Consider the following 71,698-nt stretch of genomic DNA (forward strand, 5'->3'; position numbering starts at 1 on the left):
TCTTCCACCTTCACTTGTCTATTTATAGACTTTTTTTGTTTACCAGATTCAATGAAGTTTCGACTTTTGACTAGTTTTCTCTAGGTAATTAAGGATTTTTTAAACTAACAAGGATACTCGCTACATATGTGTAGTACTCCTACTAGTACTAGTGTACTACTACTATTAAATGAGAGTTGTTTCTTTTTCTATTTTTTTAGATGCCTTCAAATTCAAAATTATAGCAATATTCTTTTTAATTGAATAGCATATTAAATCATTATCAGAAGTTTATAGTAAGAATAATGAGTACGTACTATATATTAAATCATTCAATAACTTAAAGATTTATCTATTGCCATTCTTATCGTATGTCACAATCAGTATTTAATGAGCTTAACAGAAATCTCAAAATTATCATAATTAAATATTTTTACTATATTACTACCTTCGTCCACCAAAATTTGTCCCACTTTGACCTAACACGAATTTTAAGAAATGTAATGACAAGTGAGTTGAAAAAGTTAGTGGCTTGTGGGTTATACTTTTAAATATTAGTTTTATAATAATAATAATAATAATAATAATAGTTGTATAAGATTATACTCCACTCTATTAATTACCTAAATATGTAAGAGTCCTAAAACTGGAAAAAAGAATGCTTAAGAAAAATTAGGATCCAGAATCCTGTAAAGTTGTACTGTTATTCTTATTTTTAGGATTCTGATTACTTTTCTTGTTTGGTTAAAACTCAAAATAAAGGTAGAAATTTAAAAATTAAAGAATCAGATTACTTTTCCGGACAGAATCCACTAAAATTGTTTTAACTACTCATTTGTTCTCTCTTACTTTATTAATTTTATTTTAATTCTCATATCATCGTATGCTCATATTTTTATAGGAGAAGGTATATTTTGCATTTTGCATTTTTAATCTTTATAGTTATGATTTAATTATGTTATTATATTAAAAGCGAAATAGCTAGTGTACGGTGTACCTAAGAGGACCTGAATAAGACAAGCCCTGGCGCTCTGGTAAAGAATGCTTACAGCTATATGGTGCAAACCAGTCAAGATGGTGTAATTATTTTATTTTTGACCTTTTATTATTCATATTATTACATTAACGATTAATTTGTTATCACAACATGGTGCAATTATTTTTTTTTTTTTACCTTTTATCATTCATGTTATTACATTAACGATTAATTTGTTATCACAACAATATTGATTTGACCTTTTATTACATTCATATTAATGCATTAAGGATTCATATGTTACCACAACATATTGGTTTTAAACTGAATCCTAATTTTAAATCATTTTAAATTTTTTTGTTCAATACCCACACAAAATACGACACTTATCTACGTTAGTGGAACTGAATCTACTCAAAAAAACACAAAAAAGAACCCTTCATATGAATCGGCCAAGCGGTAGCCAACCCATAGGGACAAGCCAAAGGGGGATTTCTGGAGTATGGGGCCGCAGTACGGTGGAATCAGTCACGGTAAAAAGTTTACCCATCATATTCTTTATTTATTTTATACTTAGTTTTTTTTTATGTGTATGAGTTGATTCGGTAGACACAACAATATATTCCACATACTGCACACACATTGTACAACACAAACACACACTTCGTGCACACACTCAATAAATACATTCCACACACCCAATAGACAATTAACACACAAGCAAATTAAAAATTAATACTACCTATCCTTGAGTAGTATAAACGTTTCGTTGAACACGAATTTTAAAGCATAATTGATAAATTAAGAGAGATAAAAACAAAAGATAGTGAAAGTAGTGTTAGTGGGGAGTGAATTCCACACAATTAGTAATGAGTTGATTTCCAAAATTAGAAACTTTATACTACTTTTCAGGGATAGACTAAAAGAAAATTGTTCATACTTTTCAGGGTTAGAGAATAATGATACTCACTCGGTCCCTAATAATTTGTCACCATTTGACCAGCACGGTTTTTAAGAAATATAATGGAAAGTGAGTGGAAAAGGTTAGTGGATTGTTGGTCCTACTTTTATGTATTAATTTTATACTAAAATGTGACTGAGAATGAATGTGTGGAATGCAGGGTCCACTAGTAAAAATGATAGCGAAAGGAGAAAATTTTTTGAAGACGGTAGAAAATGAAAATAAATGACAAATTTTTAGGGACGATGGAGTACATAATACTGTCTAAAAAATATTCAACTAAACGCAAATACCAAATTTTAATTCATTTTTGATACATTAAATAAATAATTTGAAATTAAATCATAATTTTATAGTACTTTAATTAATTAGTATTATTAAATAAAGAATTTCAAGTTCAGCATCATAAAATTTAAATTTCAAACACATGAATTTCAAGTTCAGCATCATAAAATTTAAATTTCAAACACATGAATTTCAAGTTCAGCATCATAAAATTTAAATTTCAAACACATTTATCAGTTCATGATACCCCAACAGACATGTAATTTGGGCATCTACTTCATTTTGTCAAATAATAGGACAAAAAGGAAAGTTGAATATAATGCATCTTACTGTTCATCTTACTTTTATAATGCATCTTACGTTTAATTAATACGACAAAAAGAAAACTGAATTTATTTCGTTTAATTAATAGGACAAAATGGAAAATTGAATTTAAAGAATCATACTATTGTACAATTTCGTCAGTTACAACTTTCTAACAATTTCAACCATCCTCTTAAAATTCATACCTTTATTTAACTATTTATAGACCCATACTATTCCCTCTGTTCCATAGTAATGGAGGCAAAACTTTTCGGCATGAAGGTTAAGAAAAATTGTGTTAGGTGAGTTAAGTAAAGAGAGAATAAAGTGGAAAATGAAAAAGGTAGAGAGATGAAGATAGAAAAAAGTAAGAGAGAGTAAAGTAGGTGTGGAAAAATGTGTTGACTTTTACTAAAAAGGGAAATGACTCTATTACTATAGAACGGATGGAAATGGAAAAACGCCCCTATTACTATGGAACGGAGGGAGTATTTTTTGTTACATCGGTTAACACCCACGACCCATCTTCTATTTCGTTAATTATTCACGAGTCTCAATATTTAATATTCTTTCTTTTCTTTTGTGTAACTAATTTACTTTAAAATAAATATAATACTAAAATCGTAAAAATGATTTTTTCTGAAAATTGAAAATTTAATACTACATGATATAAAATAATAATAAAAAAAAAAGAAATATAAACATAAACATGATTAAAAAAAAATAACATGCTATAAAAAAATGCATAAAAGAAAAAAGAGCGTAAAGATTTTACCCCATAACCTCCAAGATTTATCAAATCACATTATTCACAAGACTAAACATTAATTTTCTATTGAAATCAAACAAAATTTATATATAAAACAATAAAAATTCTTTTAAAGTAAAAATCAATTGTCCCACATCAAAATTAAAAGTAGTAAATATAAGTTTATTGTATTTAGCCAAAAAAAAAAGTAAAGAGTTATAAATTTAGTCTCTGGACAAATGAGTTCTAAATTCTGACATCTAACCTTTCCGGTACCTGAACAATTTTATCAGCACTATTAGTCCCTGGGGCATATGGGATAATCACGTTGGAGGGACTTTTGCGCTATTCATAAATATTTTTAGCTATTTTTTGTTCTGAAGGAAACATTGTCCATTAACTATATATCCACCAATATGTGTACTTCAAATGGTTCCTGCAACGATATTAAATACTACTTCAAATCACGCCTTTTTTGTAATTTTGGTTTTAATCATTTATAAATATTTTTCTTATTATATTTTTCTTGTTTCTATTTATTATTCTCAAAATATAAATTTAAAATAAAATAATTACAAAAGTCCAAAATAGTAAATCATTTAAGTAAACTCGATAAATGATTAGAACTCCCTCTGTCCTGTCCCATAATAGATGACATACTTGGATAATGACACGAGATTTTAGGAGATATTATTTTATATGTTAACTAAAGAGAAAAAAAGGTATATTTATATTAATGTGAGAGATAACGAATCTAAGAGGCAACATTTTTTTTGGTAAAGGTGCTGATATGTACTATGAGTATCTCCATGTTGGTGAATCAATAGGCTGGGAGTGGAAAAATTCTCTCATGGCATGGAAGGTATATTCACTAGTGGTTACAACTGCACATATCCGACAACCGTGTTCGAGGCAGTTGTTAACCAATACCTATGGATTTGATATGTGTATTTCAGAGTCACTGAATTAAAACGTGACTTGAATTATTTCCTTGTATTTAATGTGATGCGTGCTGTTAGAGCATCAACCGCGCGTAGAGTTCACCACCAGTGGCCGCCTTTACAATATGAGTAATTACTTTGCATATGCGATCTATCCATAGTAGCATGTGTTCATGAAAATGATCATGTGTCCAACAAATCTAAGAGACAACATTTTTTTTAGTCTACGAACTTTGTCAATGTACCAATTTTGGACCGTAACATTTGAAAATATCTTCTAAGGTCCATGAAATTCGATTTAATATCATTTTAGCTACTTTTTCACTATTTCAAACTATTTTTGGGCAAAAATATCCTCAAGTCCATGATGGGTATTTCAATCTATTTACTCCATCTTCTTCATCAAAATATTGAGAGAACAAGGTGTTTAATTCCAAAATATCATTTTCAGTCTGAGCTTAATTCCTTGAGAAAAAAAGGAGTGAGATTGTTATCGGAAGGATCAAGCGTGTTTAACAAGGTGTTTTTTGATGATCTGTGGGATTCCACCATATAATTTGTTGTTGTTCAAATAAAGAGATTTATAAGTTTTTGAATTGAATCTAGAATCGCGTCGTCTGTTCTTCTCAAGATTAATCCTCTTTAAAGATGACAACAAACTGCCAGTTTCATTACTGCTTCCTTCAAATTTGTTGGGACTAAAATCCAACTTCTCGAGAAAAACCAATCTCATTAAAGAATTGGAGATTTTTCTGGAGAGAAAATTATGATAAGAGTTAAAGATTTAAGCTTAGCAACAGATATCCATAAATTATGAGAGAGAGGAAGTAAGATTATTGAGTTGAAGTGGGATAGGATAAGGGAGAAAGGCTCATTGAGATCGAATCCGAGAAGGAATTAAAGCTGAGACCAAAAATGATATTTTAGAAATGCTCGCAGAAAAGATGTTCTCTCAGTATTTTAATGAAGAAGAGAATTGATGAGGCTCGTTTCATGCATCTGTTCTATGCTTAAACTACATCAAATTCTGTAAACTAACAGCTATTTTTGAGACAGGTGTGCCGCCATATTCAAAGAATGAACAAATCAGTAGGGCGGACCAACGGATCAAGAAAAGAAGGCAAAAACTACGGTATTGAATTGATTAAGTCAAAAATCAAACGGAGCCAGCAGGAGTTCTGCATTGGGAGATAGAGCTAAAGACCCCACCACCAAATGTGAAGGGTAGGAACGACATTTCAGAGAGGATGGTACCCTAGGGATCAGAGCCCTACACCTCTCTATATAAAGGAAGCCCAACACAAGAAGAAGAGAATCCCTGCCAGTAGTGAAATGGGGGTCTCAAGCACGCTTACTCAGAATATCTTTAGGAATTTAGCGCTCTTCTAGGGCTGAAATCGGAGTTTTTTTACTTCATCTTCTTGATTTCGTTGCACACACACACTTGGTCCTAACTTAGTTTAGTTTAGTTGGCGTTTGGTGATAGTTTCCTGCATTTTCAGCTTTCGGTTTTGTATTCCGCTCTGAGAAGGGGTGATGAAACAAATTACAGCTTTCCTTGTTCGTCTTCAGTTTACTTTTGATGTTTTAGATTTAGTAAATTTGAATTTATATTTCCGTCTTCAACTGTTGTGTTCTGTTTCATGCATGATGTTTCTGATCTGCTTTCGGTTTCCTTTCTATGTCGCATGTCTTAGCTCAAAAATATTTTGTTATGTTTCGAGCTAGCTAGATCTGATGTTTTATGTTTGAAAGTTCTTAGGATGTTTAGATCTAATGGTTTAAGTTTCGTTTCTGCATGAGTATGGGTTAGTTTTGTGTTTACGTAGTCATAGCTTAGCCTTAGATCTTAGGAGTGGATTTAATTTTGTGAGTGATTATGATGTTTCGTCTTCCATAGCTTTTCAAATTTGTTCTTTACTCTGTTTTCCATGCTGATTTTGTGAAGAAGATGAAGTTGTTAAAAAGTTTTTACTTTATCGTACACTTTGCAGGGGACCGACAGTCCCCGTTTATTCAGTTTGTCCATTTACGGAAAGTCCAGTTCAATTGATCAAGTAGATTAGTTAAGCTTTCATGAGTTGATCAGTTTAGTTAGTTTAAGTTTCTCAAGTCCAATAGTTAAACTTAACCACCCCCTAGAAAGCGTGACAGCAACCATCCCCAAGTCGTGTCAAGCAAACAAATGTCAAACGCCTCATCTCTGTGGGATCGATGATACGCTCAGATTTTGCACTATTTTAAGTCTTTTATTTGGTCTGCTTTTAATGTCAAAGTCACAATTCATGTCCATATTTTGTATATTTTCTCTATTTTGGTATTTTGACGTGTTTTGTGAGATTTGTGCATATTTGAGTCTAAAAAGACAGGAAAAAGTTGAAGTTAGAAATCTGGAGCGTTCTTGAAGTCCAGCGGTCCGCTGCAACATTCGTAGCGACCGCCGCATCAGTAGCAGCCCGCTCCGGAGAAAGTTGTGCTAAAATCAAGAAGACGTCCAACGAACACTGGAGAGTGCGCAACGACCGCTACAAGAGCTTCCGAAGCTACGGGATTAATTACAGCGACCGCTGCAACTGATACGCTCAGATTTTGCACTATTTTAATGCCATTTTGTGGTCCGTTTTGAGCGTCAAAGTTGCATTACATGTCCATTATTTGCATATTTTATCAATTTGGTATTTTGACGTGTTTTGTGAGAAATGTGCAAAATAGAGCTAAAATGGGGCATAAAAAGGACAAAGGTTGGAATCTGGAACTGAAGCGCAACCCGGCGGCCCGCCGGACCCAACGCGGCGGTCGCCGCAACCTGTCCAGAGCGTTCTGGAGCTGTCCAGCAGCCCGCCGGGCCCTTGCTGGTGGCACGCCACAAAAATGCGGCGCACAACAACTGTGTTCAAACTTAATTTTCCGGCGATCCTGAAGTCTGATTATGGTGTTTTACATGTCATTCTCTTCGTTTTTGAAAGTACTTCATGTCGGTACCAAGATCATCTCAATCAGAGTTCTGTGGAGGAAGTTATGGCCGTTATACCAAAGTTGCGCAAAGCTGTCAAGTGTAGAATTCTAGGCGGAAATTTAAAGAAGGAAAGAAGACATTACCTTGTGAAGCCATATCTTTTCCTTCTGCTATGGGGCACAAAAATTCCATCTTTAGTATTGCTTGAAGGAAACTTTTTACCAAATTTCATTTTCAAGCCTATATATACTCCATAAGCTAATTCATAGAATTCACCCTTCCATAGCCCCCAAAAAGGGGAGCTTTCATAGCTCATCCTTCAACCCTAATCTTTCATCTATATTATCTTTTTGTCAATTAATTCCATAGCATAAATTTGAGTGTTCTTTATTGTGCAAGGGGTTGGAGAAAGAAGCAAGAGATCATCAAAGAGCTACAAGGATTCAACCTTTGGGTTTTATTTGCTTTAGCACTTATGTATATTTTGTCTTAACTTCAATCTATGTTTTTAGCTTATTCAATTATGTTTAACTAAATCCATAGGACTCCTTGGATGTGTTAGTAAGTTTTATTGGTTTATACAATTCATTTTTCTATTTAATATTCGTTTTGTTTTTACTCTGTTTCTTCCCTAAGTTAATCTTGACGCTTCACGTTTGAGTGACACATTCTGTGATGAATTAATATAACTTGCTACATAATCGTGAGAGGTGGTTGGCGAGTTAGGTCCACTTAGTAGAAACTACAATTAGTTTCTCTTAAAACCACTGTTAATTGAGAGTAAGGACTTTTCAAAGGTCTTAGGAGCTTTTGGGAGTTACAAATTTAGGATTGACAACTCTAATGTTAGTAACCAATGTTTGCATCGCATGAGCAAAAGCTAGGTGACTCGTCCTATCAAAGTATTAACTGTGCTAGGGTATTGTAGTTGGAATTTGTATAATCATAACTGTGAACGGACATCCATGGAATTCTCTTATCTCTCATACTTTATCTTTGTGATTTAATTGCATTTAGTTGTTTACTTGTTTTTACTTTCAAAAATCCAAAATTCTCTTGTTACTCTAGATAGTATTTGACGCTTAGTACATAATACCCAGTTGCAATTATATTCCCCGTATTCGATATCCCGGTACTAACCTTTAGCTATACTAGATCTACTCTGTATACTTACAAGTATTTATAGTGCTAATAAAAAGTGCATCAGCAACACAGTGCAGCGACCGTTGTCCAAGAGTCAAAAGCTACGTACCAATGCGCAGCGAGCGCTGGCCGAGGTGCAGCGGCCCGCTGCGAAAACGCGGCGCACAGATTTGACCTACTTTCTCTCCAAGATTTACCAAACTTAGCCATTTTTTCCTTATTCTCATATGACTCGAAATTTCCTCTATAAATACCCCCTCAAACCTCTTCATTTAGATCTTCTTTTTTGTCTCATAATTCTAGAGCATAAAATTGAGAGAGTTCTTCATTGTGCAAGAGGTTGAAGACGGAATCAAGAGAAGATCAAGGCTACAAGGATTCAATCTTTGGGTTACATGGCTTTAGTTCTTATGTTCACTTTGTTTTCCCTTTATTCTATGTTTTTGGCTTATTCAATTATGTATAACTAAACTCATAGGATTCTAGGGATGTGTTAGTAACGACTTTGGTTATACGATTCCGTTTTCTATTTAATATCTATTTGTATTTACTTTGTTTCTTCCCTAGGTTGTTTCTTAATACTTCATGCTTGAGTGACACATTCGATGAAGATTTAATATAACTTGCTACATAATCGTGAGAGGAGGTTGCCAAGTTAGATCCACTTAGTAGACACTACAATTAGCTTCCCTTAAAACGACACTGTTAATTGAGAGTGAAGAGTTTTCAAGGGCCTTAGGAACTTTTAGGAGTTACGAATCTAGGATTGACAACCCTAGTGTTAGTAATCTACGCTTGTACCGCATGGGCATAACTTGTGTGACTCGTTCTATCGAAGTATAAACTGTGTTAGGGTATTGTAGTTGGAACTTGTATAACCATAATTGTGAATGCACATCTATGGAATTCTCTTATCTCTCATATTTTTATCTCTTTTATTTGTTGCAATTAGTTGTTTTATTGCTTTCAAGTGTTCTTGTTTTCAAAACTTTTCAAAACTCTTGTTTTTCCAAATAGTGAAAGAAGCTTAGTAGAAGATAGACAGTCTGTGCTTCTATTCCCTGTGTTCGATATTCAGTACTGACCGTTAGCTATACTATATATACTCTGTATACTTGCAGGTTTATTTAGTGCTAATAAAAAGTGCATCAATCGATCCTTACTTCCCTACACTAGTTAATAGTATTGTGGGTTAAGGTTTTGAGAACACTTTCTTTTATGTCTCTTGATTCATCTCACTCGAGTCGAATCTAAGTCAAGTCGATCTGAGCTTTTTCTGGATCCATTCACTTGCATTCTGCATGTAACATGCATATACAGGTTGGCTGGATCAGTTTGATGATTTGACTTGAGCAAGCCACAACGATACGAAAAGAATGAGAAGAACGGAACATGTGAAAGAGATCAAGTTCATCAAGAATGATAGATAAAATGCTCTTTATGGACTTGAGGGTATTTTCACATAGAAAAAGTTTGAAACAGTGAATAAGTAGCTCAAATGATATTAAATTGAAGTTCATGGACCTCATAAAATATTTTCAAATGTTATTGACCAAAATTGATATCTTGACAAAGTTCGTGCACCAAAAAAAATGTTCTCACTTTATAGAAATATTGATTTGTAAAACTTCCTTCAAAAGGGGGAAATCGTAAGTAACAACTAATATTATGTGTATATTTCACTTTTATTCAATAAATTGCAAAAGAAAACTAAATATATTATGAGTTCTTGAATCTTGATGAGATAAATTAGTAGATGAATTGAAAATTCTGAATGTGCCAACATAAATGAGTCGATAATGAATTATATAGAAAATTATAAAACAATTTAAATGCAAAATGGAGAGAGATTGAGAGAGAGAAATTAGAGTGTACCAACATAAAAGAGTTGACAAGAAAAGAACAAAAAAGGAACGCGTGAAAGAGATCAAGTTCATCAAGAATGAATAGATAAAAATGCTCTTTATGGACTTGAGGGTATTTTCACATAGAAAAAGTTTGAAACAGTGAAAAAGTAGCTCAAATGATATTAAATCGAAGCTCATGGACCTCATAAGATATTTTCAAATGTTATTGACCAAAATTGATATCTTGACAAAGTTCGTGCACCAAAAAAAATGTTCTCACTTTATAGAATATTGATTTGTAAAACTTCCTTCAAAAGGGGGAAATCGTAAGTAACAACTAATATTATGTGTATATTTCACTTTTATTCAATAAATTGCAAAAGAAAACTAAATAGATTATGAGTTCTTGAATCTTGATGAGATAAATTAGTAGATGAATTGAAAATTCTGAATGTGCCAACATAAATGAGTCGATGATGAATTATATAGAAAATTATAAAACAATTTAAATGCAAAATGGAGAGAGATTGAGAGAGAGAAATTAGAGTGTACCAACATAAAAGAGTTGACAAGAAAAGAACAAAAAAGGAACTTGTGAAAGAGATCAAGTTCAACAAGAATGAATAGATAAAAATGCTCTTAATGGACTTGAGGGTATTTTCACATAGAAAAAGTTTGAAACAGTGAAAAAGTAGCTCAAATGATATTAAATCGAAGCTCATGGACCTCATAAGATATTTTCAAATGTTATTGACCAAAATTGATATGTTGACAAAGTTCGTGCACCAAAAAAAATGTTCTCACTTTATAGAAATATTGATTTGTAAAACTTCCTTCAAAAGGGGGAAATCGTAAGTAACAACTAATATTATGTGTATATTTCACTTTTATTCAATAAATTGCAAAAGAAAACTAAATAGATTGTGAGTTCTTGAATCTTGATGAGATAAATTAGTAGATGAATTGAAAATTCTGAATGTGCCAACATAAATGAGTCGATAATGAATTATATAGAAAATTATAAAACAATTTAAATGCAAAATGGAGAGAGATTGAGAGAGAGAAATTAGAGTGTACCAACATAAACGAGTTGACAAGAAAAGAATAAAAAAGGCATTAATGACTTGGGGAGCATTTCTGTCCAGAAAAAATGAAAATTTTGTAACTAGACTGAAAACGTGCAAGCATCATAGGCCAGAGACCACAAATGATATTTTTAAATTACAACGATAGCATATGTGCAAATGGCAAAGTCCAAGGACCATCTGCGGTTCACTCATATAAAAAAAATCAAATTTTGCACCCCACCCCTACTCACTTCCCCGCTTCAACAGTAGCGGGAGAGTACGCCATGGGTGGATTCTCCCGTCCGCACCCTGAAAACTCGCTTCTTTTGCATGTGCGTTTATATATTAAAGCGCGGATTGGTCAAGTAGACTCTCTACGTTGGTTGCGGTGACTCTTTAGACCTAGCCTCGTGTCGTTGGGCGTGCAATCCAAGCGTTTTCAAAACCTTAACCCCTAGTATAGGGGAGTTGTTTGTGTGAACAATATGTTTTGGGGAAGGTTGGCTGCTGCCACCCAACTATTGAGTGGGTCAAGTTAACTACTTGACTGGAATGTAAAACTAGCTACTGGACTTGGGAGACGAAAATGAACTATAACTAACTGACCAACTACACTTTGGAGGTATGGAAAGTAAATAAAAACACGAAAATATTTTTGATCATGTTAATAAAACATGAAAGCAACCAAAAAAACAATTGAAACTTACTAACCAACTAGAGACTTTCTTAAATGGAGCATGCAGCTGCAAAAAGTGACAAGGGGACCACTACTTTATCCGACTATGTGTTGGCCATGCAGACTGGAAAGCAAAAGCATGTAAAGACGAAAACAATTAAACCTAAGCTACTTCTCAGATTTTGTTGCGATTTTCTACTTAAAACAAAGCTTAAAACACTATGGATGAACTGAAACGCGAGCAAACAAAGCATGATCGGAAAATGTACGAAAATACGAAATCAACACCAGAAAACGCATATCTACGCTAACTGGCCAAAAGGAAAGCATGTAATCAACATGGATCTAAACATTTAAGCTAACAATTGCGAAAAGCATCCAACAAGCTCAAATAAAAGGTAACAACACAAGATCTAACTAAAACTTCCATAATGCAAGAATTTAAACAAAGCTGAGATGTTCAAACACTTCAAAAACTTAAAATTCAACACTGAAATTGCATGAACTAATCTAAACGGCAGGAAACAAGCTGAAAACCAATCTAAACTAAGAGAGTGGTGGCGTTAAGCACCCGCCCTAAAGAGCTTTCTACATAAACTAAACTAAGAAGATGATGTCGTTAAGCACACTTTCTTTCTCGGTAAGACCTTCTACTTTTAGGGAGGCGTGGCCGAAATCCTAGGGTTTCATCCTTCTTGACATTTCTTCCCTTAAGAATTTCAAAAGTAGCCTCCTGACTCCATGATGTGTCTACTAACCAGTTTGCACTCTTATGCTCAACTTCTTCTTGATTCTTCTTCTTTTCTCGTACAATTTGTCATGTCAGTGATGTTAGAAATTTGGGTTTTCACATAACTAATTTAATGTGTATGGCTATCTTTCAATTGTCCAATATAAAGTGATTCAATAAAGATTAAAGTTTGGACTAAGGTGTATTTATTTGTTATGGAAATAAGTGTAGATACCAATTTGTGATTTTCTATTTGTTGAGGGACCAAATAGAAAATAAAGGAACTTATGTTTTCTATGAATATAAGTTACGGTTATGGTCCCCAAATGTAACGCCCCACTTTTTGAACCCTAAATTTCGAACCATAAAATTTGTGCATTAAATGCTTTTAATGCCGTGAACTCTGTGGATTAAGTGATGAGTGAATTAATTGCATGATTCTTTGTGACCTAATTGCGATTTGGAGTTGAGATTTAGTTGAATAGTCAAACATGTTGATTATATGACGTGGCTATTGAATAGTCTATATTGTTTAAAATGTGACGTGGCCGTGGAATGGTCAATGTCGTTGAAAAAAATGTGATGTGGAGGTGGAATAGTCAAAAGGGCTGAAATTGTGATGTGATCGTGTGAATATTTGATGCGGGGTGAAATCATATTGGGATGAATTATTCCCTTAGGGATGAGTGAGATTAAATAGGATCTTCATAAAATCATACACATTTTAGTTGGAAATTTCGACCCCCATGCTTTATTGGAGAGGACTCCTATTTTTCTTGGATTTAATTAATTGCTTGGGATATTTATCCAAATTAAATTCAAAGTCCGATTATTTCTTATTTTCTCCATGAGAAAATCGACCCATATGCTTATACATGGAGATTTTCGAAAATCTCCTATTTATGGGAGAAGGAATTATTTTATTATATTATTTGATCCCTTATTTATTCTCTTCCATGATTAAATTCAAATATCCTAGCATATCTTACCATATCTAAGGAGATCTTGCCATATCCTATTTTAATTAAGATTTGAAATTGATTCCTTGTGAAGGAAGCATTATTCACGCCACTTTCCTATTTATTTGGGAGGATTATTATTTTTATCCTGCTCCGTGAATTCTCGTGCTCCGTGAAAAATTAAATTAAATCCTACACCTATATAATAGGCAAAAATTGCCTATTTCTCTCTCCCATATTCACGCTATTTTTCCTTTCTGCTTTAACTCCACAATATTTATTTAATTAATTATTGGAGAATCAAATCTTGAAAGTTATATTATTTGGGAGATCAAATCTTGTAATTTATCTCTATAAATAGGGGAGGAAATCCTAACCCTAAACCACTACTACACGCCTCCCTCCCTCTCTCCCTCACGCCATTTTCTCTCCCACTCTCTCTCAATTTTTCTTCTACTTTTCTCCAAGAGTTCTTCACCTTTTGAGAAGAATTCAAGTTGAAGCCTCAAGAATTATTGAAGAATCAAGATTTTACTTTGTTTCTACCGATCGTTTTTCTCAAGAAGAGGTATTTTGATCTATCTTTTCTCATCTGACCGATTAATCGGTGTTCTTGAACCCTCATGCATATAGATCGAGTGAAAAAGGGAAACCATTGATGAATGGGAAGTGATATGCGTGTGTATGTGTGTGCATCGATGTGCGTGCGTGTGTGTTGTGTGTGTGCATGTGATGTGTGTTGAAGAACACTCATGCGTAACATGATTTGATGATAGATCTGGATTTTTGAATAAAATTGATATGATGAGCATGTCTTGATTTTTGAATGATAATATAAAACGAATCGATGAGAAAAGGGGAAACGATGGGAACATGCATGATTTTGAATAGATGATTGAGACTTACTTGTGATACACATAATTTAAAGGTGATAACTCGCGCTCTCGATCTGATAGCAAGGGGAAGAGCGTACTTGAGATCTAAGGAGTCGAGGTGGGCTTTATTTGCTAAACTCTTTTATTACCAAAATAATGATTATGGTGTTATAAGGGTGGCTTAAAAAGTTATGCCATGTATGTGATTGTTTTGATGATGTTGTGTGTCTGATGCCTAGTTTGTGAGTTCGCTCCATTAGGCTATAGGGTTATATAAACGAATTCGGGTCTGAGTAGGGCTGCAAACCCTATCAGGCTAGTGTACACAGTTAGAATCGGGAGCCGTCCTTGCTAGTCGGCCGGTCTCGTGGGCGAATAGTGTGGCCACACTTTCGTCGCACTATGGAATTGATGTGAATTGTGGATTGTTGAGAAAATGGGGGAAATTGTTTGACTGGCTAGTCTATGAAATTATTTTGTGATACTCGATGATATTCTTTTCTAAATGCAAAACTTGAGTTCACTATGGTAAGGATGACATATCTATTAAAATGTTTTGGCATGAGTCCACTGAGTATGTTAAAGTACTCAGCCCTGCACGTGTTTTTCCCTATGTGCAGGTTGAGCGGCGACGAGCGGTTGGCGGTGTTGAGCAAACTAATTGAATAATAATATGGTCATTTTGAAACATTGAGTGGAGCTGTGTCTTCATACATGACTTCACTTTTCTCTTGGATGCTTCCGCTGAAACATGAACTTCTTATCGTTTGATTGAGTTTGAACTTATTCCATTTTGTTTAGAATATCGAGATATGATACATTTTGGATTATATTAAACCCTTGTCGTTTTGAGCATAAATTGTGATATCTATTCTTCATTAGATTTCATTGTTAAGCCGTTGCCTTATTATTTTAATTGTTCATTAATTACTTTGGTCAAACCCTTTTAATGAAACCATAGACCTTGTCTTTGTTTGCAATTTAAGCCCTTCTATGTCGCGATCGTCGCATTTATTATACCCCAGAAGGGCGGTCGTGACAGTTTGGCATCAGAGCCACAGCTCTTTCTGCTCTGGACCCAAGAGTCTTAATGAGTTAAAAGTCTAAGTATGTGTAAATTCACTAAGTGATAATCGTCGAAGGCTCAACACCACGACTCGTCCCCGCTCAACCACGAAGAATGAGGTAACAGGTACCTTGATGAATATTGATTTGAATCAGGAAATGTCGGGAATTGCAATGAAATGGAAGTAAATGTGACATTTTGAGATTTTGCTTGGAGCATGAAATGATGAATATACATGAATGTGAAAGTGCTTAATGCGACTATGCCGAATATAATGAATATTGTTATGCACGAAAATTTGTATTTTTGCTCGATAGAGAATTTCTGCGAATATATGTTGAACTGCTATGAGTTTGGATAGATATAATTCTATATGATCAGGAATGCATAATTATCGTGAAACGTGAAGCATGATTGTGATTACTTGGCTGCTATGAAGCAACTCCAATGGAAAATGTGAAGTAAATACTATAGCTTTTGGAAAATGTGGTGAAGTTATGAAACGGGAGACACTATGGGAATGTGTAATTGCTTTTGTTTAATAATGAGGCATGATGTATCACATATTGAAGTATGATTGTGAACATGTGTGGCCTGATGTTGAGATTTGTTATTACATGTTCAAACTGCAAATTTAACTTGAAGGACGTACATGTTGATTACTTGGAAGGTGAAAATTCTAATGCATATTTGGTTGAAATTATATGATTTTGAAAATGTGAAGGCGAAGTATGACGCGTGTGTAGTTGCAATTATGTGATTGTGAAATAGATGGACATGAACTGTATGAAGTATTGAATGCTATTCAATACTTCAACATATATTCGATCATCACATTTCACTCTCATAGTGATTCTATACGATACCTTGTACTTCATCGGTCATAGATTATCACCACATGAAACTTCATTCATACATAGCACAATCAAACATGTTTATCCCCATAAGTAATGATCGAATATATGTTGAAGTATGAGACTTCAAGCTATGCTTGAAATTATCAAGTGCCTAAGAAGTAGGCTAGATCTTAGTTGTAAGAGGACAACCGCAATATCACTTTCCTGAGTGATAGAACCAACAAAAAAAAATATATAACTTTGGTGTATCCTTAAAATGGTGAGATCATACCTAAGATCTAATAAAACTATGCAGTCTTGCATACCATGCCAAAGTGGCGACGCGACACAAATACGACGACGTTTATGACACATTAAGACCACGTGTATAATGGCAACCGAAAATAACTATGTGGCATGGAAAGAAGAAGACTTTGAAGATGCGACCATCAAAAATAGTTATTAATTTCGACGATACGATGAATCTCAACTTGGAATCCACGATTTCATAGAACGACGTTGCCATGTTCAGGCTCGGGAAAAATGTGCGAGGGAGTGCGACCCTCGTAGCTAGAATGAACGTTTCTTTTTAGTCAACAGTACTTACTTGGATCCTAAGAAATTTTTTCGGAACCTCTCGATTAACAGTGAGCCCTTGTTTATCTAAGACCTTGTTGGACTCACAATTTGCAAGTAATACCCATTATTTCTTTTCCTATATCGATTCATGAGTCACTTGTCTCGAAAGTTGGTGTTTGCCTTTGTAACTTTGGATATCTTGATTGAGTAATCTCCTTTGATTCATCATAAGGACGATATTTTGATTTTATGAGCTTCCGTCATTGAACTTCAATCCTAAAGTTGTTTGGAAGATCCATAGCCGCTGCAAAGCAATTCCAGCAATTCCGATATTTTGTTCTAGATGGATCAAGGTACGCTTCCGCTTTATGGTTTGTGCTCCTTCTCCATGGTTCTTGGTTAATCATCGTAGAGAGGTTTATGTAATTGTTCATTCAATTATTCCAACAAGCGGTATCAGAGCCACTCTATTGATAATTCTCTAAGAATTGGGAAAAGGGAATTAGGTTTTATTTTTTATTTTATGAATAAATTCATGCGGTTAATTTTTTTTGTTGGACGGCAAAATTGTTATAATTGTTCATGTTGGTGATTCGAACTTTTTTTTTCGTATGCGTCGAATTAATTTTGGATAAGGTGCAATGTTTATGTTACCATTACACATACTGATTTTGTTAATTGCCAATGACATGTCGCCGTTTAGGTTTTCATATTTGAGTTAATCAAATTGAATTGTTTTGATTGTGGAATGCTATGTCCGAGATCAAGTTTTTCTTTTAATCATGTGCAAATTGTTTTTCCATTGTGGCTTTATAATAATGCACAAATTGATTGGCTCTTTTTGCTATGGATCAAGAAAATTGTTGTATCTTTATCTGTAGTAATTTGAGTATTCAATTTGTGGCTGTATTGTCAATTTTTTTATCAGCTTATTAGAAACATTGATTCTGCACATTTACGGTGTTTGTCTTCTACAATTGAGAGCTTTATTGATGTGTTTGGATATGGAATGAAATTGTTGATATAATATGTGCATGTACAGCATTGAGTTTGTATACCGTTATCCATACGTTATATTTCGTTACATGCGTTACATGGAATAACGTGAGATTAATTGCTCAATTTAATTGTATTTAGTACAATTAAATTGTGAATTAATTGTTCAATTTAATATGGTTTAAGTACAATTGAATTGTGAATTAATTATTCAATTTAATGTGATTTATGTACGCTTATTTTCTTAACGTCTTTACATTAAAGGGATTTTTAATAATTAATTCACATACAATCTTTCAATTAATTGGCTAATTAATTCAGAATTAAAAATTCTTTTAAGAATTTAATTAAAGTTTTGAATTCAATAATTATGGTGCATCTCATGTTCCTTTATGTTTATACTAATATTCAAAATAGATTAGTCGAAACATGACGTTGCAAAAGTAACCTCTCTTGTCTAGACTTCTTTATTGCGAATATTAGAACGGTGAAGTGTGTGTGTATTTTAATGCGGATACTAGTCGGCCCAAAAGAAAATTGTTATTTGGCATGCGATACACACATAGCTGTGGTGGTAAATACGTGACGATTATCCAGTTTATCGTGTGAGTATTGTGATGCCCAAAGGTGGACATTGCTTGACATGATTTTATTGTCAATATTTGATCACTACAAAGAGGTTGTCACTTACAAGTTTATATTACAGTCCAAAGACTTGATTTAAATGTTGTGCCGGTAACTCGAGATGTTATCTTCTTATTTGAATTTTATGATGTGAGCATGACAGTATTTTGGTTTTGTTTCTCTGTTCAGTTAAGATGTCTATCTACCAACATGCAAAACATTCCTATGTTGAATGAGTCTAATTTTAAGGATTGGAAGGAAACTCTTCTGATCACTTTGGGCTGCATAGATCTTGACCTCACGTTAAGAACCGAGAAACCTGCCCCTCTTACGGATGAAAGTACCGCTGATCTTAAGCGGGACTTTGAGAGGTGGGAGCGCTCGAATCGCGTGAGTGTTATGATCATCAAGCACAGCATCCCAGAGGCCTTTCGGGGCAGGGCTTCTAAAGATATTGCTGATGCTAGTGAATACCTCGCCAAAATTGAGGAGCGTTTTGCTAAAAATGAAAAGTCTGAAATAAGTACGCTTCTTGCAAACTTGATCTCAATGAAGTATAAGGGCAAGAGAAACATAAGGGAGTACATCATGCAGATGTCTCAAATTGCTTCAAATCTGAAGGTGCACAAGCTTGAAGTCCCTGAGGACTTACTTGTGCATTTGGTGTTACTCTCTCTTCCAACACAATTCAGTCAATTTAAGGTCAGTTATAACTGCCAGAAGAAGAAATGGTCTCTTAATGAGCTCATTTCATACTGTGTACAAGAAGATGAGAGACTGAAGCAAGATAGAGTTGAGGTTGCTCAACTGGCTACTAGCTCTATCAATAAGGGAAAGGGCACTAAGAGAAAGGCTATAGAGAATGTTGTTGTGGACAAGGGGCCATCACAAAAGAAGCAACATAAGAAAAATGGTTGCTTCTTATGTGGTAAGCCTGATCATGTGAAGAAGAATTGTGCCAAGTATAGCGCCTGGCGTGCTAAGAAAGGTACAATTCTAGCTTTGGTATGTTCTGAAGTTAATTTAGCTTCAGTCCCTAATGATATTTGGTGGGTAGATTCTGGTGCTACTACTCACATAAGTTTATCATGCAGGGCTGCCGAAAGCCAATTGATGGTGAAAGATACATCTATGTGGGAGATGGCAAGTCGGTAGAAGTAGAGGCCATTGGGCATTTTAGATTGTTATTAAAGGCTAAAATTTTTCTGAATTTGAAAACACTTTTATTGTACCGTCATTTAGATGGAATTTGGTTTCTATTTCTGCATTGGACAAATTCGGTTTTTCTTATTCATTCGGAAATAATAAGTTTACTCTTTCAAATAATTCTGGTATTGTGGGCACTGGTTCTTTAAGTGCATATGACAATATTTACTTGCTTGATTCTATTAGTTCATATTCAGAAGCCTTACGTGTTGAATCAAAGGGGACTAAGCAAAAATTAAATAATGAAAATTTGGCAAACTTATGGCACAAGCGGCTAGGTCATATCTCAAAATCAAGAATTGAGAGACTTGTGGCAGATGGTATATTGAATACAGTTACCTTTTCTGATCTTGATGTGTGTGTTCAATGTATCAAAGGAAAACAGACCAAAAATAAGAAATTAGATGCCAATAGAGCTGTAGACGTTTTAGAATTGATACATACGGACATTTGTTGTCCATTCCCTTCGGCTTTATGGAATGGTCAACAATATTTTATATCATTCATAGACGACTATTCTCGTTAATGGTACCTATATTTAATCCATGAAAAGTCTGAGACTCTGGACAAGTTCAAAATATTCAAGGCTGAAGTTGAGCTCCAACTCAACAAAAGCATTAAGAAAGTCAAATCTGACCGTGGTGGTGAATACTATGGAAGAAATGACGGCTCAGGTAAACAACATCAAGGACCTGTTGCCTTCTATCTAGAAGAGTGCGGAATCTTCCCTCAGTACACAATGCCGGGGTCGCCTAGCATGAATAGTGTAGCTGAAAGACGAAATAGAACTCATAAAGATATGGTGAGGAGTATGATTTCTCATTCCTCCTTGCCGCAATCACTTTGGGCGGAGGCATTAAAGACTGCATCATATATTCTCAATCGGGTACCAACTAAAGCAGCTGCTAAAACACCTTATGAGCTTTGGACTGGACGAAAGCCTAGCCTAAGTCACACTCACATTTGGGGATGTCCAGCTGAAGCTAGGACTTACAAGCCAAATGAAAAGAAATTGAACTCCAAAACTGTGAGCAGCTACTTTATTGGTTATCTAGAAAAGTCAAGGGTTACAAATTTTATGATCCTACCACAAGAAAAATTTTTTAGACGGGAAATGCGGTGTTCTTTGAGGATGTTGAGTTTGGGGGGAATAATGCAATAAGGGACATCACTTTTGAGGAGGAATCTATAATCATTCCTACTACTGTTTCTGACAATGCTCAAATTTCTTTACTGACATTGAAGAAGAAGCAGATCATGAACCTCAAGAAAATGATGTTATAAATGCACAACTCCGAGTTGATAATCTCAATGAGGACCAACATCATGTTGATGAGATCATTCAAGTTCAACCTCAACAACCTCAAGAACTAATGCCAATGAGGAGGTCCACTAGAGAAAGGAGAAATGTCATTCCGGATGATTATGTGGTTTTTCTCGTTGAAAATAAAGATAATATTGGTTTGAAAACCAATGACCTGTCACTGTTGATCAAGCAATTAAGGATCCTTAGTTTGAGAAGTGGACCTAAGCCTTAGATGAGGAATATAAGTTAATGCTATTTAATGACGTTTGGGACATTTACCCATTACCAGAAGGTGTGAAACCCATTGGTTGCAATGGATTTTTAAGACCAAAAGGGATTCAAAGGGTAATGTGGATAAATTTAAGGCACGTCTTGTTGCTAAAGGCTTCACTCAGAAGGAAGGCATAGATTATAAAGAGACTTTCTCTCCAGTTTCTTCGAAAGACTCATTCAGAATAATCATGGCATTAGTAGCACATTTTAATCTGGAGCTACATCAGATGGATGTTAAGACAGCGTTCTCAATTGTGAACTTGAGGAAACGATTTATATGGAGCAACCAGAAGGTTATGTGGTCGAAGACCCAAAGAAAATGGTTTGCAGACTTAAGAAATCCATCTATGGGCTCAAGCAGGCCTCTGGTCAATGGTACCACAAATTTTATAAAGTAGTTCTCTCATTCGGTTTCGAAAAGAATGTTATTGATGATTGTGTGTATCACATGTTCAGTGGGACCAGATGCATCTTACCGGTACTATATGTCGATGACATATTGATTGCCACAAATGATAAGCAAATATTGCATGATACCAAGAATTTTCTCTCAAAGAAATTTGAGATGAAAGATCTTGGGGAAGCCTCTTTTGTATTAGGAATCAAGATTCATCGAGATCGCTCTCGTGATATACTACGATTGTCACAAAAGGGATATTTTGAATAAGTGCTAAAAAGGTTTTAGATGCATGGTTGGAAGCCTATAGACACCCCTGTTGCTAAAGGAGACAAGTTTAGTCTTGCTCAGTGCCCTAGAACAAGTCTTGAGAATAATGAGATGAAAAAGATTCCATATGCTTCGGCTATTGGAAGTCTCATGTATGCTCAAGTATGTATTAGACCCGATTTGGCTTTTATTGTTAACATGTTGGGAAGGTATCTTAGTAACCCGGGAATGGATCATTAGAAAGCAGCAAAACGGGTTATGAGATATTTACAGAGAACAAAACATTACATGCTCAAATATAGAAAATCAGATCATTTGGAGATCATTGGGTATTCTGATTCTGATTTTGCTGGATGCCAAAATAGCGGGAGATCCACCTCGGGTTATGTATTTCTGCTGGCTGTAGGAGCCATTTCATGGAGAAGTGCTAAGCAGACGCTTGTGGCACCTTCCACCATGGCAGCAAAATTCGTAGCCTGATATGAGGCATCTTGTCATGGGTTATTACTACGAAATTTTGTCACTGGGCTGCGTATTATTTAAGGAGTTGAAAGACCACTTAGGTTGTATTGTGACAATAACTCTGCAGTACAGTACTCCAACAACGATAGGAGTTCTGCTAAGTCAAAGCATATTGAGATAAAGTTCCTAGCTGTAAAAGAAAGGGTTTGGACAAATTTGTATACAACATATAGGAACGGATTTGATGATTGCAGATCCGCTCACTAAAGGGCTACCACCTAAGGTCTTTCATGGGCATGTAGCTCATATGGGTGTTTTGTCATTTGAGGATATTTCCGTTTAGTGGGAGTAGTTAATTTTGCTAATGCTCTATATTGTGTTTCAACATGTTATAAAACTCCATGTTGTTTTCTGCAGAAATAAAGTATTATGTTCTTGTCCATTATTTGTGTTATTTAGTTTTGGTTTGATCTCATTAAGGATTTGGGAGGACCAGTTGGAAATAGGCATGTATGATCACCTTGCATGAAATATCCATGCTACACTCCATAATTGATCTGCTGTTGATTATATTTGCATATGTGATTACTGATGGGTTTAATCATGAAAAAATATGGTGATTGCCTCTTTTGTCCTATGCCGATATGGTTGAGAATAAGATTGTTCGGGAATACACTATGTGATAGCATATTGAGCGCTCATTCGGTTTGTACACATTTATTCGGTGTCATGTGTTGCCCAAGTGGGAGATTGTTAGAAATTTGGGCTTCCACATGACTAATTTAATGTGTATGGCTATCTTTCAGTTGTCCAATATAAAGTGATCCAATAAAGATTAAAGTTTGGACTAAAGTGTATTTATTTGTTATGGAAATAAGTGTAGATACCAATTTGTGATTTTCTATTTGTTGAGGGACCAAATAGAAAATAAATGAACTTATGTTTTCTATAAATATAAGTTACGGTTATGGTCCCCAGACGTCAGAAGAACGATTCGATATCTCTGTACTCCCTGTAAGACTATTATGAAGAACCTCTCTGATCGTTTGGAAGATCCATAGCCACTGCAAAGCAATTCGAGCAATTCCGTTGTTCTGTTCTAGATGGATCAACGTACGCTTCCGTTTTATGGTTTGTGCTCCTTATCCATGGTTCTTGGTTAATCATTGTAGAGAGGTTTATGTAATTGTTCACTCAATTATTCCAACAAGTGAACCATTTGTTCTCCTTGATTCTAATTTGCACATATTATCTGTTTAAACACGGTAAACTGGTCAGTAATCAAGGCACAAAACTCGGCTCATCACTCCCCTCTCAGCGCCCATTCCACACCTACCGTCCACGGTATCCAGAGTGCAGTGGGACGCTCGTCGCACCGCCCCCCTCCACAGCTCTGCTGTAGATGCGATGCTGTTGCACTATAATCTAGACTAATGAAGGCAAATTTCCAAAGATCATTGTAGAATGAAATATCTATTTATCAGAAATATTGGATTAAGATTTTGATTTCCTAATCATGAGGTGGAAAATTTGGGTTTCCATTATTCACAAAAACATTCCCCCAATATGAGTCGAACCTTCAAATTTGATATAAAACAAAACAAACTTACCACCAAGATTCTGCAAAGTTTCAAGAAGCAAGTTTTATTTCAAGTTAAACAGAGTGCTTTCAAAAGGCATCACAAACACTAAACGATTGGCATGATAAAATCCTAGGAAAATAATAATAATGTTACTCAGAGCATCTCCTAGAAATTTCGTTGCGCACTTGCTCGACAAAACAATCAAAGTTGCGCTCCGATGATCCATTCACATTCACTGCATTTTCAAGCGTACATCTCACTTTTTCAATCTCCTTTCTCAATTCTGCCGACTTTTTCTCACTCAACACAAACTCAATCTTCTCAGCAACTTCCTCCTTACTAATGTGTTCCCCCTCGCACAGATTAATCCCCACTCTCCAATCATCCACCACCAATTTCCTATTCGTGATTTGATCCGTAAACAAAGGATAACAAATCATCGGAACTCCACACCACACACTCTCAAGAATGGAATTCCATCCACAATGAGTCAAGAATCCCCCGATCGCCGGGCTGCGCAGCACCTCATTCTGGCTGCACCACGGCACCACCAGCCCTCTGTCTCTCGTCATATCCTCAAATCCCTCCGGCAGAACCCCACCGCCACCGGATTCCACCATTCCCGGCCGAACAACCCATATAAAATTCACTCCGCTCAGTAAAAGGCCGCCGGCGATTTCCAGAATCACGCTCCTATCAGTGGTCGCCAGGCTACCAAACGAAACATACAAAACAGATCCAGGCGCCTTCGAATTCAGCCAATCCCCGGAGCTGGCTTCAGGCATGAGACTATTCGAGATGGCGAAATCGGGCAGAAAAAGAGGACCGATGGCGTAGAATGGCTGTCTCTGCTGCAAGGCCGATATCGTGTCTCGTTCAAGCTCCTCCACCGTGTTGCAGAGAACAAAATCCGCAGTTTTCACAACATCGAATGCCCGGAAAATGTATTCATGTAACACCTCGAGTTCGGTATCGTGGAAATACGACATGAAATCTCTAGTATTGATGGAGCGGATGCCGGGGACATAATCCACCGTTTCCCGGCGACCGTTAACCGGAACGTGGCCCTTCTCCCGGAGAAGCTCCAAGTGGTAATACAACGAGAAGACTAAAGCCGGCTCCGTCCAGAAGGAAGCGTTCACCAGACCATACTTGGCCGCGATTTTCTCCGACCAGACGCAGAATGTGTCAGCAACCAGAAAGTAATCAAACGAAGAATCAGACTGTAATAAATATCCAACCAGTTCATCAACCTTTTCAGGGAACCTATCGCGGTAATTGGCCACCCATTCGTTTATGTTGGTGGAGCGGTCGCAGTGAAGAGGGAATCCGTCGCTGACGGTTGTGTAGCGGATGTCGAGGCCGGAGGTGCGAGCAGCGGCGAAGAGGTCTGTTTGTGTGGAGTTTTGAGATTGGGAGATTTGATGGTGGACGAATTCGAGGTGGGCGAAGGTGATGGTTATTCCCTTTGAAGCAAGTTTAACGGCGAGGTTCACGAAGGGGACGATATGGCCTTGAAGGTGAAATGAGACCATTATCGCGTGTGGTTTCTTGCTCGCCATATCTTGTTTTCTTTTCTTTATCTTTTTTCAAAGTGGAATCAGTATTTATTAATCCTTTCGTCCGCCAAACTTGACCTGTCATTTTGTTTGTCCACTATTTATAGACGTACACCATTTTTTTTCATTTTTGATTAAGATACACTGACAATCTATTAGTAACTTAATTAATACAAGGTTACCATCTGCTCTGGCATAATCTGACTTTATTAATAGGATAAAACTGTTTATAATTGATTTCTTTTACCATTTGGTCTGGCAGAATCTGACTTTATTAATGTGACAAAATTGATAATTAATTGATATTTTAGAAAATAGAAACTTTTTCATGTTGGATTCTCTTCTAAATTTAATTTATCTAAAATTTTTATTTAGAAAATGGGTCTCATAATGTATTAACACTATTTCCACTATATTTTTTCTTTTAATCTTTTACTTTACTCATTTTTCTCTCCATCTCTCTTAGTTGACCATCAATTCTCTTTTATTTTACCAATTATGCATAAAACTCATGTCATTTTTAAAAGTTTCTATTTATCAACAACGAAAAGAGTATATGAGAAGGGTGTGCCCATGATTTTAACAGACTATTATACTATTTAATATTCTCTTAGTTCCATAAAAATATGTGCACTATCTATTTTCGTCCGTCCCAAAAAAATATGGGCATTTCCATGTACAGAAAGTTATCTCAATTCATTACCCCTATACATCAAGTTATTTACTACCACCATTAGAATATGGTCTCAATATTCACTAACGCTACTTTAAATATCATTTTCATCTTCTCTCTTACTTGACCAATTGTATCTTAATTCTCTTACTGTATCATATGCACATATTTTTATAAGACGGAGAAACTATAATTCAGTTATAAATGTGACAACATCTAAAAAGTGAGTGCTAATATTAACTAATAGGGATATTGGCACCCAAATATCATGGAACATTCAAAAAGTAGAGTTTTTCCCACGAACTTTGAAATTGGCAAATAATATCATGTACTTTACTCTGAGTTTGTTATTTCCCACCGACGAAATAATTCCGGCAAATAATATCATTTTTTTGTAATTTCTCGACAACAACTTCGAGAATTTCAAGATTTTCAATTTTTGAGAATAGTTTTTCTTGAAGCACATCCTCCAAATTTGTTTTTCAATCTATTAATATAGCCAAAAAAAATTTATTGGTGGGAATTAACAAACTCGGGGTAAAATTCATAATATTATTTGTCAATTTCAAAGTTCGTGGGAAAAATCCAACTTTTTGAAAATTACGTGATATTAAGTGCCAATATTCCTAATTAATATGAGATACCATTTGCACTGGCATAATCTGACTTTGTGATATTAAGTGTGAATATTCCTAATTAATATGAGATACCATTTGCACTGGCATAATCTGACTTTATTAATATGACAAAATGTTAATTAATTCATGATTTTTTCTTGTATGCATCCAGTTGTTAGAGTTTTGTATGACTTTATTAATATGACAAAATGTTAATTAATTCATTATTTTTTCTTGTATGCATCCGGTTGTTAGAGTTCTGTATACAACAAAGAATCATATTAAGTGATACTCCCTCCGTCCACGAAAATTCTTCCCGGTTTGACCGGGCACGGATTTTAAGAAATGTAATGGAAAGTGAGTTGAAAAAGTTAGTGGATTGTGGGTCTACTTTTAAAAAGTATTAGTTTTATAATAAAATGTGAGTAGGAATGAGTTAGTAGAATATGGGGTCCACTACCAAAAATGGTAAAAGTGAAATGGAACAAATTTTGAGAGACGGACGAAAATGGAAAACTGGGACAAATTTTCGTGGACGGAGGGAGTAGTATATTCGTAAACTTCTTTGTTTATCTTTTAATACTTTCTCTGTCTCATTGAAATGCTTTCTTTTTTTAATTGTCCTATTAAAAATGAAATGTTTCCTAAAATAAAAATAGCATTACCTCTATTTTTCCGTCTCTCTTACTTTACTCTATCTTCTTTAACTCACAAAACAACACTGCATAAAATCACATGCCGAAAAGCAAATGTTTCATATTTATTAGGACGGAGGGAGTATATAAGAAGGAATATTTTGTTACAGTATATTCTGTTTATACATTTATAAGATGTTATTTACTGTAATTTTCTACTCCCTCCGTCTCATTCAAGATGGCCACCTTTCATTTTTTGTTTGTCTCACTCAAGATGGCCACTTTCCAATTTGGAAAAACCTCCTCTCTCCTCATTAAAATATTCAACTACCTTTTTCCTCTCTACTTTATTCCACCTAACAACACTTCCTAAAATTCTATGTCACTCAAGAATGTGGTCATCTTGAGTGGGACGGAGGGAGTATAAAAAACAACAAATCTAGTTCTTATACTTTTTAGCTTGGTTGTGGGCATCGTTCACAAATAGGTAACACAATCAGTTCTTTCACAAACTAGATAGGCTTTGGCGAAAGGTTGCAATGACAATCCATATGTTTCCTGGCCTTAGGAAATAAACGACATTGGTGTGTTATAGTACTGAACAAATGTAATGGTGAGATAAGTCTTTCTGTTATTTACTAAAAGACGGGATCTCGACGATTATTGTTTCTTAATCAATGTATTTAACAGCGAGCATGCGATATTGGTTATGCACTACATTGATTTATCAAAATGTGCGGGCTTTTCATAACCAAAAATCATGATATCTTAAGTAATGGTGATCAGTTTCTAGCCGTGCTATGATTTTTATTATATTGAATCGTACACAAGCTAAGTCTGGCTTGATAATATCTTCAAGAGGTATTCGAAATAAAATTTGGTTATTTAGAAAAATGCCAAGTTGGAATTTATTTCATGAATAATAAATATGATTCTAAAATGGATAGCTCTTGGAAAAGATGTTAATTTAGTCAAATAGCAGACTTGAATTAATCAATGGATAATTATATTTAAAGAGCAGCAAATGATGAAATTAAAGAGGTAGCCCGGAATGCTCGTAATTTCAGATTTGAACGGATGGGCAATATTCTTTTATCATAGTGGTTGATAATAATAGTATTTTTGAGCTTGAGTTAAATTAGGGTTCAACTTAATTAAAAGCCAAATATGTGCGATCCAAGTTTAAACATATATAAATCTCTAATCTGGTCCAATACGACTTTTTGAATAGGTGAATAAATAAGTGACAGAAGCCCCGAGGCTTCCATACAAAATTTTTATCCTCCCACTTATAAAGATAGGCAAAAATATTTCTCATACTATGAGGGTAGGAATGATGTCTCTTCTTTATTTAATACCTAGATAATTTTGATAAGTTTAGCCCACTCTAAGATCCAAATTAAAGTCTAGAAATCAGTCAAAAGAATCAGGGTCAAAGTTCTAAAGATCTTAACGTAAAGAAGTAGTGAGCAATCTCGAATTTTTGGAGAATGTTGAAGGTATAACTTTTTCTATACCATACTCCATCCGTCCGAAGGAAGATGACCCCCTTCTTCCTTGGACGGCACGAGATTTTATGCAACTTTAATTTGTTGGTTAAGTGTAAAGATTACTGTAAGAGATAGGGAATAAATTACAGATAAAGGTGTTTCTACTTTTAATAATTGGTCATCTTGTTTAGGACAAACTAAAAAGGAAAGTGAGTCGTCTTCAGTGGAATAGATGGAGTATTAGATATGTACCACTCATCTCCTTAAAAGACTTTGTAAGAGGGGAGGGTTATCCACATTTATAAAGATGAGACATGATCATCGTCAAGTTAATGTGGGATAAAATTTAGAGTTTTTAACTTCCACACATGAGCTAGATAAGACAATAAATCATCGATATGAGTTGGAATGAACATCGGACTTCCACTCGTGAGGTAGATAAAACAAAGATAAAGAGATTTATCATCGACTTAAGCCGGCTCCGATACTATATAAAAAAATGAGTGACTAATCCCTTTAAAAGACTTCATAAGGAGGGTTATCCATTATATAGATGAGACATGATCATCACTGAGTCAATATGGAACAAAATTTAGAGATTTTTAACACACCCTTGCACGTGTGGGCCAGAATGCACATTGTACTTCCACACGTGAGGCTGACAAGCAATTTATTTTCTAGAGTTTTATATGCCTGTTACAGAAATTATATGACATTCCTAGCATGCAACATATTTATATTGCACGAATAGATTTATTCTAAATAATCATCCAAATTGACATACTTTGATATGTTTGAATTCAAAAACACTGGTCTCCACCGATGTCTCCATTACTCCATTTTCCATCCCTACCCTTTTGTCACTCATTCAACCATTATTTGTATTGTCGCCAGCACATTATCGTTTTTGTAGGTAACTTCATCTCCGTATATGTATAGTTCCACATCGGCCAAATTCTGAAATTTTGGAGCGGTGCTATTGGAGATAAATAAGTAAGTATAGTTGGTAGATAATGGGGAGAAAAAACTTTTCAAAATTAGAATGTTCATACTTTTCAGAGACGGACTAAAAGGAAAATTATTCATACTTTTGAGTGACGGAGGGAGTAGAATTTAAACGTTCAGATTTAATTTAATGTCATTTGAAATTTGTATACTTTATCTATTCGCTTAATAATAACATATAAAAACAAAAAGTAAAATATAGAAAATAATACTTCTTTCGTCTACAAAAATAGTCTTATTTGTGGACTGTACGAGTTTTAGTGCAAAAATTAGTAAAGTAAGATAGATAAGGAGAAAAACAGGTGAAGTAAAAGAGTTACGAAGAAAAAGTAGGTAAAGTGTAATAAGAGAAAAAAAAAGTGAGAAAAGTATAAAACATGAATTTTCCACTTTAAAGAAAAGAAACTATTTTTTATGGACATCCCAAAATGGTAAAATGCAACTATTTTTCATGAATTGAGGGAGAAATAATTAAAAAAAAAAACTCTCATATTCTGAGCATCAAAATGCTTAGAAAAAAATCTGGTCATCTTAATGCCAACATTTCCTAGTTGTGCTTGGAAATATTCCTTGACTAAGAACTTGGTGCTCGGAAATTCCGAGAACTTTTAAAATCTCACAAACCATATTATCAGTTCGGTTTTAGTCGTGGAAATAAACAACGAATCAGTCGGAATCAACCTCCTCCTCAGCCTCCTCAGCCCGTGCCTCAGCTCTGTCCCACAAATCGTTGAAAAATTGCAGAAAATTTGCCTGCATCGACCCATCTTCATCCAAAGCACGTAGCATCAACGCTCTCATTTTGTTCATCTCATCCCTCAGAGAGTTTGAAGATTCAGCACTCATCAACTGCTTAATCTTCTCCGCAACTTCTCTCCGATCAACCGATGTTCCGTCGCAGAGATTAATCCCCACCTTCCAAACATCAACCACTAATTCCCCGTTGCTTGGCTGATCCGCAAAAAACGGATAACAGATCATCGGAACGCCACACCATATGGCTTCTAGAATCGAGTTCCACCCACAGTGCGTCAGGAATCCTCCAATAGCAGGATTGGAGAGCACCGCGCTCTGATTGCACCACGAAACGATCAGCCCTTGATCCTTGCTCTCGTCCTCGAATCCATCGGGCAAAACTTGTGGGTCGTCACGAATAACCCAAACAAAGTGGACTCCGCTGAGGAGAAGCCCGTTGGCTATCTCCTCAGCGAGTTGGCGGTTGCTGTGAGCGAGACTGCCGAATGAAACATACAAAACAGAGCCACGAGGTTTCGAGTCGAGCCACGAGGTGAAGTCTGCTTCGGCCCACAGGCTCTTTGGAAGAGCAACATCGGTGGTGAAGTTCAGAGGGCCGACCGCGTATGTTGGCTGGTTGTGGTGCATATCGGAAACCAACTCGTGCTCGAGCTCGTATACGGTGTTGATCAGGATGAAATCTGCTTGCTTCACCTGCTCGAACGCTTCCGCTACAATCTTTTTGGTTATGCTGGTATTGAAGGCCGGGTCCTTGCTCTCGACCTCATCACCTGTTCATCAAAACAACATTGCATAAAATCTCGTGCTGAAAACCAAATGTTTCACATTTAATGGGCCGAAGGAGTAGTATATATGGTCCTGTTAGATTGAGAACTATATTAAATTAATAACTGACAAGTATGTCAACGACCTACATTATATATGTAAACATGGATACATTTGTATGTCAACTAAATGTAGTTTACTATGTATGTCTTCGTGTTGACATAGTTGTAAGTTAGAAAGTTATCAACTAATCGTATCTCATTGTACATATACGGAGAAATTAAGGGCACAAACAATACACACCTTTTATTGGCAAGTAGCCCTTCTCTACAAGAAGATCATAGTGATAGTACGTTGCAAACATCAGAGCCGGCTGTGTCCAAAAGGACACATTCAAGATGTTGTACTTTCTAGCAATACTTGCAGGCCAAGGGTAGAAAGTATCAGCAACCAAGAAATGCGCAAAAGCCTCATCATCTTTGTGGATTATGTCTCCGATCAACTTATCCACACGTGATGGGAAATCGAGAAAAATAGCCTCCCAGTGTTGCTCCAAGTTGACTATCCTGTCAAAATCCGGCGGGAATCCGTCACTAATTGTGGCATAGCGTATGTCTAGACCCGACCGGCGAGCTACAAGGAAGGGATCGGCCTTTTCCACGTTAACACCTTCAGCTTTGGATAACATATGGTGAACGAACTCGTTGTGGGCGAACGTGACAGCACACCCACTTGAAGCAAGCTTGATCGCCAGATTTTGGAAAGGGGCGATATGGCCTTGGTAGAAGAAGCCAATCATAATGGCATGTAGCTTCTTCCCACCCATTTTTCTCATTCTAAATTTCAGAATGTGAATATAGATGCTATTGATCTAGATCTAGGCCATGTATATATACATGTATTGGTGATATTTTTATTTACACATAGCAGTCCGAAGACGGCCTTGGCATCAATTGGAAAGCTGAGTTAAAAACAAAAAGAAGAGACGAATGAAACCGAACATAAAGCACACTAATTAAACTTGAATATCATAAATTTACATATGTATTGGACAAATGGAATGAGGCAAATTAGTTAACATAATCAATAAGCTACTATTTACAAGGTTATAAAAGATCAAATGTTTAATTTCTTCTCTACATCAATTCAATCATACAAATCATCAAAAACTGAATCAACGGCCGAATTTAGGCCATTAGTTTAAATTACCAGACAAGCTAACAATTGTTTGCTTAACTGCTGTGGGAGCCCAGACATGGCCTATGGTTTGGTCTTGAACATCAAAGGCCACCCCTGCTTTTTTCTTGATATTGGCCTTTATGTCTTCCATAAACACCCTAAAGTTTTTCTCAGACGATCCATCACTCGTCACCGCGTACTCCAACGTCCTACTCACCTCCTTGATCGCATTCCTCAACTCCTCCGAAGACTCCCCGCTCATCAAATACTTGATCTTCTCCTCAACTTCATCCCGCATGATCGAAGCCCTATCACAGAGATTAATCCCTATCTTCCAGTCGTTAACCACTAATTTTCGATTAGTAAACTGATCAGTGAACAAAGGGAAGCATATCAGAGGGACCCTACTCCATATGCTTTCCAGCACCGAGTTCCATCCACAGTGCGACAAAAACCCCCCAATCGCAGGATGTGAAATGACCTTAATCTGGCTGCACCACTGCACAATCAGCCCTCTGCCCTTCATCCCGCTCTCAAATCCGGGAGGCAAGAAGTTAGCCTCGTCCGAGTCCACAATGTCGGGCCGGATCACCCACACGAAGTTCACACCGCTGAGCAAGAGCCCGCGTGCTATCTCCCAAATCTCTTGCTTGCTAGTGGTGTGAGCATGGCTCCCAAATGACACGTACAGAACAGACCGGTTGGGCTTGCTGTCGAGCCATGGCGTGCAGTCTGATTCAGACCACAGGCTCGTGGCCACGCCCTGATTGCTGAAGCCCGAGACAATGGGGCCAATGGCGTACGTAGCCTGCTTCCGGTGGAGAGCTGAGAGCGTGCTGAGCTCGAGCTCTTCAACCGTGTTGCAGATTATTATATCCGCCTTCTTAACATCCTCGAAAGCTCGGTAAATCACGCGATGCACCACGGTGCATATGTCGTCGGCTTGGAGGTACGACATCAAGTCCGTCGGCTTCATTGCTCCAACTCCCGGTATGTAATCAATCATGTCTTTCCGTTTGGCTGAGACAAATTGGAAACACATTCAATCACATCCTTCATATATCCAACCACATTCAAATTTCAAATCATTCAACTCAACTAGAAAGTAGTAATTCCAACAATGACAGAACCAATTAGAAATTGATCGGAAAATGACGAAAACCTAACAAATTGAGAAGAAATCGAAAATGACCTTGGGAGCCGAAGTGGCCATTCTTCCGGAGGAGATCTAAGTGATAATAGAGCGACAAAACGAGCGCCGGCTCGGTCCAGAAGGAAACGTAGACTAAATTGAACTTGCGCGCGATATCGGAGCCCCAAACGTAGAAGGTGTCGGCGATCAAGCAGGTGACCGGAGGATCGGAGTCAGCCAAATTGGAAATGAGCTCGTCGACGTGGGCGGAGAAGACGTGAATCAAGCCCTCCACGAATTGGTCGTGGTTGACGGAACGGTCGAAGCCGAGGGGGAAGCCGTCGCAGACGGTAGCGTAGCGAATGTCGAGGCCGGAATCTCTAGCGCCGGAGAAAATATCGGCGCGGCCGGCGCCGGTCTGGGCGTGGGAAATGCGGCGGTGGACGGATTGGGTGTTGATGAAGGTGATTGTGAAGCCGTGAGAGGCGAGCTTGACGGCGAGGGAGACGAAGGGGTTGATGTGGCCTTGGTAGGGGTAGGGGATCATGATAGCGTGAGGGCGCCGCGCCGGATTGCCCGCCATTGTTGTGGACGTGTGTTTTCCCGGGCAGTCGGCGGAAAATGTTGGATTTTTAGGTGGTGTGGTGAGAGAAAGGGAAAGCTGTGGAGAGAGAGAGCTGGAGACGATGTAAAATAAGCCCCTAAATAACAGATTATTATTGGTTGGTTTTTCGCTCTAAATTTCCAACCTCCAATAGATTCTATTTTATTTTGGAGCACCCAATTTCATTTTTAATTAAGTAATGTCCCCTAATATTCATTCTTTAAAAGAGAGTTGAAATTGGTCTTTCCTTGGGCCATCATATTTGTGTACTCCAATATACTAATAGGATGTGGTCTGTGGTCCCCAAAGGAAAGTTTGCATAATTATTGGTGTGACATTTATTCGGGTGGTGTAGTTGTGTAGATTTATTTTAAGGAATCAATGACGGTGTTTTTATTTTAATTACATTTTCTTTCATCCTTCTTTTTATAGTAACTCATTTATACAGTTTGACTTTCAGATTTTAGTACAGTTTAATTTCATTTTTTATATAACTCCAATATTCAAAAATGATAAAAGAAAAAATTGATAAAATAAAAAAATTTAGTGTTCTTAATTACATTAAAAAATTAGCCTTTAACTAATTTTTAGTTATATCAACTCATTGAAATTGAAGTCATCCCTCGTCCTAAATCATCATGTATATCTAAAGAATATATGCACTTTGAATCGGCACAAATTTTAATGTAAAATTGATAAGGCAAGAGAGAGGTAGAGAGAAAAAGTAATTAAATTATTGTTAGTGGAGAATGGATCTCACCTCATAAAAGAGAAGACTTTTAAAATTAGAAAGTGCATATTTTTCTATGACGGATTAAAAAGAAAAAAATGTACTCCCTTCGTCCCACATAATTTTACCCAGTATTCCATTTTAGGTCGTCCCACATAATTTTACCCATTTCACTTTTACCATTTTTGGTAGTAGACCTCATATTCCACTGACTCATTCTTACTCACATTTTATTATAAAACTAATACTTTAAAAGTAGGACTCACATCCCACCAACTATTTCAACTCACTTTCCGTTACATTTCTTAAAACCCGTGTCGGGTCAAAGTGTGTAAAATTATGTGGGACGGAGGAAGTATATTCTTGTAGGACAGAAGGAGTAATATATACTCTCTCTCCCATAAAAGTTGAGTCGTATTTTTTTTTAGTCCGTCCCAACAAAGTTGAGTCATTTCCTCTTTGAAGAAAAGACAAAACATCTAATCACTCTTTTTTTATTCCATCATTTACTTTACTCTCTCTTATCTTTCCTACTTTTTTTCATCTCTCCTATTTATTTAATATAAATTCTTAACCTCCGTGCCCAAAAGTTTTGTCTCAATTTTTATAGGACGGAGGAAGTACGTAGTAGTAATATGAGGAAATATTGGCTTCACTTATTACTAAATAAGTGTAGCAGCACATCGTGATGTATACATATGAGTATATAGTAATAGGAATGTAATCAAATATAAACTCTAAATAATGTACAAACTCCAGACTATGATCTGAATCATCAGAAAATGTCAACAGATGACAAAATAATAGCAATAGAAAATGTCAACACAGTTTCAACAGTTGATGTTGTGTTGACATTATATTGATATTGTATTGACATTGTGTTGACATCAAAATCTTGAAATTTTACACTGTGTTGACATTGTGTTGACATGGAACGTGATCAAATGCAAACTCTATATATTGTACGAACTTCAAACTATGATCTGGACCGTTAGAAAAAATCAATAGATGACAAAGAATTAGCAACAGAAATGTCAACACAGTGTCAACGGTTGATGCTGTGTTGAATTTTGTGATGACATTGTGTTGACATTTTCTGTTACTACTATTTTGCCATGTGTTAATATTTTTTAACGATCCAGATCATAGTTTTAGAGTTTGTACGATATAGTATGAGTTTGCATTTTATCACTATCAGTGTTAACGTTGTATTTGCACTATTGAAAAATTTAAAATTTATATAATATATGAGTTTAAATTTTATTACTTATTAGTTTATATTTTATCACTGCTGCGTAGTAATATGAGAAAATATTGGTTCCACTTATTACTAATTAATCGTAGCCAGCACATATTTGTATTCTATTCTATGCCACCACACAAATTAAGGGCACCTTTGGAGTAGAGTTTGGCACGATTGAATTTTTTGATCAAAAACTTTTAACACAGCCGATATAATAAACCGGGAGAAGAAATAGAGTATAAAAAGTCGAGAGGGCAAAATTTGATAAGTATTTTTTATTAACTTAGGTTTTATACTGATTATTTCCTAACCCATGGAAAGCAAATTTTAAGTTCATGGATAATAGTATCAAATTAGGGAAAAATTTGTAGTAATAGTATGGACTGATTAATAACTTTATAAATAATTTATTCTTTATCATTTCTTTTACAAAATTTTTTAATTTAAACAATATTTAATTCATAATAAAAAAATTTTACTATGTCAAATGTATGTATGCAATCAAATAATTTAAATTGTCCGACATACGTAAATTTTTAAAAGTGATTAATCGTTACCTATACATTTTAATAGATGGTTGGAAATCATTTATAATTTAAAAGTGGTACTATAAAATATCGTATGATGGATAATTTGTTCATTTAAGAGGAAGCGCCGCGGTGGTGGTGGAAGCGCCGCATACCTGGCGGTGATGAGGCAGAGGTGGCGGTCTTCACAGCGGCCTATTGCGCGCCACGAAACCGCCGCAACGGTCCTTTTCTAGTTTTTTTAAAAAATTATTTCTATAAATACAACCTCTTCCCAATTCATTTTTTTCCATTCCATTCCAATCTCAAATCTCAAAGTTTTCTCAAATCCACTCTCCGAAAATTCCGATGATGAGTATCAACGCGCATGAGATGTGGCCTATGACGCATTGGTTGAAGAGGTGGCACACGAAGTACAGGAGGAGGGGGAGTGGGCTGCGGCAGCGGCGGTCCCTCGCACGATCCAGAATAGGTGGACAATCACCCACGACCACGTCGGGGCTAGCCAGCGGCTGATGGATGACTACTTTGCCGAAAACCCGCATTTTATATATTTATTAATTAGTTACGTTATGGGATTTCTTAATTTTTTTTATTTAATTTATACGATGTATTAATTTAAATTAATTAATGTCTTAAATAAGTATGCATTTTTTGAAAATTTATCAAGTTAAATAAATAAATTTTGATGTAAAATAGTATAAACAAATTAAACGAGAAATGAAAAAGAAAGAAATTTGATATTCTTTTAATTAAAATAAAAATTAAAGTAGTAAAGTAGTAGGAACACTCATGTTGATTAGAACATTGCATAAGACACAGCATAAGATGACGGGGATGATATGTAGTACTCCCTCCGTCCCAAGATATTAGACTCATATATCATTTTGGGGTGTCCCAACATACTTGAGTCCTTTCTATTTAGAGTAAAAATTTACTTTATTACCAACTCCAGTTACACCACTAAATAACATCTCCTAAATTCATGTGTCCAAAAGAAAGAGGTCTAATATCTTGGGACAGAGGGAGTAATTTATATAAAATATATATGCGACACTGAAAAAGTAAAGAAAATAGGTGAATATGCATTTTGGTTTGAAGATTTGGTGTGAATCATTCATACAAAATTATCAGTTCATAAATTTCTTCACCAATAATTCATTGTATTATGGAGTACACATTAATTATTTACTATTTTTATATAATGATATTATTCTTACTTTTGTTTTGTTAATTCTGATTAAAAATATTTTGAGCTGTGCATCGAATGGGTGTAATACTAGTTCACTATAAATAGTGGCGGACACACGTTGAAGTGATAAGGGGCTTAAGCCCTCCCCAAACGTTTTTTTTTTCTATAAATTTCTAATGCAAAAATTTTAAATTTTTAGAATGTATCTTCAGCTCTTCCCAGGGTAATGTCTTTGATGTCTAAATTATTAAAGGTTTAATGGAAGGAGGGGCTTGACAATACAACTACCGTTAAAAACTACCTACAACAATGGCGGTGAATAGAGTTGGAAAGAAGAAAGAAAATGAATTAATTAACGGTTGTCAAACACTTTTAACTTAAATAATTAAAATAATATTATAAAAAAAATCAATATCCTATTCCTAAGTAAGTGGAACGTTTTAGGCTTTACAAATATTATAAAAAATGTTATATCATTCTTTTTACTAGTTCCTCCGTCCTACAAAGATTGTCTCACTTTAACTGAGCACGGATTTTAAAAATGTAATGAAAAGTGAATTGAAAAAGTTGGTAGAATGTGAGTCCTACTTTTATATATTAATTTTATAATAAAATGTGAGTAGGAATGAGTTAATAGAATATATGGTCCACTACCAAAAATAGTAAAAAGTTAAATGGGACAAACTTTGTGGGACAAACGGAAATGAAAAAATGGGACAATCTTTATGGGATGGATTAATTTAAACTTGTGTTCGGATTATTTTTAGGTAGGTATTTACGCATTTTTATAATAAATTTTACTCTCACTTTTATCATAAATGGTAATAGGGTCTCAAGTTCTACTAACTTATACCACTCATATTTCATTTAAAACTACTCATATTTCACTAACTTTTTTTCATCCACTTTTCTTAATATTTGTTAAAACTCGTGCCGCCAAGAAATGAAACTCCTAGTAGTAGACAATGAAATACTTATTGTGATTTTATTTTATATACACTCTCTTCGTTCGCCATTAAGAGTCTCATTTCTGGACGGCACGAGTTTTAAGAAATGTTAAGAAAAGTGAATGGATAAAAGTTAGTGGAATATGAGTCTCAATAGTATATATTAGTTTTAAATGAGATGTGAGTTGAATGAGTTAGTGTAAGGCGGGACCCTATGAACATTTATGGTAAAAGTGAACCGGGACTCCTATTCGCGGACGGACTAAAATGGAAAAACGGAACTCCTATTCGCGGACGTTATATTTACGAAAAATTTTAGTGAAGCCCCTGCCAAAATTAATTTCTGCGTCCGCCACTAACTATAAATCCTAATTAAGTGATAGTTGCGATCAATCAGGAAAAGAAAATAATAAAACTAACTGAATTCATGGGAAATTCACTACATATTAGTTCTATATCTGAAATTAGATCTTATATAATATTTTCTCCGTCCCACTTCAAGAGTCCCGGTTTACTATTTTTGGGTATCCCATTTTAGGAGTCCCAGTTAGAATATTCCATAATTGGTAATAGGCCCCACATTCTACTCACATTTTTCCACTCACATTTTATTATAAAACCAATATATAAAAGTAGGACCCACATTCCACTATCTTTTTTCACCAACTTTCTTTTATATTTCTTAAAACCTGTGTCAAACTCAACCGGGACTCCTAAAGTAGGACGGAAAGAGTATTAATATAAAAATTATGTATTCAAATATTTTTTTTTCATTTTAGAACTTTTATAGTATAAATTTGATTTTTTTCATTTGGATAAGCTTTCGTATTGGATTAGTCTAAAACCATAAACTTTAATCAAATACAAGTATTTTATCACAAATGATTTACAATATTAAAATTATATTTCTTATGTTATACTATTTCTCAACCTGATCCGAATAAGATATTTTTCGGTGAAGACTCGCATTGATTTAGTTAGATTTAGTTGTGTCAAATAAAATAAAGTCACGTAGGCTAAATATGAATATGATGATTGACGTATTATAGGAACAACAAACAACCTATAAAATTTGTAATATTTTAAAAAATTTTAAAATTCATGCAATATAAAAATTGAATTAAAATTTTTAAAAGTAAGGATCAATACTCGTATAATACATCGCATTTTCTAGAGAAGAATGTTACCCACTAGGCATATCTATGCGAACAAGTTCAACCAATCCAAAAATAGATACGTGCATGTGCCTTTTTCTCTTTTTTAAAGGGCTACAAGTAGTTGGGACATTTTATGTACACCACATATTCTTCTACTCCATTTTACTAATGGAGTATAACTGTTTCAGCCAAACGACACTTACACATTGTAGAGTACCGCATACAAATAGCAGAAATCAAATAAAATTATAATCCAATTCGTCTCTAATAATTTGTTACTATTTGATTCGACACGAATTTTGAAATATAATAGAAAATAAGCAGTACTCCCTCGCCACCATTAGGATTCCAATTTTAGGAGGCACGGATTTTAAGAAATATTAAGAAAAGTGGATGGAAAAAAGTTAGTGGAATAGGAGTCCCACTTATATATACTAGTTTTAAATGATATGTGAGTGGAATGAATTAGTGGAGGGTAAGGTAAAACTGAACCGGGACTCCTATTCAACGGACATACTAAATTGAAAAACGAGACTCTTATTCGCAGACAGAAGGAGTAAGAGTTAGCAAATGTGGGTCATACTTTTATAGTTTTATTATAAAGAGTGAAGTAGTACAAAACTAGCACCCAGAAAATAGGGTTTGCACATTTTTAGTACCCAACATTTACAAAATCACATTTTCAGTCAAAACGTTTTATAAATCCCAAATTCAGTCCCGATTTTTACTGTTAATCTCCCGATTGTAATGCAATAACTTAAATAATACTCCCTCCGTCCCGGCTAAGATGACACATTGCTTAGCCCGCACGAGATTTTAGGAGTTATTGGTTAAAGTGTTTAATTGGAGAGAGAAGGTGGGTAAAAGTATTAAAGTAGAGAGATAAAGAAAGATGAATATTTTAATATGAGTGAAAAAAAGTGGTTGAGTGTATTAATTGGAGAGAGAAAGTTACCAAAAAAGGAAATGTGTCATCTTAGTTGGGACACACTAAAAAGAAAAACGTGTCATCTTAAGCAGGACGGAGGGAGTACTACAAAGATTTAAATTATTTATTTTTAGATAACACTACAAAGATTTAAATAATTTGTTTTGAGATAATATACAAGAATTTAATAATACCACAAAGATTTTTGGTCTTTAAAAAATTAAGTACTCCATAAACATTCAAAATTTACAAGTTTGGTGCTCAAATCAAATTGAATGGACAAATATACCCCTCAAGGACTAAAGTGTAGAATAGTAAAAATCGGGATCGAATTTGGGATTTATAAAAATTTTTGACTGAAAATGTGATTTTGTAAATGTTAGATACTAAAAATGTGCAAACCCCATTTTTTGATTATTAGTTTTGTAGTTCACTCTATAAAATGTGAGTAAGAATATGTTAGTGGAATGTATGGTCCACTACCAAAAATGGTAAAAGTGAAATGTGACAAATTTTTAGTAACGGATGAAAATAGAAATAAGTGACAAATTTTCAGGGACAGATGGAGTACCAAAGCTGAATAGTGTTTTTCTTTTTAATTTCAGTGAATGTATTTTTTAATTCTGAGTTAAATTCAATCGAACAATACTTAGGCGGAGTTATAAATCAAATCGTTTAATCTTAAACATCATATATTTTTATAATTTAAAATCTATTAGAATGTTTTATTAAAAAATCTAATGTGTGCCAGAATAAAATTATTACTCACTCCATCCAAATTAATTAATGATGTTTTTTATGCAAGAATAAAAAACAAAATATTTAGTATTTGAACTTTGGGAAATAATATAGGATGCGTAACAAAGTAAGATAGATAAGAAAAAATTTAAATTTTATCAAAATGTAAAATTAGTCAACTAATCAGGGACGTCTACAAACTAATTAGCCTGATAGATTTTTGTCAAAATGTAAAATCTAAAGGAATAGTATAGAAAAAAAAATCTATAAGATCTTGATTCTTAGAATTATAAACTTCATGCTTTATTATGAGAAATCATTGTAATAACTAATAACTAAATCTTATATCTAGAAATTAAATTATTAACTAATCTTGTAAAAATATAGTATCATATTTCCTTATTTTTCCATATAAATATTTTTTATCTGTTTATGGTAGTATTTTTTTTTTCTTTATTTTATTATCTATGAGTATCACTATCCACTGTACAATTTCAATTATTTTTTTTTACTATACTAATTACTATTAAAATATGTATCAATTCTAAATGATCTATTTTTATGATTTTTTTTTTATTATACTAATTATTATTAAAATATGTATCAATCCTAAATGATCTATTTTTATGAGATGATGGAGTACCTGGAGGAGAAAATTATTAAAAGTTATCAGAGAGAGGACATAAATCAATTAAATTTGTTATCCAAAGAAATAACTGATGAACAGTGAACTGGATATGGAGAAGGATATTCCATTTTTATGTTTATTGCAAGTAGTTAGAAAAAAAGAAAAATTAAAGGGTCGCAAGCACATGTACAGTGACAGAAGCGTTCTTGTAACTTGGAAAGAAAAAGGTAAGAAGGTTGGTGATGGGGCACCTCGGAAAGTGAAATAGAATAAAATAAAATAGAATATCGTTATCACCATAGACCGACAATAATACATTCTCTCTCTTTGGTTGCTATCTGTGATCGTTTATTCAATAGAGCTGTGATAACGACTTTAGATCATATGCTTCATATGCAATGTGTGGAATATTGTCACTTAACTACATTTGAGAGCCCAATTTACTTGGTTGGCCTGATCTCAACTTCCTGGATATCGATGGCCGTCACATCGCACTCCACGCAAATGGCATACGCAGAAATTTTTATTAATAGGATGTTACTATATGTATTCTCATTATCTACAAAAATAGTCTAGTGGATGATACTCCCTTTGTCCTACAAAGATAGTCCCACTTTGACCCGGCACGAATTTTAAAAAATATAATACAAAGTGGGTTGAAAAAGTTAGTGAAACGTGAGTCCTACTTTTATATATTAGTTTTATAATAAAGCGTGAGTATGAATAAGTCAGTGGAATAAGGGGTTCACTACCAAAAATGGTAAAAAGTGCAATGAGACAAACTTTGTGAGACGGGCGGAAATAGAAAAATGGGACAATTTTTGTGGGACGGGGGAGTACAAGTTTTAAGGCTTGTTGGCACTGAAAAAAAAAGTAGTGAGAAACAATGGTAAAGTACAATAAGAAAGGAGAAAATTTGATGGAAATTTTTCTATTAATGAAAATGATTTTAATTTTGGTGAACATAAAAAAAAAAGACTATTTTTTGTAAATATTTTTTTAAAATAAAAAATATAGTAAAAATACAAGAAGCTTTTACATAGTTAAATTGAAAGAAAAAAGTCTAAAAGTTTAACTTACGAATTAGAGTTACTAAGAAAATATAATTTGAATGTGCATCGATTATATGAAAAGAAAAATGAAATAATAGTTTATTAATTATGATTCTTGAAAGAGTAATAGAGGAGACGAAAATTTAGAATTCATTAATTGGAAAGTAAGTTATCCAATTAAATTTAGTTTACAGTGTCCAAAGAAAATTTAACAAAACACATGTTTAAAGAAATCAATATATTTCTGTCAAACAGAATAGGGTTTAAGAGCAGTTGTAATTTTAATAAGCTATATATTATTCTTCATTTTATCCTCTATAATTTTTTATTTCTTATTCATTTCAGCCTCTCTTACTATTCAACGTTTGATGATATAGTCTTTAATAAAAATAATTCAGTGAGGGCCCGAGGTAAATTTCAAAATTTTTATTTATTTTTGAAATGGAATAAATTCAACAAAATGTTTTGGATAGGGCTTAAGACCTCCCTGTCACGACCACTGCTCCCTAGTGCTAGTGAGCTTAGCTATTTCGCGACTAGTATAATCTCATCGCTACTCGTGCCTAGGTCGGACAGTGCTGTCGACAGGCCAGAACGAGTGGTAACGAGTATTGTTCCTCGGGGAAGTATCCTTGGTCTCCACTGGCCAGGAGCCGAGCCACTTCTCATAAACTGAAAACCAAAAAGAAAAAGAAAATTATAAACAGTATTTACACCAAAAAGATCACACACAATAACAAGTATGAACGCCATCCATCCCCAGCAACGGCGCCATTTTGAAGGGTCTCTTTTTTTTGGTCTGTGTATTCGGTTTTCGTATGTAATTTGGAGTGTATCCAACTGATCGGGAAGAAATTCCCGACCCAGCTGAGTCGTTGGTACGACAACCGGGACCTGGCTTCAAACAAGTTTCCTCAACCCACTTCTACTGATTAGTATAATGGAGGTAAGGGTTGAATCCCACGAGGATGGACACGTTTTGATAACTGCGGTGACTTTCCTGAGTGTTTTTTTGGTTAGCTACCACGCTTGGGTTGAGATTTTACCTAGGCAAGAAATAGAGGTGGTACTCTACTGACTAGTAGGCGTGAAAATAACAGGCATGTGATGGTGTTCGTGAAAATAGAGGACAAGGTGTCTCAAAGGCATATGAAAAGTAGACAGTTACTAAAAAAGGAAATCTAGACAACAAGGTATATCTGGTGGTCAGGGTGGCTCTCTGACAGGTGCTGGACAGTACAACTGAAAAGTGGGGAACAAAAGCAAAAGTAACTTAAAAGTAAAGTGATTCAAACTAAAGTTGATTTTGACGTTTTCTTCTTCACCAAGCATTAACAAAACTCAGATAAACACAATCACCATAACTGAACTTCAGATTCATAACCTCAAACTCAAGATCCATTGATTAAATGCTCATAATTAAAATAAACGATGAAACTGCAATTTTACTTCTACTGACTGACATGCAAGGTGGTGATCACGGCGCAGAACAGAAACTCATGCACGAAAATTTGATTAAACATAACTACAACTTCAAATCGACAACTCCAGGTGAAAAAGCACTTAGAAATTAAAGGCAACAACTAGATCTAACTTTCCTATGCAGAATGAAGCAAACTCGAACCAAAGCGACATACGAAATAGAAACTTCATAATTAAAACGTTGGAACTTCACAAAGTACTTCAAAAGGCAACAACGATGAGTGTTTGCAACAAAACCAACGACGAAAACAAGTAAAGATTAAACTAGAAAGCAAAATAACGATTGTTTGGCCACTCCGGGCGATGATACTGCTTATACTACTACGGCAACTGGCTGGAACGGTGGATCGATGATTTCTCCGGCAGATTCTCGGACGTCAAGTGACCATAGCTGTGGCGAGGAACGAGAGATTGGATAATGCTGAAGGAACTAATCTTCTAGAGAGAATTCTAACTAAGTGTGGTGGTTGGACTTTTTTCCAACTCATTCTCTCTCTCCAAGTGACTTCTTTTATAGGGAGGCTTACCCTTGCTTTTTAGGGTAGACTTCCTTCAAGTTTTGACTTTTATGCCCTTGTTAATGATCATCCCAGCTATCCTTCTTCTCCATCTCGAGTCTTTTCTCTGGCATGCATCCTGGTCAGTATTGCACCCTTCTAGCGCCCTTTTCACTTGCGTCACCTGAATCGTCTCCTACTGACTTGGATCCTTTAATCCCGCACACTTGAGCAACTGTTTTGCAGATAATACATGCATTTCACGACATACTGACCAGTAACCAAGGCTCAGAATATGACTTATCAAAGACATACTACTTTGGGCTACCTAACTACTTATTGATGATCATTTCCCAACACCTTCGCCTCCTCATACACATTTAACCTGCACATTAGAAAAGAAACATGCAGGGCTGAGTATTTGATATACTCAGTGGGCACATTGCCGAAACATAATTTTCGTCAAAGCTTTGTTAGCCAGTTGAGTGAACACGGGGTTTTAACTTAAAAAGACCCGAGTCACTAAAATTCTTTTGTTCGTAAAGTTGATTGCGCAATCACATAACATATATAACATATCTGAAACGTATGTGAACCGGGAATGTGGCCACATTCCACGACGGTCACTGGACTGGCCAACTTAAAAGCTAGCACACGATCTTCATATGTGTACACTAGTCCGAGTAGGGTTTGCGGCCCTACTGGGACCCGAATTCGATTAAACATAGTTGGCATAGCCAAGCAGATAGGCATTTCCATAAAACGTAAAAGGCATGACAAAACATAAATAGCATAATTTTCACATAATCATGCTAAAAGGCAAGTTCACATTTTGAAAGAAATGCCCACCTCAAACTTATGTCTCTTTCAGAAATCTCCTGACTTAGTCTTAAACAACGTGCGAAGACGTCCCTTTAGAAAACAAGGTAATACCTTAATTAGACTTTAAGAAGTCAAAATAGACTTAAACATGAATGCATCCTAAGTGCGTGCTATTTTTTTCTTTTTCTTAATTTTTCTAGAGGAAGCTCTAGTATCCTTGAATCATTAATTAACTCAAGAGATTTAATCTATCATGGAGGCTTAAGGGTTATTCATTTAACTTGAGAGTATTACCTTCCATGTATCTCTTTCGATATTAATTCCTCGTCTTGGGATTTAATTAACGAACCATAACTTAGTATTAATTCTATCGAGCAACTTAGGGGGCTCGTGATTTAATTTAGCAACACAGTCCATTTAATTTATTCACTTAGTCCAACTAACCAAAATTAGCCCAATCCTTTCTTTAACACTTTTAGGCCCAAGCTTATAAATTTCTCTTTAGCTCACACCATTATTTAATTTCTTAGCCCATGTTTTAATTGGAGAGGCCCAAACTAAAATAACAAGAAGAGGCCCAACATATACTTCCTCACTTCCATCGGTTCTTCTCCCATTCCCCAACTCACACAAAATCCCCCAATTGAAATAAAAAGGGAATCCCTAGATCGGAGGAGAAAAAGCGGCGCCTCTCCCTTCGCCGTCCGTCGGTCACCGCCGCTGTTCCGCAACTAGCCGCCGCCTCTTGTCCCTTCGTCGCTGGTGTCGCGCCGTCGGAGAAGGAGAGGAAGCATCGCATCTCTCTTACACCGACTGCCACCTTCGCGACAGTCAACCGCCGGCGCTCTGTTGTCGGCGTCACCGTGCCGGCGCCTCCCGTCTCCTTCCAGCTCTCTCTCTTTCCCGGACAGAAACAGCGCCTCTTCCATCTCTCGTCTTCACGCCCGGAGTGGCCCCTTTTTGCGGTCGAACACCGCTGTTCGTTGCTCGGCTGGACAGCCCTTGCCGCTGTCTCGCAGTCAGCGCCGCCATCTCCGTCAAAACTCCTAAAGCTAAGTTCTCTATTCCATTCTTTCCTAGTATAGTTATTTAGTTTAAATGAGCTAAGTCTATGGCAATCTGTAAATTGAGCATTGGGGACTTCTTTGAACTTGCTGTGACAGATTTGATTTCTTAGAGGAGTTGAGCATGTGGCAGATTGAACAATCTGGACTTTAAGCTTAAAGTTATGAACTTATATTTACTGATTGTGAGGGGTTAACAAAGCTTGAATGAAAACTTGTATATACAAAGTAATTTATGTTCTTAATTTAAGGGCTTCTCTGTTGTCTCTTGCTTATTTTAGTGGGGTGAGTTTCCAGCATGTGTGTCTGTGTTTCAGAAGTATAATGAAAAGAAATTATCTTATCCTAAACATGAAAATTCAAAACAAGGCAGAGGATTGTGTGCAAGAGCTATTGTTTACTCCACTTATTTATCATGCTGTGATTTTGAAGTGTTGGTGGTCTAAACATGCTTGAGCTTTGTTTACTACATGCTGGCGTGAAATTTTGGTTGGGAGGAAGGTGGAGTTGTATTACCTCCTGAAGCAGTTGCTTGATTTTCAGCTTCTAAAACTTGGACTCTCTCACTTACTTCCTGATTCCTTGTTGAAAAGTTGGGGGAAAAAAATTGAGATTGCTTTAACATAAAGTGTTTGTGATGAGGGGAGGAAAAATGTGTTACCTATGGGGAGTAGACAATGCCTGCAGAAACTCTTCTCCTAGCTCACTCACTCTCGACTTTCTATTGTAGCTGAAGATTTCGAACAAGAAGGAGGAGTTTTGAGGGGGTGTGGGGGTTTTTATAGGAGAGCTTGGGTGTACCTAGGAGAATTAAATGGAGCTGACCTCCATTTGTCTTCAAACACAGCATCTCTCTTTGTTTTGATCTTCAAAGCAGCCTTTTACTTAAGAGGTTTGGTGTTTTCGTTGGTACTAGGTGTTTGACTAATAAAACATTCTTGTTCTCACGTGGCCTCATGGTACCCTAGTTAATAACTCTTTTTGTTTGTAAGTTGCAGGAGCATCGAGAGAGGAGGCAAGGCTGTTGGGGTGAGGGTGCTGCAGCAGCTTTGACTTACCCTCTTGGGAAGTCCTTAGCTCCCCTTTGCTAAAGAAAGGTTGTCTCATTTCCCTTAATAAGCTTCATTTATTTCTCTTGTTTTTCTTAGCATAAATTCTTGTTTTTATTCCTGCAGGAGGAAGCATAACTTGGGCTGGTCGGAACGGGCTTGTGTGGTGAGGTTTGGGCTTGGGCCCACTGCTCTTGGCCCGACGAATTGATCGAGAACGAGTCGCGGTTTGCCGAAGGTTGGCTGGTGAAATGATGCCCAGCATGCATTCCTTTGTAATAGTATTCGTGATTACGTTTCTCTTGTAATAGTATTCATGATCTATCATTTTTTATAAGTGAAGGGAGTTTGTGACGTATACTGTCACACCTCAACCCAGTCACACCTCAACCTGTATGACGTATGCACTTACAATAAATAATTTCAAAATTTAAAACAAATAACCACATTTCGAGTATATAAAGCGCACATGTTATACAGTTTCAAAAATCACTATTTATCAAGTACATATTTCAAAACATTTTAAATAGTAATGGGACCCTCTCGCCACTCTATATACTACACATTTATCTACATGCAAAAATGATGAGGAGGAGAAGGTTGCCAAAACGCGTCAGCCGCCGACCCTGATAACATGTGCAGTTCATACGACCAATGTCAACCAAAAACTTCACTAATATCTTATTCCTGAAAAATATTAGTGGTTTATATGAGCCACAACTCAATGTATATAAACCTTACTTTTAATTTCACACACAAATATCAAACTCATTCTTTCACCAACATATATCACCGGAAGTAATAAATATCATACACAATTTAATATTCATATGCATATGTCTCTCCGTTCTTTTTATTATTCTGTGACATATACATATTTTCGAACACTTTGTTCGGGAAAAGATATCTTCGTATTCTTTCACCATATACGTTAAAAAATTATAACCGTTCATTTGTCTATTTTCATTCGCTCGATTATTCCTTGCATTTTTTTTTTGGTTTTGCGAACTATCAACATTAAGTATTTACGAACGGTAATAATTCCCATTCTAAAACACAAGTCAAGGAGCTAGTTCGATATTAACATTCACGAAAGGAAAATAAAGGGGCGGGTATTACACTCCCCCATCTGAACGCGTGTCCGCCAATGCTCTACACAGAGTGTCGCATCTGACCATCAGATTGGAAGTGTGTTTGTTTGTGAGAGATTTGGGGTAGGCATGCACAAACCAAATCGAACTGACGGTTAACCGCCGGTTCATAACCCGGAACCAGAAGTGGCGGTTCAAATCGGGGGACGGTTCAGAGGTTCGGTTCAGGTTAAAGAATTTGAGAAATCTGAACTGGCGGATCAACGTTTCAAATAGGGTTTTCGGCTAGGTCCTACGCTTTTCAGGTAGAGTGTTGCAGAAAAGTGGTCAGAAACCACCGGTTTTTCGTCAGAAACCGTGGACTGAACTGCCGGTTCAGCCTTAAACCGCCGGTTCCCGCGATAAACAGGCTGAAATTCAATTTTTTTTTAAAAAAAATTTAAGTCCCAATTTTTCTCCTATAAGTACCACATTCCCCATCATTTCTACTCACCCCATACTTGTGTTGACAATGATTTCTCTTCTCAATCTCTATTTTTTCCTCTCGTTCTCGTACTTCAATTTCAATATGTCTTCTTTTTGAAATATATAAGTACATTTAAATTTATTGTTTAAGACTTCAAGTCTTTTGTAAATTGTAATTGTTGTAACTTATAGTCTCGTTTAAATTTATATCAATAAAATTGCAATTTTCATCATTATTGTTTGAATTTTATTTATGCACATATCATAGATAAATAAAGACCAAAATGCAAAAAAAATAAAAAAATAATAATAAAAAATGAACCGCCGCTTTTGGCCAAAATATGGTGACCTGAACCGTCACCGGAACCGGAACCACCAAAACCCTTGGCAGGCCGGTTCAGGCTCATGAATTTTTTGAACCGTGAACCGCCAGTTCTGAACCGGAACCGACGGTTTTTTAACTGTGTGCGTCTAATTGAGGGAGGGATTGAGGGAGAAGATTAGAGAGTTAAATAAATTGGTGCTGAAATTTTAAAAAATAACGTTAAATATATTAAAATAATAAATTTAATATATAATGTCTATATAGATTTTCAAGAGAATGGATTGACATGTCTTGAAATCATAAAAAAATAGACTCAATATCAATATTTTTTAGAAATTGTCCATCACACTAAACAATTAAGATATTTATATCTAGTGATAACTATATTTCTTTTTCTAGATTTTTCATTCATCAATATTGAAAAACTCAAATTTATGATAAATATAATATTTAATTTAAAATAAACCCTCAACACTAAAAAAACACTAGTTTTTCAAGAATACAAAATTCGAAATGCGACTTGCATTAGAAAATTTTAAGTAATAATTATTTAGGATGCAAAAGAAAAGGTTCTTAAATAAATAGTAAATTAACTTGATCTTTTGTCTTATAGGACGCTTAATTCCATGTGTCCTCTAATTTTAATTGGAACACCGATGATAAAGACGTTTTTTTAAAGCGTAGGGGATATATTTCAAAGCATAAATTAACGTATTTAATTGCATTAAAAAATATTCTTAAACTTTACCAAAAGAAAAAATATTCTTAACCGTTTTTTTCTTTAGCTCAAGTGAAGAAATAATGTATGTCCACGACAAAATTTTCGCTACTTTGGCATTACTTTTTTTTTATGCAAAATCTCGCAACTATTAAATTAAAACCTACTTCTAAATTGTAATCCATCATCAAATCCCCATTATACTCTCTCCGTCCCACGTTACTTAAAGCGTTTCTTTACTGCACGAGATTTAAGAAAGTTGTGTTTAATGACTTAAACAAAGTAGAAGAGAGAATAAAGTAAGAGCGATAAGAGAAAGTAAAATAAAAGAAAAAAAATGAGGTGTGATTAGATGTTTTGTTTTTAGCCAAAAAGAGAAATGATTTGTTGGGTACAAACCCATCCCACATCGGATGAGTGAGGGAAGTTGGATTAGTATATAAGTGTTATCCATCCGTAATTAGTTTGAGGCTTTTTGGAGTGACCCAAAAACAAATCCGTGCTGGCTTGGCTCCACCCAAAGCGGACAATATCAAACTAATGTGCAGTCGATGATCCCAACAACTGGTATCAGAGCCCAGGTGGCTTTGGGTCGGGCCCTGTGTGACCAAAGGGTCGGGCCTGGATGACCCAGGATCGAGTGGGGCCCTAGATGACTCTAGTTTGAGTCGAGCCTGCAATGTCTCGATGTATCGACTATGTGTTCCCGATGTGGTCTCGGTTTGAGGAGAGGTTTGTTGGGTACAAACCCATCCCACGTCGGATGAGTGAGGGAAGTTGGATTAGTATATAAGTGCTATCCATCCCTAATTAGTTTGAGGCCTTTTGGGGTGACCCAAAAACAAATCCGTGCCAACTTGGCTCCACCCAAAGCGGACAATATCAAACTCATGTGCAGTCGATGATCCCAACATGACTCAAGTAACTTAGGACAATCCAAAAAGGAATACGACTCAAGTAACTTGGGACGGAGGGAGTAAAATATTCCAACTTCAGACCTTATTCATTACTCATTTTGATCCCCATTAATTATTCAGTTTATTGATACGAATTTACATAAATATTTTGACTTTGTTAAAATAAAATGAGAGTGATATGTTTTTAGATTTGATGAGTTCATTTCATGCATCGGCTATTGGGTGATTTTACATATATTTGAGGAGATAATGCACGAATTGTGAGTTAATGTGCATGAATTGCTGCTAAATTAGCTAGAGGATGCAACTTGACCAAGTAGATGAAAACGTAGCAATTTGTAGTAAAATGCAGAGAAAAAAAAAAGCCACCAATGGATAAGGAGAACAAATGGTGCTCTGACATGGCAATTGTACAAGAAAAGAAAGAAGAATCACGAGGAAGTTGAGCATAATGATGTAAACTGGTTAGTAGATCCTATAAATAGAGGCAATTAACATGAAGAACAGAGCTCTCAATTCCATCCGCCACATTTCATTGTTGTTGAAACGATTTTTGTCGTCGAACGTGAGGAAGAAATTCGTTGAAATGGGCGGTGTGAATTTCTAGCTCCAATCTCGGATTACAATATCAAGACATGCAACCTTTGTCAACAAATTAAAATGAAAAGCAATTTCGGTGAATTGTGAAAATGCATTGGTCACATTTGCACATATGGCTCCAAAGCCTCCAATGAACCGAAGCTCAAAAATTCAGAAAAGATAACATCCCGTAGTGTAAATTATGGGGGCAAGAATGGAAAGGGAGTACTCCCCAGTTGATGATTTCAAGAGTCATTTTGTCATTATAGGTTATCCATGATTTAAGAAACTACTCCCTCCGTTCATAAATAATAGATCACTTTTGTCATTTTGGGACGTCCATAAAAAATAGACCACTTTCTTAAAATGGAAAGTTTATCATTCATACTTTTCCCACTTTTTCTTCCCTCTCTTACTTTACCTACTTTTTCTCCTCCTCTCTCTTACTTTACCATTTCTACGTTAAAACCCGTGTCATACACAAAGTGATCTATTTTTTGTGAACGGAGAGAGTATAATTTTTTGCACTTTTAATATGCTGACTCCACAATTCACTGATTTTTGACATTCACAATCTATTATGTAACTAATACTACTAAAAATAGTCCTACATTGCTTACTTTCTCCATTCAATTTTCTTCACAAAATCAATCATTTTCTTAAAACCCACATTGAGTGGAAAAATGGCGTATAAATAACATATTCTTTTATGATTAATACCGTAATTTATCCGAGGGTTAAGATATTTTTCAAAACACTGATTTAGAATATAAATTAATTAATAAAATTAGAAACAACATCATTATATAAAAATGGTAAACAAATATATATATACTTCTAAATAGATCAATAATAATATGAAACAATTAATCATATACTACAATGTTCTATTACATTAAATTATAGGAGTATCATAGAACAAAAGAGAAATCACCCATAAATTTTGGAAAAAAATTTTATACACTATATTACCTGTAGAATTAAACGAACATAATTAAAGATCTTTATCGTAAAATAGATTCACTAACCCCGTCTACAAAATATATGTGTATAGGCATATAGGAATAATTTATGTATAAATTAACAACTAAAATATTTATAAAATTTGAAAATATTATCTAATGCACATATACTTATTTTCAATTAATATATTATTTGATGCACGCTTATTTTGCATGTATAAGTACTCTCTTTTTATATTTTTACTTATATTTTAGCAGAATACATTTCTTAAGTAACTACTTAAATTATTCGCATTAAAAATGTTGCAATTTATATTATGAAAATATATATCGATTAAGCATGCATAATCGAGTAATTGCTATAATGAAATTACATAATAATAGAAACTAATTAAGTAAATTTAATATAGCTTTATACAAAAAATATACTAGTACTATTATTAAAAAGGCTAAGCAAACTCCTTTACTAATTCTTTCAGGCCCATGAATCATATGAGGCCCAACAAAAATGTTTTAACCTATGACCTACCTAATTCTTCCTATAACCTCTGCTTTAAAAGACCGGACGCATCCTCATTTCTCTCATTTCATCTACTATATTCATCATCTCTATCTTCATCATCGCAGTCTTCTGTTGAGCAGCTTCATGCTTCCTTTAAAACATCTACTATATTCATCATCTCTATCTTCATCATCGCAGTCTTCTGTTGAGCAGCTTCATGCTTCCTTTAAAACTCGCATTACTCTTTTTCTTTATTTACTTGTTTTTCTTCTTTAGAACTCTCTATTTCAATGGAGCTTTCACTTGTTTATATAGATGTAGATGAAAAGTTTTAGCTCTAATATCCAAATTAATTATCTTCTACTACCTCCTAATCCAAAAAATAGAAACATTTGAAATGACACGGGTTTTAATGCACAATTGGTAAAGTAAATGAGAAGAATTGGTAAAGTAAAAGAGTGGAAAGGAAAAATGAGTAAAGTAAGATTAATGAAGAGAAAAAGTAGTGAAAGTAGAGATAGTGGATAACATAGAAAGATTCAAAGTTCATATTTTTAAGGAACGATCCAAAACGAAAATAGTTGCTATTTTAAAAAAATCGGAGAGAGTATAACTTAATTGCTTATGGAATAATTTAATAGTTGCTATTTTAAAAAAAATCGAGAGAGAATAACTTAATTGCTTATGGAGTAATTTAATAGTTGCTATTTTAAAAAAAATCGGAGAGAGTATAACTTAATTGCTTATGGAGTAATTTAATACTGCTATTTTTAAAAAAATCGGAGAGAGTATAACTTAATTGCTAATGGAGTAATTTATGGGTTCATGGAGTCTTTTGGCTTTTCATTCTTTGTAAACACTATATCTTGAATTTACACTGTGAAACCTGCCGTCTGTTAATCTACAAATTTATCACTAACCAAAAACAGCTCAAGTTTGAAGTACTCCCTACCTCTTCACGAGAAGCCGGCGGCTGGTTGGTAAGCGGCGCAATCTCATGGCCAGTCTTGGCCTATGGTGGCTCCATCACTTCAAGTTCGAAAATGCAGCAAGTGGGGATGGATATTCGGAGTCAAACAAACTATGATCGTTTTTATTGAAGATTTCATGAGATGGCACTGAAGTCGGCTTAGCCTCACTTTAATTTGTCCTTTCTTTGTCTCATTGTAAATTTTATTTGTAAAATTTCATAAATCAGAGACCCTCTGAATGAATTAGTCAAATATAATGAAGACTACTATTTACAGCTTTTATTAATGTTCGATTCCAGCCGTCTCATCTTTCTGTTTTTACCACAACTTCCAAAGCGAATCCGGTGCCATTTTCAACTTATGTACTCATATACTATTACTATATATTACACACTTATCAAATTGAAACGAAAAAAAAACTGTAAAAATGGGAGAGAAAAAGCTTCATGCCATTATGATTGGTTTCTGCTACCAAGGCCACACCACCCCCTTCACCAATCTGGCTATCAACCTTGCTTCCAACGGATGCGCCGTCACCTTCGTCCAAACCGAGTCCGTCCACTACATGTTATGCAAAGCCAACGGCGTCAACGCTGCGAACGGTGATCCCTTTGTCGGTACAAATCTCGACATACGTTACGCCACCATCAGCGATGGGCTGCCCCCGGACTTTAACAGGCTCCTCTACTTCGACGACCACTGGGATTCCATGTACCGCCACTTCCCATCTCACATGGATGAAGTCGTCGGAAGCATAATCAGCTCGGACTCGGAGTTCCTTCATTTCTTGGTGGCTGACACTTTCTATTCTTGGCCGGCAGCTATTGCTAAAAAATACAACATCTTGAACGTCTCCTTCTGGACACAGCCGGCTCTCGTATTCGCCATAGACTATCACTTGGATGTCTTGAAAGAGAGAGGCTATTTCCCAATTAAAGGTATGTTTAACATTTTTATCATCTGTTGACATTTTCTATCAGTCTGGAGTTTGTACAATATTTGGAGTTTGAATTTAATTACGTATCCTAACTCAATAGTATAAAATCTTGTGTGTATATAAGGTGATGAGCAGAAGAAAGTGATCGATTTTATACCGGGGGTTCGACCAATCGAGGCCAAGGATTTGATGTCATATTTCCACGATCAGGACGTGAGGAGCACGACCAGCAGGATTGTGTGGGATGCATTTGAGCAGGTGAAGTATGCTGATTTTATTCTCATCAACACTCTACACGAGCTCGAGCATGAAGCGGTTTCTGCTATGAACCGAAAGCAGCCTACTTACGCAATTGGTCCTATCAACTTCACCAAATCTGTTGTCCCAAAGAGCCTATGGCCTGAAACAGATTGCGCGAATTGGCTCGGTTCAAAGGCCCCCGGCTCTGTTTTGTATTTTTCGTTCGGCAGTATTGCTCAGAGCAACAAGCAGCTTGCTGAGGAGATAGCCCACGGGCTTCTCCTCAGTGGAGTTCACTTTGTTTGGGTGATTCGCGATGCCGCACAAGTTTTACCCGATGGATTTGAGGATGAGAGCAAGGATCAAGGGCTGATCGTTTCGTGGTGCAATCAGAATGAAGTGCTCTCGAATCCTGCCATTGGAGGATTCTTGACTCACTGTGGGTGGAACTCGATTCTAGAAACAATATGGTGCGGCGTTCCTATGATCTGCTATCCGTTTTACGTTGATCAGCCGACTAACAGGAAACTAGTGGTTGATGAGTGGAAGGTGGGGATTAATCTTTGCGATGGAACATCGGTTGATCGGAAAGAAGTTGCAGAGAAGATTAAGCAGTTGATGAGTGCTGAAACTTCAATCTCCCTGAGGAATGAGATGAAAAAAATGAGGATGCTGATGCATAAGGCATTGGATGAACAAGGGCCATCGCAGGCAATTTTTATTCAATTTCTCAAAGATTTGAAGGTTAAGGCAGAGGCCTAACCATGACTTATCAATTGTTTGTCTTTTACTTATTTTGCACTATGTTACATGGCCCTTGATTCAATGGCAGGTTCCTCTAAGTTAAAGATAAGTGAAGTGTAAAACATTGTGCTACTAATAAATTCCAATAACTATATGTTAAAATTGGGCGATTATATCACGATTTTCTATTGTACACATCGCTATACTCAAAAGGTCAAACTATTTTATGCTAGTTGCTTTTTTTTTATCAACACCTCGAGTGGGAGTGGATGTGTTTCCATTTCTGTCCAAGAATGATCATTTTGTCGTAGTAATTGATATTTGCAGAATACCATCTCTTCATGATCAAACATATAAACCGGTCTACATATGTCACATTCTCTTGTTAATTTAATGCCATGTTAATGTTATTAGTGAATCCATTTTTCTTGGCAGCATCTCAAAACGACACTGGAGGATGGATGGCCCCAGAAATCAAAGTGTCACTCCCAAGCTTTAGGTATTCACTTTACTTTTTTTGAATTCCACCCTTTGCAGATTACTGTAAATGCCAACCTATATATATTAGTATTCTTGCAAGAAATGATTGCACCATATTTAACTTATATTCTCATCTAAATGCTTTGTTTCAACAATACACCATTTGCTTATTTATTCGACTTCATTGGGGGTGAGAAGTGTCAACAGCTAAAGGGCCTTTGTGTATACTATTCACTTTGGAACTTCAATAGATTTCGGAAATATTTAGTGCAGCAGGATATTGAAGAGGAGCTCTAATTTCAAAGCTTCAAACCTATGTGGAGTAGTACTTAAGTTTTTTACTAATAAACATATATGTATTAGTAGTAAAATCTGCTTTTTGTAATTACGGTTATCTATATAATACTATTACTATAAAAATTATTATTGCCTAGGGTATGCTATGCTCTACTCGGATCAGAAGAATAAATAATATTCATTCCGTCTCATAGAAATAGGTCATTTAGGGTTGACACGGATTTTAATTCGTAATTGATAAGGTAAGAGAAAATAAGAAAAATGTACTAGTTGAAATTGAGGAAGAGACAAGGAGAAAATTTAGTTGAAATTGAGTAAGAGAGAGGGAGAAAATGTAATTGAAATTGTGTACGGGATGATAGTATCCATAAATGATACTACCTCCGTCCACGAAAATTCGTCCCAATTTAACCGGGCACAAGTTTTAAGAAATGTAATGGAAAGTGAGTTGAAAAATTTAGTGGAATGTGGGTCCTACTTTTATATATTAGTTTTATAATAAAATGTGAGTAGGAATGAGTTAGTGGAATATGAGGTCCACTACCAAAAATGGTAAAAGTGAAATGAAACAAATTTTGGGGGACGGACGAAAATGAAAAAATGGGACATTTTCGTGGACGGAGGTAGTAGTAACATAAAAGAGAAGGAAAAAAATATTATCACATATGGATATGGACTATTTATATGGGAAAGACTAAAAATAAAATATTACTTACTCTGTCCCACAAGAATATGCACTTTCCAATTTTGGAAACTCTTTCTCTCTAATGAGATGAGACTCATTTCTTTCTAACAATACTTTAATTATTTTATTATTTTTTCTCTCTACATACCTCTTAGAGTATCTCCAATGGCTGCTAGTAGCGGACCGGCTAGCCGCTCCGCGTGCGCTCGCTGGTCCGCTAGTCGACCATTGGGTGCAACTAGCGACAAATCGGCTAGCGCTCGCCGATTCACGGGCGCTAGCCAATCCGCTGGCCGCCATTGTAGGCTCCCGATCGGCGAGCGGAATTTTTTTATTTTATTTCGAAACTCTATATATACGCGATTTTATTGTCATTTTCATTCGCACCACTTGTGTTAACGAGTATCTCCCTCTCTCTTAATTTCTGTACAAGAGCAATATTGCTAAATGGAGAACAACATCGACTCCACTCCAACTACTCCAGTGACGTCCGGGTCGCAAATTCCCACGGTACACGTGGGAAGTGGATGGAACCCGATGGGCGGGTTCTACAATATGTACGGTTGGCCACATATGATGCCGGGGATGGCAGCCGGGGGTAGTATTATGCCGGTGTGGCAGGGCGGGCAGGGGATGTCGGGGGTACCGGTGATGCATCCGGGGATGATGGGGATGCAACCCGGGATGTAGGGGATGCAGTCCGGGATTCAGGGGATGCCGGGGGTGCAGCAGGTGGTGCAGCCCGGGGGACAATGTCTATCGCTCCAGTCTTGACTTTTTGACTGCATCTTCCTACACATCAACCCCAGTGGAGACTCAATTCACTGGAGATGACACTTTCTCCCTAGAGGAATTGTTGGAACAAGTCGATTGATACGACGACACTCCTATTCAGACAGGGGGAGTAGGTCGGGGTCGGGGCGCACCGAAGAAGAAGAAGAAGGGTGTTGCACTATTTATTAGCACTAAATATACCTGCAAGTATACATGGTAGATCTAGTATAACTAAAGGTTAGTACCGGGTTGTCGAACACGGGTAATAAGATCACCAATTGGCTACCTTCTACTAAGCTTCTTTTACTATTTGGAGAACCAGAGAATTTTTGAAAATAATTAAATTGAAAACAGAAAGCGGATGAATGCAACACATGTTAGAGTTTGTATACTAGAAATCACCTTTCGAGTGATTGAATACTGTTAAAACTCTTATTTTATTTTCCAAATAAATAAACAAATTATTTTTGTCATAATGTTGTTATGCTTTACATTTAATGGAAGTTTATTACATGTTTAAATGTTGAAAGACGATGTCTTGTAAATTATTGTTTCTTAATCAATATACGTTAGCATTGAGCATACGATATTGATTATGCACTACTTTGACTTACCAAATGGTGCGTGTTTTTCGCAACCAATAAGCCTGGTATATTGGGTAGTGGTGATTAATATCTAGCGGTGCTAAGATTGCAATTATGTTGAATCGTGGGCGATGTGAGTCTCGTTTGATAACATCCTCAAGAGGAGCTTGAAATAAGGTTTTATTATTCGTACCTAGCTAGTTGGAGTTTGATTACTCTATGAATAATAAATAAGAATTTCTTGCTGAGTCCACTCTTGGAATTAATAAGATATTAATTAACTAAGTCCATAGCAGACAATAATTAATTAATTGATGTTTTTATCTTAAGCGCGGGAAATAAATATCAAGCAATGGAAACCCGGAGTACTTATAATTTCGGATTTGGATGGAGAGTGCAATATTACTTTTGTAGTGGCTGCTCGTAATATTCCAATTATAAGCTTATATTAAATTAGGTTTAATTTAATTAGTAAAAAAGCTAATTGGAGGAGCCCATATCCAAAACCTTCCATAGATTTCTGTCTGGGCCCAATATGTGACTTAATATAAATAGGAGGATAAAGGAGACAGAAAATACACTTGTTTTTCTTCATAAAATTTCGTCCCCCTCTCTACATAGGAAAAGGACGATTTTTCTCCTTTGTGGGATAGGTTTTTCGTCTTCTTTATTTATGTCCTAGTATACTGGTGAGATCATCCCACTTGATATCAGTCTACTGTCCGGGAACCAGACAGAAGATCTGTGGTTTAGTACTTGAAGATCTTCACGTGGAGAAGGCGCTAGCTATCTTCGATTCTTTGGAGAATCATCAAGGTAAAATAGCTAAACCGTAGAAAAACATGTTTTAGGTTTTAATTAATTTAAAGCATGATTTATTTGAGTAATGAGCATGATACATGTGATAATTGCGCGAATAGAATTTGTCTAAATAATTTGCTAAATAGATCAGGATTATTATGTAATCGATTTATGTGAGCACTTCCGCTGCCAACTCCTTCAGCACAAACTAGAGGTCGAATAAATGAGATAAGAGAATTCCATGGATGTGCGTTCACAACTATGGTTATATAAATTCCTACTACAATACCCTAGCACAGTTTATACTTCGATAGGACGAGTTACATAAGTTTGCCCATGCGGTACAAGCGTAGATTACTAACACTAGGGTTGTCAATCCTAGATTCGTAACTCCTAGAAGCTCCTAAGACCCTTGAAAAGTCCTCACTCTCAATTAACAGTGTCGTTTTAAGGGAAGCTAATTGTAGTGTCTATTAAGTGGATCTAACTCGCCAACCTCCTCTCACGATTATGTAGCAAGTTTTAGCAATCAGCATCGAATGTGTCACTCAAGCATTCAGTATTACGGAACAACTTAAGAAAGAAATGGAGTATAAACAAAACGGATATTAAATAGAAAATGGAATTTGTATAAACCAAAAAGAGTTACTAACACATCCCTAGAATCCTATGAATTTAGTTGCACATGATAGAATAATCTAAAAACATAGTTTGAAGGGAAAACAATGTAAACATAAGCACTAAAGTGATAAAACCCAAAGGTAGAATCCTGTAGCCTTGATCTTCACTTGACTTTGTCTTCAACCTCTTGCACGATGATGAACTCTCAAATATTTTTCCTCTAGAATTGTGAGGCAAAGAGTGTAAAAGGTGTGTGTGTTTGAAGAGGTTTAAGGGGGTATATATAGGGAGTAAGTCGAATCCTATGGATGAAAGGAAAAGATTGGCTAATCTTGGTAAAATCTGGAGAAAATCTAATTAAATTCGTGCACCGCCTTTTCGCAGCGGGTCGCTGCGCCTTGGCCAGCGGTCGTTGTGCGTTGTCCGAAGCCTCTGCGAATTTGGGTAGCGGTCGCTGCATGTCCTGCAGCGGTCGCTGCAAATTAGTCCAGTGGCTACGGGATTCTCTCGAGCGGTCGCTGCACACGTCCCAGCGGTCACTGGGCGTCTTCAGACTTTTCAGCACAACTCTTTCGGAGCGGACCGCTTCAAGCATAGCGGTCGTTGCGACACACGCAGCGGGCCGCTGGGTGTCTTGAACGCGCCAGAATTTCATCTTCGACTTTTTCCTATCTTTTTGGCTCAGTTATGCACAATTCTCACAAAACATGTCAAAATACCAAAATAGATAAAATATGTGAAATATGGACATGAATTGCGATTTAGACACTAAAAACAGACCAATTAAGGGCCCTAAAATAGTGCAAAATCCGAGCGTATCAAAGGGCAAGGGCAAAAAGGTGGTAGGCAAGTCGTCGTAGCCGGCTAATGACGACAGTGTACGGAGGAAGTGGACGGATGACGAGAACGTCGGGCTGTCCAAGGCTTGGGTGACTGTTTGCGATGATCCTCTCCAATCGAATAATCAGAGGATCGTCAATTTGTGGGCTAAGATTGCAGCAGCCTACAAGACACATTGCCCGCATGGAAAGACACACAGCGGGGAGGAGTGCCGGAAGCAGTGGGAGCGAATCAGGGCTGCGGTCTCCCGATTTGCGGGGTTGTACGCCAACAATCTTCGCATGAAGACCAGCGGCCAGACTGACGACGATGTCAGGAGGATCGCGGAGACGCAGTTCCCCTTGAAAGGGATTTATAAGGAGTTTACCTTATGGAACTGCTACGTGGTGCTGATGGATTCTGAGAAGTTTCGGTGGGTGTCGATGCTGGTTGGCCGAAGAAGCAGCGTCTGAACTATGCCGGTGACTACAGCAGCAGCGGTGGTTCCCACGAGCTCCCCGACGATGCTCAGGAGTTTCCGTTCCCTCCATCATTTACTCGCCGCACCCGCCCGGTTGGTCAAAGGACGGTGCAACGGGTCCGTTCTAGGGGAGTCGCCCAGTGGTCCCAGGAGGTCTAGTCGGCATCCCCATCCCCTACTAGCAAGTCGACAGTCGAGCTCGCCAAACTCGGGCGTCAACAAACGGCGATGAACATGTGGAAAATCGTCAATCAATGAAAGGCGGCAAAGGACCCTGTGGAGAAGGGATTTCTTTTTGAGATCCTTCAGAGTATGCAGGTCGATTTGGCTGGTGCACGTAGGGCCAGGGGAGACGAGAGGGAGGGGGGCTCAGCTGTGCCAGATTTGGGGATCCCGGGTAGCGGCAACGGCGGTGACGAGGAGTGAGCCGGGGATCGTGTGTGCAAGCAAGATGGTTTTTTTTTTAAATTATGTAATTTTTTTTTGGTACTTTTTTTAATTTATAAATAAAATTATCGCCTTTTTCCGTATTTGTATCGTAAATTTAATTCCGTGATTTGCGTGATTGTAATTTATTTGTTTTTTATAATTTGGCTGGCCTATGGCTAGGCTATTGCTTGTCCAGTTTCTTGTCCTGATGATGTGGCAGGAGGGGTTTCTTGTCCTGATGATGTGGCATGAGGAGTTTTTGGCTAGGCTATGGCTGGCCTATGGCTGACCTAAAGCCAATGGAGATGCTCTTACTTTACCAATTTTGCATTAAAATCCGTACCGAATTCAAAATGTATATTCTTTATGGACGAAGGGAGTATGATTTATTTCTATGAGACGGATGTGTAACCTATCAAGCATAGTCTTAGGTAGGGATGTCAATGTAGCCCGCAACCCGTGGGCTGGCCCGAATAGCCCGCCAAATTTATAGGGTTAGGGTTGAACTTTTATAACCCGAAAGAAATCACAACCCGACTAGCCCGCACCCGATTAACCCGCAACCCGTTAGGGCCAGACCCGAAAACCCGATGGGTTGGCCCGGAAACCCGATAAAATTTTTATTATTGCAATTTTTACTCCTAATTCGACATTTCATTGATTGATTTTATAATTATAGATAACTAAAAAAAGTAACTTTCAATTTTTATATTAAATATATAAATTATATATTGAATTTTTATTAATATAATAATTGATAAATAAACTAAAAACTTTAAATTCACAAAAAAATTATTTAAATTTCTAAAATATGCATTAAAATTTTACGAAATATCTCAAATATTAGTATTTGATCATGTTTATGATTGAGTTTAAGCATATATCTCACGTTTATCATTATTAAATATTTTACATTTTATGAATATAACTAATTTTCATCATTATTTATGGGATTGATCGCATGTTAATCTTATCGGTAGCAACCCGATTAACCCGTTGGGCTAGCCCGAAACCCGAGCTTTTAGGGTTAGGGTTGAACTTTTATAACCCGAAAGAAATCACAACCCGACTAGCCCGCACCCGATTGACCCGTAACCCAGTGGGCCGACCCGATTGACATCCCTAGTCTTAGGTTTCTGGTCAGCCGTCACTCTACTTGAATCCCAAGCAAATCGGATTGTAATTTTGTTTAACCAAAAAATTTCAACTATGCCACTTTAAATTTAACAAGGTAATTGAATCATACAATAAATTTTGGATTGCATTAACATGTTTAAAGCAGTTTCAAGAATAGGTAAAGGAAAAGTACATAGAAATACGTATTTATCTTTTTTTTTTAACCCTTTTAATTTATTTATTTTCTTATGAGAAGGTAACAAATATAAGAGAAATGTTTTAGAGACATAATGGCATTGCCATAATAGGGTGTAATTAGTAATTTTGTATTTAATTTTATTTTTGATTAAAATTATAGTTTATCAATATACCTTATTGCCCCTACATATATAATTATCTAATCAAGGAGTATTAGTTAAGATCTACTCCATAAGAGTGCTTCATTAATGGAAATATATATGGATTTAGCTGGGACCCACAACTTTAAATTAATTGATCCATATCATTTTTTTTACATGTGCTTTAAAAACAAATGAATCAAAAAGATAAGAATAAATGTCAACAATTTTCGTTAATAATGACAAAATAATTAAACATATATTCAAAAATGTTAAAATTTCGAATGCTTAAAATTAATACAGTACTATATGCTTATTTAAAAATATACAGTTATACTTTATAATTTTTTATTGTAAAATATTAGAGTCCTTAGTTCAATTCAATATAACATGTAACACATTTATATTTGATATAAAATATATTAATTCTAAATGAGATTACAGTTTTGATTTTAAGAATTCATAATTTTGAGTTTTTTTATGTACTTTTCCCAAATTTTAATTTCTGTAAATGTCTAATTTTTGGGAACGTTATAATTGGATCTCGATCAAAATATAATCATATGATCTTAATTCTTAACTCGTTATTAATATCTTAAAGATATATAATTAATATTTTCCTTTTATTTATAAATAAACTTCTTGGCTCATTTCGCTATCATGCAATAATTTAAAAAAATTGATACGATATGATTTATTCATACTAATTTGAGTTCAAAATTTTAATAATTTTATAATTAATTCTTTACTTTTTAAAATAATATTAAATTATATAAATTCTTAATTTTGGAACTTTACAAACCTCTATCAAAAAAATTATCACATTTTAAACTCATTTATTTAATATTTCAAAGCTTCATATTTAATATTTACTCTTTTTTATAAAATATAGTACTAGAGTCTTAGCTTAATTCTTCATGCAATAAATTAAAATTTGAGAAATAATAGTATATTAATAATAATTGAGTTCACATTTTTAATTATAAGAATTTCATAATTTTGATTTTGATTTTTTATTTTAAAATTTGATTTTTTAATTATTACTGTAAAATTTTAAATATGTAGAAAATTTGTAATTTTGTAGAATATATACTCTCAAGAAAATACAGATATATAAAGAAAAAAATGAAAATGTGTGTGGTTATGTTAATCAGACATCACATTAATGTACCATATTAACTGAAATTTTTCACATTAAAATCCCCTAAAATTAGAATTATCCATAATTACACTATTAAAGATATATTAGTCAAAATCTATATTATATTTATGGAAAAAAACAATAGGGGTATTATGTCTCTAAATCACTATCCCAAATATAATTACCATATAGTACAGTTTACTTCGAGAGGGTAACAAATATAATTACCTAATATACAAGGAACATGAATTATATTAGGAAAACAAAAAATAGAGAAATATAATTCCGGCTTTCCTAACAAGAAACACCTCTCCCCCTATAAATTCCATCCCTCTCTCCCCCAATTTCCAGATCCACATTCTGCGATTTCTTCTTTGGCAAACCCTTACGCAAATACTGCTTCTCTTATCGACAACATGAGTCAACCGGAATCATCCGATTCGTAAGTGTTCCTACACATTATCAGATCTCGCCCATTCTTTATTGATTGCATTGTAGTGATGTATTATTTCCACAAGCAATTAACTTGATTATTGTTCTCTTTTTTTCATTGTTGTTTTATTGAATTGTGATTGTGATTGTGATGTGCAGTAAGGGTACAAAGAGAGATTTTAGCACTGCGATCTTGGAGCGGAAAAAGGCGCCGAATCGGCTGGTGGTGGATGAGGCTGTCAACGATGATAATTCGGTGGTGTCTATTCACCCTGATACGATGGAAAAGCTCCAGCTTTTCCGCGGTGACACCATCTTGATCAAGGTTTTATTCCATCCCCAACATCTCTGGTCAATTTATATGTCGTTTCCTTCCGTTTGATGGATTTATCAGGTTCAATTTGAGTTCAGCTTCAACAGAATCACTTCATAAACTGTATCATTAAGAAAATATATATGCACATTTTTGGTGATTATGTTGGCTGTATCCTTTTGTCACTAATACACGGGCCCTAAACTGTACAGAATTCTTTATAGGATAGTTTTTGCCTAGTCTAATATGTAGCTGTACAATACTTTATCTTCGTATTCGATGTTATTGTGTTGATGAGGTGTCTAGTATCATATTCAATATTGGTTATAGGTGTTTTGGAGCAGAGATTAGTGTATGTCTTTGATTCATCTGGCTGGCTCTCTATCTTGTATTCATAAAGACTTAATCTGCTAGGTTTTTATTCTAGTTATTTTTCTTATCTTGGGTATGACTTTGTACTTATGAAAAGAACTTGGGGATTTATGCAATCCTATGGCACTATATTGCTTGGGTATCTCTTTGGTTTGCTTGTATTTTTATGGTAGTTTATCTGCTCTTGGATTAATGTCACTCATTATTGATGTAGGGCAAGAAAAGAAAGGATACAGTGTGCATTGCCCTTGCTGATGATACCTGTGATGAACCAAAGATCCGAATGAACAAGGTTGTCAGAAATAACCTCAGGGTTAGGCTTGGTGATGTGGTCTCCGTGCATCAATGTGCTGATGTGAAGTATGGGAAGCGTGTCCACATACTTCCCATTGATGACACCGTTGAAGGGGTTACTGGGAATCTCTTTGATGCCTACCTGAAGCGTAAGTTCTCTTGCATTCAGATTTACTTGCCTTTTCTCTTTTGGTGTGTCCATTATCTGAGGTTTCATCACACCAGAATACTAGAATACTTATAACTTTTGGGTATCTTCAGAGTTCAGTTGTTTCTAATGAACACATTAAACTGTTAGAGTGAGTATTTCGAATGAACACATTGTTTCCTGAAAATGTATTATAGAAGCTGATACTGAGATTGACATAGAAAATGCTTTGTTCTTCTGTGTAGGCTGTCTGAATTCTTGTGCATGGCTAATAATTTCTTTTGTTTTCCTCAGCATATTTCTTGGAGGCTTATCGGCCAGTGAGAAAAGGTGACCTGTTCCTTGTCAGGGGTGGAATGAGAAGTGTAGAGTTTAAAATTATCGAGACTGATCCTGCGGAGTACTGTGTAGTTGCTCCTGATACTGAGATATTTTGTGAGGGAGAGCCTGTTAAAAGGGAGGATGAGAACCGATTGGATGAGGTTGGCTATGATGATGTTGGTGGCGTCCGCAAGCAGATGGCTCAGATTCGTGAGTTGGTAGAGCTGCCACTGAGGCACCCACAGCTTTTCAAATCAATTGGTGTCAAGCCTCCAAAAGGAATACTGCTTTATGGACCTCCAGGATCTGGAAAGACCTTAATTGCCCGGGCTGTGGCCAATGAGACTGGTGCTTTCTTCTTTGTTATCAATGGACCAGAAATTATGTCTAAGCTGGCAGGAGAAAGTGAAAGCAATCTCAGGAAGGCTTTTGAAGAAGCTGAGAAGAATGCACCATCCATTATATTCATTGATGAAATTGATTCAATTGCGCCAAAGAGGGAGAAAACCAATGGAGAGGTTGAGAGGAGAATTGTTTCGCAACTGTTGACATTGATGGATGGTCTGAAAGCCCGTGCCCATATTATTGTCATTGGTGCTACAAACCGTCCCAATAGCATTGACCCTGCCCTTCGGAGATTTGGTAGGTTTGACAGGGAAATAGACATTGGTGTTCCTGATGAAGTTGGGCGTCTCGAGGTTCTCCGTATCCACACAAAGAATATGAAGCTTGCTGAAGATGTAAGCTAGAGTTTCTCAAGCTGTTCTTTGATCTCATCTTTCCTGCATCACAATAGATATAGTAACACTAACATAATATTTGAGCTATTTTCAGGTTGATTTGGAAAGGATTTCCAAGGACACACACGGCTATGTTGGCGCTGACTTAGCTGCATTGTGCACTGAGGCCGCCCTTCAATGCATCAGGGAGAAGATGGATGTGATTGATTTGGAAGATGACACCATTGATGCAGAGATACTAAATTCCATGGCTGTTACCAATGAGCACTTCCAGACTGCTCTCGGAACAAGCAATCCATCTGCTTTACGTGAAACAGTAAGCATGTCACCATACTTCTCCTTGTTCTATTTTTTTGGTTCCTTCACATAACTGATAATGTGCATTATTGATAGGTTGTTGAAGTGCCTAACGTTAGCTGGGAAGATATTGGAGGCCTTACAAATGTAAAGCGTGAACTCCAAGAGGTACTAACCTGTTTTCTTGCTCTTTGCTTTTTCATTTGTTTCGTTAGCAAACAATTGTCTCTCTTAACACATGTTTTCAATCTCTTTGCTGTCTTGTAGACTGTTCAATACCCAGTGGAGCATCCTGAGAAGTTTGAAAAGTTTGGCATGTCACCTTCCAAGGGAGTGCTTTTCTACGGTCCTCCTGGATGTGGAAAGACTTTACTGGCCAAGGCTATTGCGAATGAATGTCAGGCAAACTTCATCAGTGTCAAGGGCCCTGAGTTGCTGACTATGTGGTTTGGTGAGAGTGAGGCCAATGTTAGAGAAATTTTTGATAAGGCTCGTCAGTCTGCTCCTTGTGTTTTGTTTTTTGATGAATTGGACTCAATTGCAACTCAGGTTTGTACGGGAATTCTGAATCTTTGTATTCAACTTTTCACAGCTCGGTTATCTTTCTAGTTCACTAAATATTTTGAGTTCTCTTTACTTGCAGAGAGGAAGCAGCCAAGGAGATGCCGGTGGTGCTGCTGACCGGGTATTGAATCAGCTCCTGACTGAAATGGATGGAATGAATGCTAAGAAAACAGTTTTCATTATTGGTGCAACCAACAGGCCTGATATAATTGACGCTGCCCTTCTCCGTCCTGGCCGTCTTGATCAGCTGATTTACATTCCTCTTCCTGATGAGGAATCACGTCTTCAGATCTTCAAGGCATGCTTAAGAAAGTCACCCATTGCCAAAGATGTTGACCTTACAGTCCTTGCTAAATACACTCAAGGTTTCAGCGGCGCTGACATTACGGAAATATGCCAACGTGCTTGCAAATATGCCATCAGAGAGAACATTGAGAAAGTAAGTGTGTCAATAGTAAGATTCTGTAAATGGTTGGCTTTGGAAACATCATATGTTTATATGATAAGCCAAATCTCAAATTTGCAAATCGTGTCTTTTCAGGACATTGAGAAGGAGAGAAGAAGCAGAGACAACCCAGAGGCCATGGAGGAAGATGTGGACGACGAAGTAGCTGAGATCAGGGCTTCTCACTTTGAGGAATCAATGAAGTATGCTCGGAGGAGTGTTAGCGATGCTGACATTCGCAAGTATCAGTCGTTTGCTCAGACGCTGCAGCAATCAAGAGGATTCGGTTCTGAATTCCGGTTTGCTGACAATACTAGTGGTTCTACTGCAGCCGATCCTTTTGCAGCTCCCACCGCCGCAGCCGATGACGATGATCTTTATAATTAGGCGCATCATCACATGGTTCTTCACTCTTAATTTAGTTATGCTCATTTCCCCTAAACTGGGATCTTTTGATTCATGGAATTCGCCTGTATTTTATTCAACTTGGTTTAAATCTATTGGATCATTTATTTCAATTTTCATATTTATTTTATCTCTCGACATTAAGCTGCGTCTCTATTTTTAATCGGTAGCATCTTCATACTTATAAAAAATTCAATCATTTTACCTCAATGGTATTTTTGTGATAATTAATGAATTAAGTTAAGTAAATTGATACTTATATTTTTACTTATGGCCCCAAAGCTTAGTTATCAAACCTAAACTGTCATCCCGAGCCTAATAAATCCTTTATTATCTTATATTTTATTTTATTTTTAATAATTTTAAATAATTTCTTCGTCAGAGTTCATTATACTGGAGTGTGAAGTAGTAATGGGTAGTGGTTAATGTGTAACCACATATATATAGAGACTAAATTTCAACTACAGTATTAAATAAAAAAAATATGAGGATGAGATTGGATGGATTTTGAAAACATGAAATATACTATGACGACATTATGGATTATGGTTCATTCTATGATTTCAAATCCTTATGAACCAAAAGGTCTCTATAGTGAGCTACAACTCCCTTAAGTGAATTAAACTTTAAAGCATTCACTATAAAGGCGTGTTGGTTCACTATGCTTACATTTGATTATTGTATTTTCTCATTGTTCCGGTGGTCAATGGCTACACAATTATCGTATACACTTGACGCTATGATATAAAAAAATAATAAAAAATAAAAACTCAAAAATAATAAAAGTTTGAACATTGTTTTGTAATGGGTGAATTTTATTTAAAATGGAGTAATTACAAATAGGAGAGGTACAAGTAACAAGCCTAGTATGAAGCCACGTGATGCACTGAACTTACGTGTTACGCGGCCTCTGCCTATTTGAATGCAATTCTTGTTTATATATGTATATAATATTGCATCATTCATACCCTGTGTTGATCTCTTTTTTTGAATATTAAAATGGAGTACCATGGAATCCTCTTAGGAATGGGCAATCCACTTCTTGATATTTCTGCAGTGGTCGATCAAGCATTCCTCGACAAGTAATGTTTCATCATTCTTATAGTATTACTATTATTATAAATTACATGTGATCTTAATTCCTAATTTCCTATTCATAATCCTGCGATGCTGAATTTGATTATTGCATTACACCACAGATATGGTCTTAAATCAAATGATGCTATTATGGCAGAGGACAAGCACTTGCCTATGTAACTATTTCCATCATTTTCTACTTCTCCAATTACCAATTCTCTTACTGAATTACACTTATAACTTCTGGTCATACAAAATGATACTGGCCCCATTTCAGGTATGATGAGATGGCATCAAACTATAAAGTCGACTACATAGCTGGAGGTAAATGAAATTCAATTTTTTCAAAATTACTTAAATACTTACATGAATTGGTTATTGGGGTAAATGAAATTCAAAATTGATCAAATTGGTGACATTAATTAATTGTTGCATAACCATTCTGCAATGCAGGAGCCACCCAGAATTCAATCAGAGTTGCACAGGTACTAGTGATTCTTCTTGTTGTTTAGAAACATACTTACTAAATACTCTTTTTTTTGGACATGTCATTTTCAGTGGATGCTTCAAATTCCAGGTGCAACTACTTTCATAGGATCAATTGGAAAGGACAAATTTGGGGAGGAAATGAAGAAAAAAGCATTACAATCTGGTGTTAATGTTAGTCAAACTCTTATCATCCTTCCTATAACATCAAAATTGTGTTATTAATTTATATGGAGTATATAGTTTTCCTCAACTTCCATTTGTTATCTCAT

General features: G+C 35.8%; 7 protein-coding genes and 1 long non-coding RNA gene across 10 annotated transcripts in view; 5 read left to right on the plus strand and 3 right to left on the minus strand.

Moving 5' to 3' along the window:
- The first annotated feature begins 18,757 nt into the window (after positions 1-18,757).
- On the plus strand, positions 18,758-22,479 carry LOC125206209. The gene is made up of 8 exons (XM_048105495.1): positions 18,758-19,552; positions 19,642-19,694; positions 19,790-20,108; positions 20,307-20,799; positions 20,999-21,239; positions 21,349-21,625; positions 22,018-22,161; positions 22,273-22,479. Exons 1-8 carry the CDS (start codon positions 18,758-18,760, stop codon positions 22,477-22,479), a joined length of 2,529 nt encoding a protein of 842 aa, XP_047961452.1.
- A 1,600-nt stretch (positions 22,480-24,079) lies between these two features.
- LOC125203959 (UDP-glycosyltransferase 86A1-like) lies at positions 24,080-25,634 on the minus strand. The gene has a single exon (XM_048102489.1). It carries the CDS (start codon positions 25,604-25,606, stop codon positions 24,194-24,196), a length of 1,413 nt encoding a protein of 470 aa, XP_047958446.1. The 5' UTR covers positions 25,607-25,634; the 3' UTR covers positions 24,080-24,193.
- Positions 25,635-30,515: 4,881 nt separating this feature from the next.
- LOC125208444 (UDP-glycosyltransferase 86A1-like) lies at positions 30,516-32,379 on the minus strand. Its single transcript, XM_048108060.1, has 2 exons — positions 31,848-32,379; positions 30,516-31,549 (listed from the first exon to the last, which is right to left on the minus strand). The coding sequence occupies exons 1-2, from the start codon at positions 32,377-32,379 to the stop codon at positions 30,690-30,692; spliced, it is 1,392 nt and encodes a 463-aa protein (XP_047964017.1). The 3' UTR covers positions 30,516-30,689.
- A 155-nt stretch (positions 32,380-32,534) lies between these two features.
- On the minus strand, positions 32,535-34,527 carry LOC125204416 (UDP-glycosyltransferase 86A1-like). The gene is made up of 2 exons (XM_048103076.1): positions 33,916-34,527; positions 32,535-33,743 (listed from the first exon to the last, which is right to left on the minus strand). Exons 1-2 carry the CDS (start codon positions 34,436-34,438, stop codon positions 32,740-32,742), a joined length of 1,527 nt encoding a protein of 508 aa, XP_047959033.1. The 5' UTR covers positions 34,439-34,527; the 3' UTR covers positions 32,535-32,739.
- Positions 34,528-47,459: 12,932 nt separating this feature from the next.
- LOC125204258 lies at positions 47,460-48,889 on the plus strand. Of its 2 annotated transcripts, none has more exons than XR_007173527.1 (3): positions 47,460-48,358; positions 48,459-48,563; positions 48,642-48,889. It is a non-coding gene; the product is annotated as an uncharacterized LOC125204258 (long non-coding RNA). The 2 variants fall into 2 exon arrangements; XR_007173526.1 differs by having other exon boundaries at positions 48,465-48,563.
- A 6,583-nt stretch (positions 48,890-55,472) lies between these two features.
- On the plus strand, positions 55,473-56,984 carry LOC125203373 (UDP-glycosyltransferase 86A1-like). The gene is made up of 2 exons (XM_048101704.1): positions 55,473-55,983; positions 56,107-56,984. Exons 1-2 carry the CDS (start codon positions 55,473-55,475, stop codon positions 56,982-56,984), a joined length of 1,389 nt encoding a protein of 462 aa, XP_047957661.1.
- Positions 56,985-65,832: 8,848 nt separating this feature from the next.
- LOC125205759 (cell division control protein 48 homolog E) lies at positions 65,833-69,976 on the plus strand. Its single transcript, XM_048104864.1, has 9 exons — positions 65,833-65,974; positions 66,124-66,289; positions 66,864-67,092; positions 67,386-68,152; positions 68,247-68,468; positions 68,546-68,617; positions 68,717-68,998; positions 69,093-69,452; positions 69,555-69,976. Exons 1-9 carry the CDS (start codon positions 65,949-65,951, stop codon positions 69,843-69,845), a joined length of 2,415 nt encoding a protein of 804 aa, XP_047960821.1. The 5' UTR covers positions 65,833-65,948; the 3' UTR covers positions 69,846-69,976.
- Positions 69,977-70,829: 853 nt separating this feature from the next.
- The window catches only part of LOC125204220 (adenosine kinase 2-like), a 2,322-nt gene continuing 1,453 nt past the window's right edge, over positions 70,830-71,698 (plus strand). For both annotated transcript variants that reach the window (XM_048102814.1, XM_048102815.1), the window contains exons 1-5: positions 70,830-70,945; positions 71,063-71,116; positions 71,218-71,264; positions 71,394-71,425; positions 71,499-71,600. In XM_048102814.1, coding sequence (XP_047958771.1) covers positions 70,863-70,945; positions 71,063-71,116; positions 71,218-71,264; positions 71,394-71,425; positions 71,499-71,600 — 318 coding nt within the window. In that variant the 5' untranslated portion in view covers positions 70,830-70,862. The remainder of the gene's footprint in view (positions 70,946-71,062; positions 71,117-71,217; positions 71,265-71,393; positions 71,426-71,498; positions 71,601-71,698) is intronic.

This window comes from Salvia hispanica, chromosome 2 (assembly GCF_023119035.1).
Source record: "Salvia hispanica cultivar TCC Black 2014 chromosome 2, UniMelb_Shisp_WGS_1.0, whole genome shotgun sequence".
Lineage (NCBI taxonomy): Eukaryota > Viridiplantae > Streptophyta > Magnoliopsida > Lamiales > Lamiaceae > Salvia > Salvia hispanica.

Bases quoted from the DNA above. Each gene is read 5' to 3' on its own strand.
- LOC125206209 (XM_048105495.1), top strand. From the start codon at position 18,758: ATGCAAAACATTCCTATGTTGAATGAGTCTAATTTTAAGGATTGGAAG. The intron at 20,109-20,306 runs GTGTGTGTTCAA...ATCCATGAAAAG, and splicing joins TTACCTTTTCTGATCTTGAT to TCTGAGACTCTGGACAAGTT. The intron at 21,240-21,348 runs GTTGATCAAGCA...ACCCATTACCAG, and splicing joins AAAACCAATGACCTGTCACT to AAGGTGTGAAACCCATTGGT.
- LOC125203959 (XM_048102489.1), bottom strand. From the start codon at position 25,606: ATGGCGAGCAAGAAACCACACGCGATAATGGTCTCATTTCACCTTCAA.
- LOC125208444 (XM_048108060.1), bottom strand. From the start codon at position 32,379: ATGAGAAAAATGGGTGGGAAGAAGCTACATGCCATTATGATTGGCTTC. The intron at 31,550-31,847 runs GTGTGTATTGTT...TTTGATGAACAG, and splicing joins GGGCTACTTGCCAATAAAAG to GTGATGAGGTCGAGAGCAAG.
- LOC125204416 (XM_048103076.1), bottom strand. From the start codon at position 34,438: ATGGCGGGCAATCCGGCGCGGCGCCCTCACGCTATCATGATCCCCTAC. The intron at 33,744-33,915 runs GTCATTTTCGAT...AATTTGTCTCAG, and splicing joins TGGCCACTTCGGCTCCCAAG to CCAAACGGAAAGACATGATT.
- LOC125203373 (XM_048101704.1), top strand. From the start codon at position 55,473: ATGGGAGAGAAAAAGCTTCATGCCATTATGATTGGTTTCTGCTACCAA. The intron at 55,984-56,106 runs GTATGTTTAACA...TGTGTATATAAG, and splicing joins AGGCTATTTCCCAATTAAAG to GTGATGAGCAGAAGAAAGTG.
- LOC125205759 (XM_048104864.1), top strand. From the start codon at position 65,949: ATGAGTCAACCGGAATCATCCGATTC. The intron at 67,093-67,385 runs GTAAGTTCTCTT...TGTTTTCCTCAG, and splicing joins CTTTGATGCCTACCTGAAGC to CATATTTCTTGGAGGCTTAT. The intron at 69,453-69,554 runs GTAAGTGTGTCA...GTGTCTTTTCAG, and splicing joins TCAGAGAGAACATTGAGAAA to GACATTGAGAAGGAGAGAAG.